Source organism: Oncorhynchus tshawytscha, unplaced genomic scaffold (assembly GCF_018296145.1).
Source record: "Oncorhynchus tshawytscha isolate Ot180627B unplaced genomic scaffold, Otsh_v2.0 Un_contig_2795_pilon_pilon, whole genome shotgun sequence".
NCBI lineage: Eukaryota > Metazoa > Chordata > Actinopteri > Salmoniformes > Salmonidae > Oncorhynchus > Oncorhynchus tshawytscha.
Window position 1 is genome coordinate 3,587 of NW_024609578.1, and position 58,388 is coordinate 61,974.

At 41.6% G+C, this 58,388-nt stretch overlaps 4 protein-coding genes and 1 long non-coding RNA gene across 11 annotated transcripts; 3 read left to right on the plus strand and 2 right to left on the minus strand.

Moving 5' to 3' along the window:
• Window positions 1-21,212: 21,212 nt before the first annotated feature.
• tlcd4b (TLC domain containing 4b) lies at window positions 21,213-32,936 on the plus strand. 5 transcript variants are annotated; one of them, XM_024373169.2, is made up of 7 exons: window positions 21,213-21,571; window positions 23,360-23,512; window positions 27,182-27,271; window positions 30,219-30,277; window positions 30,390-30,484; window positions 30,666-30,739; window positions 30,843-32,936. In XM_024373169.2, the coding sequence occupies exons 2-7, from the start codon at window positions 23,367-23,369 to the stop codon at window positions 31,177-31,179; spliced, it is 801 nt and encodes a 266-aa protein (XP_024228937.1). In that variant the 5' UTR covers window positions 21,213-21,571; window positions 23,360-23,366; the 3' UTR covers window positions 31,180-32,936. The 5 variants fall into 5 exon arrangements, with proteins under 5 accessions (XP_024228937.1, XP_024228938.1, XP_024228940.1 ...); XM_024373170.2 differs by lacking the exon at window positions 21,213-21,571 and adding an exon at window positions 21,589-21,985; XM_024373172.2 differs by lacking the exon at window positions 21,213-21,571 and adding an exon at window positions 22,027-22,431.
• A 6,228-nt stretch (window positions 32,937-39,164) lies between these two features.
• LOC112258828 (calponin-1) lies at window positions 39,165-47,580 on the plus strand. Its single transcript, XM_042316035.1, has 7 exons — window positions 39,165-39,421; window positions 45,133-45,254; window positions 45,448-45,514; window positions 46,155-46,292; window positions 46,435-46,551; window positions 46,732-46,878; window positions 47,058-47,580. Exons 1-7 carry the CDS (start codon window positions 39,362-39,364, stop codon window positions 47,295-47,297), a joined length of 891 nt encoding a protein of 296 aa, XP_042171969.1. The 5' UTR covers window positions 39,165-39,361; the 3' UTR covers window positions 47,298-47,580.
• Window positions 47,581-50,190: 2,610 nt separating this feature from the next.
• Window positions 50,191-51,852, minus strand: LOC121845196. The gene is made up of 3 exons (XR_006082422.1): window positions 51,757-51,852; window positions 50,486-50,615; window positions 50,191-50,372 (listed from the first exon to the last, which is right to left on the minus strand). It is a non-coding gene; the product is annotated as an uncharacterized LOC121845196 (long non-coding RNA).
• Window positions 51,853-53,142: 1,290 nt separating this feature from the next.
• Window positions 53,143-54,654, minus strand: LOC121845195. Of its 3 annotated transcripts, none has more exons than XM_042316031.1 (7): window positions 54,549-54,654; window positions 54,429-54,456; window positions 54,240-54,313; window positions 54,025-54,106; window positions 53,633-53,855; window positions 53,410-53,477; window positions 53,143-53,307 (listed from the first exon to the last, which is right to left on the minus strand). In XM_042316031.1, exons 1-7 carry the CDS (start codon window positions 54,567-54,569, stop codon window positions 53,162-53,164), a joined length of 642 nt encoding a protein of 213 aa, XP_042171965.1. In that variant the 5' UTR covers window positions 54,570-54,654; the 3' UTR covers window positions 53,143-53,161. The 3 variants fall into 3 exon arrangements, with proteins under 3 accessions (XP_042171965.1, XP_042171964.1, XP_042171966.1); XM_042316030.1 differs by having other exon boundaries at window positions 54,240-54,316; XM_042316032.1 differs by having other exon boundaries at window positions 53,143-53,477; window positions 54,240-54,316.
• A 73-nt stretch (window positions 54,655-54,727) lies between these two features.
• LOC121838640 (transmembrane protein 205-like) lies at window positions 54,728-57,563 on the plus strand. The gene is made up of 4 exons (XM_042316033.1): window positions 54,728-54,835; window positions 55,412-55,520; window positions 55,688-55,851; window positions 56,123-57,563. The coding sequence occupies exons 2-4, from the start codon at window positions 55,421-55,423 to the stop codon at window positions 56,423-56,425; spliced, it is 567 nt and encodes a 188-aa protein (XP_042171967.1). The 5' UTR covers window positions 54,728-54,835; window positions 55,412-55,420; the 3' UTR covers window positions 56,426-57,563.
• Window positions 57,564-58,388: the final 825 nt, after the last annotated feature.

The window sequence follows — 58,388 nt, forward strand, 5'->3', positions numbered from 1 at the left end:
GGGACTCTGCATGCACTAGCAAGACATATGGACTATTTGCAATGATATACCCATCATAGCCTCATATGTTTTGTATGTTATCCTTTATTAAGAAATGATTGGGAGTCCCATAAGGCAGTGCACAATTGGCCCAGCGTCTTCTGGGTTTGGCCGGGATAGGCCGTCATTGTAAATAAGAATTTGTTCCTAACTGGCTTGCCTAGTTAAATAAAAGTTGAATAAAAAATGTAAACATTTGGTCTTTATTAAGATATATTTAAATATTCTTTATTAGTCCTATAATTTGATGTATATGTTTTAAATTATAGTACCCAGAATCTAGGTAATACTGTTCTGGCAGCCTTCATTTGATTTGGCCCCCACGTTTTCTGAGCAAACACCATTTTTATTTTTATTTCTTACATAGATTGTAAAATCACCAGGAAATCAGCTCAAAGTTATTTTAAATTAGGAAGTATTTTCCCAAGTATTCCAACGCATAAATAGAAAGGCATTTGTGATTGTATCCCACCCAAGGTAATCAAGTTTTGAAGTATATATATATATTTTGTCAAATACTGTTTTATCTGTTTTGGATTCTTGCGGTCAATTTCCAGTGTATAAATTATGTATAACTATGTTCAGGCGCCCCGACCATACGCTCAAGGAAAAAATGATGATCCCTGTTTTATAACCATGTTGTAGTGCAAGGGCGAGGTGGGGCATGAATTCATAACAGAAATGTCGATCAGTCTGCCCTGAATCTAAATTCAGGACCATCTGTAATTTTAAGTTCCAGGTAATTAACGCATTCCACGGTCATGTTTAGGGCAAAACGGCTCAAAGAGGGAGGTATCTTAGCAGCATGGCACTGGTGTAATTAGTGTCCCTGGTGTGCAGTTTCATAATTCGACAACTTTTCTGAAGGTTACATTAGAATAATTGTCCTGCATTTTTATCACCATTGTTTAATGTGGTTATTAATACAATGAAGGCAGTTGGCTGATTACAATAAAATGCTAGGCATTAGACTTCACTGGATTATTATTATTATTAGGCTATTATGACACAATCACAGAAGTCATCACCCGCTCTTTTTGGCACTTATAACCCTCATTATCGCGATCCGTAGGCTATGCATCGTGATGATGTGTGAGCTTGAATGTATTTCTCTCCCAATCTCGAGTCGCCTCCGCCGCGCCCCTTTGACCACGTTTGAATCTCAACAATGGGAGGTTCGAAGCGAGATAGAATCAGAGAGAGAGAGAGAGAGGGAGGCATAGAGAAAGAGAGACAGAGTGAGCGAGAGAGAGAGAAATGCAAGAGATAACGAAGGAAAAATGGTGTAAGCGTGTGGCTTCTGCCTCCCGGATCTTCTTCTTTTTTTTTTTTTTGAAAAAGGGAGAGGCATTGGGATGGAGTATCTAGAGAGCGGGAGAGAGAGAGAGTTGGAGGGGGCGTTTCTCCTGGCTATGATTATCAGATATTTCCAATACATTGTCAACATCGTGTCGTCTACTTGAGTAGGGGAAACTGACAGGACTAAAAACAATTGGTGAGTATATGACATCTGAATGTAATATTTGGTAATGCTTTATATTTCTCCTCTTGCTGACAAAATACCCCAATGGCTTACAATCACGCAACCCACGAGGATTTATAGATTGGTTGAAATTATCATATTTTTAACCAAACATTTGTGATCAATTGATCTTCATTGATACAGTAAGGAACAGTACTCTTAACTGGTTGCTATGTAGGCTACACGTGCAGGTAAATACTTGTTTGGCCATGGTAAAAGATAGCCCTCCATCATCAAGTGGGAAAAGCGCTGAGTGTTTGAAGCGCATCACAAAGCCAATGACTTCTCAAGCTATGTTATTCCATTTTACTTATCTGAAATGTAATTGTTTGATCTCAAATGCCCTTAACAGGACCGACTGTTTTTGTAAAGGCTAGTCTATGCATTCAGAGATAGACCTACGTGACTTGGTAGACTACCTTGTTCTAAATTCGTATTCCTCAATAGACAGCTCGAGATGTCACGAGCGACTTTATGAATGCATGTTGAGAGTGAGGCCCAGTGTATTGCCAATGATTTACTTTTACCATGTCTGTTTGTTTTTACAGTAAATTCAAGTTATTGTTTGTAAATAGAAGTTTATATAGATACAACACGCAATAACCTAAACCTTTGGAAAAGTTAAAGGCTTGTCATTTGGTTTAAAATAATGCCACAAATGAAACAGGACTATCCATATTGAATATGTGTAGCAGGTGGCAATCCAATGCACAATGCAACACACAGATGAATGATATTCATTCACCTAAAACTTAACACTATATTTAGTCTTAAAGCTAGAATCCTTAATTGCTACATCATTTGTTTTTTTATTTTAAATGAATGATATATACCCATTGCACAGGAGGCTGCTAATAATGGCCAGAACAGAGCAAATGGAATGGCATCAGACACATGGAAAACACTCATTCTGCTTCAGCCATTACCAAAAGTCTGTGCTCCCCAATTAAGGTGCCACCAGCCTCGTGTGACCCATTAATTATCTAAGAATGTAACTCATAAATGCCTCATGAGCTTCAACTGTAGTAGGGCCTACCCCATCAGAAACCAAAATATAAGCTTGTTTTACTCCATGTAAACAAACACTGTATAGCAACAAAAACACAAAACATGGTTAAAACTATCATTTTGATATCATGGATGGTCAGCCCTTGCATCCATAGCTCTGACTATGAATTTGAGAGTGGTAACATTTCCCAAAGCACATCCCTCAACTTTTTACCAAAACTGAGGTGGGGTGACTGCTTTGTTACTGCTTTGTTATTGTTTCAATTATGTATTCAAGCTTTTAAATAAATAAATATAATTTTTGTCGCTACATGGTTAACATAATTTCTTTAAAAAGAAAGGGATTGATGTGTCAGTTGTGTTCTTCCACAATCTTATTTAGAGTTGAATGATAATCTTTATAAACACTGTAACTATTTGCATTTGTCCTGCATACATTTTTTGGGTTGTGAATTGTCTATATCGCTTGATCACTATTCGTAAGTATCTCAGTCTCTATCTTGTATATTTAAATTCACTTTGAGGCAGGCAAGGTATTTTGTTTCTGTCAATCAATCAATTTTAGCCCATCAATACAACGTCCAAGGTTTATCCTATAGGTTTACCCGCTAGTGAGACACATAATTCAATAATGTGTGAATTATTACTCGAATGTCAGTAATATGAGCTTGGGACACATACTGCCTATAGACTAAATTGGATTGAATTAGTAGCATTTGCAGGGAACATTGTGAGTGTGTGTGTGAGCTTGCAAGTGTGTGTGTTTGCGCATGTGTGTATATGCATGTGGACTGTGTGAGCGTGAGTGTGTGTGTCAGTCTCAGTGTGCAGTCAGTTTGCCCATAGGCACACCGGCCAGCATGAACTCCCTGAACTCAACCCTTGTCCATTAAATTCATATTGATCAAGGAGTAGAGAGAGACATAGAGTTCCGTCACATCTGTTTTTGGACTGGGCTTGAAACTGTGAGTGTACCTCTTCTAAGGAAGGAGATGAGAATAGAGAGGAATAAAAGAAACCAAGGGAAAATAGAAAATGAGAGGGAAATTGACGAGTGTGTCTGTTTCTCTAAAAGCCAAACAAGCGGGACATCCATTTAGTAAACCAGCACAGATCTCTCCACTGGGAGCTGTCCTTGGTTCTGATCTGTGCTCCATCCCTCCTCCATCCCTTCCACCTTCCCCAACCTCCCCCCAACATCTCCCATCCCCCCTCCCCCTCTCCCACCCTGCTAATTGACAATCTCAGCCTCTCCATTTGGCAAGCAGTGTGTGTGTGGTGGAGAGAGGGGGGGCTAGGGATATCCTCAGAGGGCCCTGAACATACCATGTTGGGAAAAGGCAAGAGAGGGGAGGATCAAATCAAAATCATATCAAATTGTATTGGTTGCATACACAGATTTGCAGATGTTATTGCAGGTGCAGCAAAATGCTTGTGTTTCTAGCTCCAACAATGCAGTAACACCTAGCAATAAATAAATAAAAACAATCATCCAGAAAAAATGATTAAGAAATATCAGAACGAGCAATGTCAGAGACAGGAATATATACACTGTTCAAAAAAAATAAAGGGAACACTTAAACAACACAATGTAAATCCAAGTCAATCACACTTCTGTGAAATCAAACTGTCCACTTAGGAAGCAACACTGATTGACAGGAGACAGGCCAGTACATCAGGAGACGTGGAGGAGGCCGTAGGAGGGCAACAACCCAGCAGCAGGACCGCTACCTCTGCCTTTGTGCAAGGAGGAGCAGGAGGAGCACTGCCAGGGCCCTGCAAAATGACCTCCAGCAGGCCAAAAATGTGCATGTGTCTGCTCAAACGGTCAGAAACAGACTCCATGAGGGTGGTATGAGGGCCCGAAGTCCACAGGTGGGGGTTGTGCTTACAGGACAACACCATGCAGGACGTTTGGCATTTGCCAGAGAACACCAAGATTGGCAAATTCGCCACTGGCGCCCTGTGCTCTTCACAGATGAAAGCAGGTTCACACTGAGCACATGTAACAGACATGACAGAGTCTGGAGACACCGTGGAGAACGTTCTGCTGCCTGCAACATCCTCCAGCATGACCGGTTTGGCGGTGGGTCAGTCATGGTGTGGGGTGGCATTTCTTTGGGGGGGCCGCACAGCCCTCCATGTGCTCGCCAGAGGTAGCCTGACTGCCATTAGGTACCGAGATGAGATCCTCAGACCCCTTGTGAGACCATATGCTGGTGCGGTTGGCCCTGGGTTCCTCCTAATGCAAGACAATGCTAGACCTCATGTGGCTGGAGTGTGTCAGCAGTTCCTGCAAGAGGAAGGCATTGATGCTATGGACTGGCCCGCCCGTTCCCCAGACCTGAATCCAGTTGAGCACATCTGGGACATCATGTCTCGCTCCATCCACCAACACCACGTTGCACCACAGACTGTCCAGGAGTTGGCGGATGCTTTAGTCCAGGTCTGGGAGGAGATCCCTCAGGAGACCATCCGCCACCTCATCAGGAGCATGCCCATGCTGTAGGGAGGTCATACAGGCACGTGGAGGCCACACACACTACTGAGCCTCAATTTGACTTGTTTTAAGGACATTACATCAAAGTTGGATCAGCCTGTAGTGTGGTTTTCCACTTTAATTTTGAGTGTGACTTGTTGTCAGCACATTCAACTATGTAAAGAAAAAAGTATTTAATAAGAATATTTCATTCACTCAGATCTAGGATGTTATTTTAGTGTTCCCTTTATTTTTTTGAGCAGTGTACCTTTTGTGTATGTATGTATGTATGTATGTATGTATGTATGTATGTATGTATGTATGTATGTATGTATGTATGTATGTATGTATGTATGTATGTATGTGTGTATGTATGTGTGTGTGTGTGTGTGTGTGTGTGTGTGTGTGTGTGTGTGTGTGTGTGTGTGTGTGTGTGTGTGTGTGTGTGTGTGTGTATATATAACTGAACAAAAATGTAACGCAACATTAAACAATTTTAAAGGTTTTACTGAGTTAGAGTTAATATATGGAAATCAGTCAATTGAAATACATTCATTAGGCCCTAATCTATGGATTTCATATGATTGGGCAGGGGTGCAGCCATGGGTGGGCCTGAGAGGGCATAGTCTCACCCACTTGAGTTAGGCCCACCCACAGGAGAGTCAGGCCCAGCCAATCAGAATGGGGTTTTCCCCACAGAAGGGCTTTATGACAGACAGAAATACTCCTCAGTTCCATCAGCTGTCCGGGTGGCAGGTCTCAGATGATCCCACAGGGGACGAAGCCGGATGTGGAGGTCCTGGGCTGGCGTGGTTATACGTGGCCTGCGGTTTTGAGGCCGGTTGGACGTACTTCGAATTCTCAAAAGGATGTTGGAAGCGGTTCAGGGTAGAGAAATTAACATTACATTCTCTGGCAACAGCTCTGTTGGACATTCCTGCAGTAAACATTATTAAAGTCAGATATACAGATATTACTAGCATCGAATAGTCCCCACGATATTCAACTTTTCAGGGAAGTCAGGAACCAATACACACAGTCAGTTAGGAAAGCAAAGGCTAGCTATTTCAATCAGAAATTTGCATCCTGAAAGTTCTGGGACACTGTAAAGTCCATGGAGAATAAGAGCACCTCCTCCCAGCTGTCCACTGCACTGAGGCTAGGAAACACTGTCACCACCGATAACTCCACGTTAATCGAGAATTTCAATAAGCATTTCTCTACGGCTGGCCATGGTTTCCTCCTGGCTACCCCAACCCCGGCCCGCAGCTACTTGCCCAAGCCTCACCAGCTTCTCCTTCACCCAAATCTAGATAGCAGATGTTCTGAAAGAGCTGTAAAATCTGGACCCGTACAAATCATCTGGGCTAGACAATCTGGACCCTCACTTTCAAAAATTATCCGCCGCCATTGTTGCTACCCCATTACTAGTCTGTTCAACCTCTCTTTCATATCACCTCTCTTTCAGATTCCTAAAGATTGGAAATCTGTTGTGGTCATCCCCCTCTTCAAAGGGGGTGACACTCTAGACCCAAACTGTTACAGACCTATATCCATCCTGCCCTGCCTTTCTAAAGTCTTTGAAAGCCAAAGACCGTACCTTCTCCGCTGTGCAATCCGGTTTCCGTGCTCGTCACGGGTGCACCTCAGCCACTCTCAAGGTACTAAACGATATCATAACCGCCATCGATAAAAGACAGTACTGTGCAGCCATCTTCATCGACCTGGCCTAGGCTTTCGACTCTGTCAATCACCGTATTCTTATCGGCACACTCAACAGCCTTGGATTCTCAAATGACTGCCTCGCTTGGTTCACCAACTACTTCTCAGATAGAGTTCAGTGTGTCAAATCAGAGGCCCTGTTGTCCGGACCTCTTGCAGTCTCTATGGGGTACCACAGGGTTCAATTCTCGGGCCGACTCTTTTCTCTGTATATATCAATGATGTTGCTCTTGCTGCGGGTGATTCCTTGATCCACCTCTATGCAGACGACACCATTCTGTATACATCTGGCCCTTCTTTGGACACTGTGTTAACAAACCTCCAAACAAGCTTCAATGCCATACAACACTCATTCCGTGGCCTCCAACTGCTCTTAAATGCTAGTAAAAGTAAATGCATGCTCTTCAACAGATCGTTGCCCCCGCCCGCCCGACTAGCATCATTACTCTGGACGGTTCTGACCTAGAATACGTGGACAACTACAAATTCCTAGCTGTCTGGCTAGACTGTAAAATCTCCTTCCAGAATCATATTAAGCATCTCCAATCCAAAATTAAATCTAGAATTAGCTTCCTATTTCGCAACAAAGCTTCCTTCACTCACGCTGCCAAACATATCCTTGTAAAACTGACTATCCTGCCAATCCTCGACTTCGGAGATGTCATTTACAAAATAGCCTCCAACACTCTACTCCGTAAACCGGATGCAGTCTATCACAGTGCCATCCGTTTTGTCACCAAAGCCCATATACCACCCACCACTGCGACCTCTATGAACTCGTCGGCTGGCTGCTACATATTCGTCGCCAGACCCGTTTGGCTCATGCTCATCTATAAGTATTTGCCAGGTAAAGCTCCACCTTATCTCAGCTCACTGGTCACCATAACAACACCCACCCGTAGCACGCTCTCCAGCAGGTATATCTCACTGGTCATCCCCAAAGCCAACATCTACTTTGGCCGCCTTTCCTTCCAGTTCTCTGCTGCCAATGACTGGAACGAATTGCAAAAATCGCTGAAGTTGGAGACTTATATCTCCCTCACTAACTTTAAGCATCAGCTATCTGAGCAGCTTACCGAACGCTGCAGCTGAACATAGCCCATCTGTAAATAGCCCATCCAACTACCTACCTCATCCCCATATTGTTTAGATTTTATTTTTACTCTTTTGCACTCCAGTATTTCTACTTCCACATCATCATCTGCACATCTATCACTCCAGTGTTCATTTGCTAAATTGTAATTACTTCGCTACTATGGACTATTTATTGCCTTACCTCCATTTGCACACACTGTACAATTGTATATAGATTTTTCTATTGTGTTATTGACTGTACTTTTGTTTATCCCATGTGTAACTCTGTGTTGTTGTTTTTTTGTCACACTGCTTTGCTTTATCTTGGCCAGGTCGCAGTTGTAAATGAGAACTTGTTCTCAACTGGCCTACCTGGTTAAATAAAGGTGAAATAAAAAAGTGACCAGTGTTCAACGATTGGGTAAAACAGTACGTAAACATGATTAAAGTGACCAGTGTTCAATGACTATGAACATAGGGCAGAAGTCTCTAAGGTGCAAGTTAGAACAGTGAATAAGGTCAGTGGTGACTATTTAACAGTCTGATGGCCTGTTTTTCTGTCTCTTGGTCACAGCTTAATTTAGTATTTTCTTTGGTACTTTTTACCCATTTTTTCTCCCCAATTTGAGTGCTACAGGGTGATAGTCATTTAGTTCAGTTTCTTCACTTTCAAGGGTACAGAAACAAGGGTGGACATCTTGAAGAAATTGGGAACAACAGAATGGGATATGGAGAGATTTAATGTCCGTAAACACTTCAGCCAGCTGGTCTGCACATGCTCTGAGAATGCGGCTTGGGATGTTGTCTGGGCTGGAAGCCTTGCGATAGTTAACATGCTTAAATTGCTTACGTTGTCAACTGAGAACGAGAGCACACAGTCCTCAAAAGCGCCAGGGGCCCGTGTCGGCGACTCCATTTTGTTTGCCTTGAAGCGGGCAAAGAAGGTGTCTGCGATGTGGTTTGGTTTCCCTTTATAATCTGTGATTGTCTGGAGTCCCAGCCACGAGCCATTGAATTGCGACTCCACATTGTCCCTGTACTGTCATTTTGCCTCTTTGATTGCCTTACGGAGGTCATAGCTGGTCTGTGTTCTCAGTCACCTTGCCATGGTTAAATGCAGTGGTTTGCGCTTTAAGTTTTGTGGAAAATGCTGCCATCTATCCACGTTTTTTGGTCTAGATCAGTTCTAATTGTCAGTGGGAATATCATCCTCTATGCACTTCCTGAAGAACCCCGTCAGCGAGTCAGTGTACACGTCGATACTATTCTCAGAGGCGACATTTCCCAGTCCACGTGATAAAACAGCATAGAATCAGATTGGTCTGACCAACGTTGAACAGTCCTTACCACAGGAGCTTCCTGTTTAAGTTTCTGCCTATAGGTGGGGCGGAGCAGAATGGAGGCGTGATCTGATTTGCCAAAGCGAGGGCGGGGGAAGGGTCTTGCCGCCTCCTGAATGGGATAGTAACAATGATCCAGGGTCTGTGTTGCGCGTGTAGCACAGGATTTCCTTTATTAAAGTCCCCAGCTAATCTACATGCGCCCTCAGGATATATGGTTTGCACATTCCAGTGTAGTTAGTTGAGAGCCGTCTCTGTGTTGGCTTGGGGGGGGTATACACGGCAGTGACGATGACCAAAACATTTCGGGAGGTAATGCGGTCCTCATTTGATGGTTAGGTATTCCAGATTGGGAGAACGAATCCCTGATGTCTTTCTGGAAGGAGATCCTCGCCCTGAGCTTACCTACCTTTTAGTGTCCAGTGTATTGTCCAACAAGTAATATACTCGGAAGCAGTGGATGGTATGCATGCCGCCTGAGTCCAAGTAGAGCCCCACTCCTGACTAGGGCCCCATTCTTCTTTGGCCTCAACATTTTGGTGCAGCCCCCAGGATGAATTGCGCCTGTCTCGGGAAGTTCAAACAAAGGATCCACGTTTCTGCTCAATTTTCTGGTGGGTGACTGCCGATCTAATATCCAAAAGTTATTTCCGGCTGTAGGTAATAATAAAATAAACGTTCTGAGCAAATAATGTAAGAAAAAATATTGCGAAGTTGGCTAGGAGCTAGAAACAGGGCTACTGTATCTGTCGACACCATCTTGTCATGTGAAAATAAAACATCTGTGTGGTATTTGGGCTCCCCTTAGTATTGTAAAACATACATTGACGTCTGTTTGATAATTGGCTTCCCTGGCTCCTCGGCTTTGGTCATGATAAATGCAGGCTTGGTAGAAAGGAAAACAAAGGTGTGTTATTGTGCGTTTAAACTGATAGGGGAAGGGGCGCTAGGTTGACAAATAATTTTTTTGTTGGTAAAGGCTCCACAGGTTTCATATTTGGATACATACAGCACTATACTATTCATTGGTCGCATTGGTCAACAGTTATTATACTTCTTTACAAAGAAAGATCACTGTTGGTAGTCATATAAGAGACTACCCACTGGGAACACACTGGTTGAATCAATGTTGTTTCCACATAATGTCAATGTAATTATGTTGAACCAACGTGGGATAGATGTTAAATTGACGTCTGTACCCAGTGGGTATTGAATACTATCATACTGCCAAGCTAGCTTGTTACAGCCTTTCCACCATAGCCTCTGAGCATTCTGTATGTTGTGTGGTGATTTGAGACAGAGACCCAGAAGCCATATTAGCAGCTTCCGCAATTTGTTAGGCGCTTTAGAGGGGAGCGGCCGTTAAATTGCATAGATAAATATGGTGAATAATTGATGTGATGCGTAGTGGGGAGCTGGTTTGGAGTGGCACTGATGCTCCTGGAATCCCACAGACTGTCAGTGGTAGATAGGTGTATAGCTGTATCTCTCTTCTACTTTAGGTGTCCATACCCAGGATGTAGTCCTGTTAGACAACCCTGTCATGTTCACAGTGTAGACATTATATTGTGTATATACCTCTATACAGTATAGGCATCAATAGAAATCATATAAACAGTTGCCTAGACTATATGTCATAAAGGCCCATATGTATACCTCATGCAGTATGTTCCATGATCATGTACATGTTATAGATGGCATCTTTGGTTCAGGGCTACAGTACTAGCTACATCCGATTGGGGTTTGGGATATGGGAGACTGCCCCTCTCCATCCTTCCCTTTAATTCACTCTCCTCTGTGAGAGTCTAAGGCAGTTTTAAAGAGGGAGTGGAGCTAAAAAGACAGCTTTGAATTTCAGGCCTTGGAACCACAAGGATGCTATCAGACTCCTACCAAAATCCTCCCATTTAAACCCTTTCAGGGCTTTCTGTCTTCCTTCTTTCACTCCTCCTCCAAACATGTGGTATGTCACATGCAGAGGTTTTTAGAATAATAGAGCTGGATTCATTCCTTTCATGTGCTCGCCTTTTAGCAGAGACGTGCAGAGCAGTGTTTTCTGGGTTTGATTCCCACCCCTTGAGGAAGCAAAGGCATGAGGATGTGAAGTCCTTATCTCCACTGACAGCCAATCACAGCTCATAATGCCAGTCCAAAGCCAGGCGATAGCAGGTCCTTTAAGTTTACAGTCTGCCTGTCCCAATAAACATATCTCTCACTCACTCCCTGCTCCCTCCTTTATGCTCTCTCTCTTTTTCTCTCTCTCTCTCTCTCCATTTCTCTCATGTGTTCAGCGTGGGGGCCTGGGCTCCCGGCGCTGCGGGGGAAGCACACTCCTTCAGATGTGTGTGTGACTGTGGCTCTCACTGATAAACGCAGGGACAGGGATGGCAAGCCTCACAGTTTACACTCAGTCAGGGGCCGGGAATTCAAAAACTGCCAACTTTATTGTACCCTGTTGTGGTGTGACAAGGTGACAGCACACGTGAGCTTGCAGTTACATCACGTTCAGCTGGCCTTTCAGTCACCCCACACTGTGGGATATGGACTAGATGTCAGATATGGACTAGATATGGGAGAATTACTGTATTTTAATACTATTACAGGCATAGATACAGCAGATATAGACATATAGAAGACATAGATACAGGACATATAGACATATAGAAGACATAGATAGGGGAGACTTATTTATTCATTGACTGTTAATTTCATATTACTACTCCAAACTGAAAGACGATTCTTCCTTTGCAAGTTGTTTTTCTTTTTTTCTCTAGGACCTGGACAATGTTAGCGGTAAATGAACCCCCGCCCACCCCTCCATCTCTTTTCCACTGTAATGAAGCATGGATGGGGAGAGGAGAGAGAGGAGAGACGATGGAGGGGAGGAAGTGGCCGGAATGTTTGCTCCCGTCTCGACCACGGGTATTCTTGGGTTGATAATACAGATGTCGATGTTATTGCTTGAGAATACGCGTAGCTGAGTGGAAGCCATTTTCCTCAACCAACCTTTCCTTCTGGAGTCATATAGACATACAGGAGCAACACCTTCCTCCAAAGATCAATCTTCACTTTTGTACTATCATTTGTTTTAAATGTTCTACATTATATGGACCCTTAGTGTTGATCCAAGCAGCCTCAACGCTGCCCAACACTCTCTCTCTCTCTGAGCTGTGTTGTGACCGGTACCTTGAGCCCCAACCAGACATCCTCTTCAGAAGGTAAGCGCCTCCCAGTCATATATCACATCCCTTTTTTGCTCTGATTATTCCTCCGCTTGACAGATGCCCTTATCAGAGGCAGTGCGTGGTGGATGGGGAATCCAATAAGAGTTTGTGAGGAAGTGGGCCTGGGCGACACCATACCACACATCAGAGGTCCAGCAGCAGCTCCTGTGGCTCGTGGCGAATAAGGTCACAGCCAAAGAGCAAATCCAATATCCAGACTGGCAGGTAGGAGCATGGACTGAATGCATTAGAGCACAAAGATAAATCTCAGCCTGGATGCTGTTTTCCAGGCTGGTTGGAGGTGGTACAGGGACAGACAGACGGGCAGGTTGAGGCAGGGCAACAGGGAAGGACAGTCTAGGCTGAATGGTGTGGGAGATTTAACAAGCATTCCAACCAAAGATGTTTGTGTGAACTGGTGTATTTGTGATACAGTGATCTTGGTTAAACTACCTTTTTGTAACGCACATCCAAATGTCGACAGTATCATTGCCTTGCAAAAGTACTCAAATTTTTCACATTTTGTTGTGTTACAAAGAGGGATAAAAATTGACTAAATTGTCATTTTTTTGTCAACAATCTACACAAAGTATTCTGTAATGTCAGAGTGGAAGAACATTTATTTTTATACAAAAAAAATGTGTTTATGAAAGGAAAGCCTTAGTTAAATCACATAAAAAAGTTACATGGACTCACTCTGTGTGAAATAATAGGGGTTGACATGATTTTTAAATGACTACCTCTTCCTCTGTCCCCCATACTGTACATACAATAAGGTCCCTCAGTCAAGTATTGAATTTCAAGCACATATTCAACTCCAAAGACCAGGGAGCTTTTCATATTTTTATGAAAAACAAATTAGACATTGAATGTCTCTTTAAGCATGATCAAGTTAATAATTATGCTCTGGATGGATCAACAACATTGTAGTGACTCCACAATAATGGCCTAAATGACAGAATAAAAAGAAAAACACAAATATACAATATATTCCAAAATGTGCGTCTTGTATGACACAAGGCACAAAAGTAATACTGCAACAAAAAACATAGCAAAGAAATACACTTTTTGGCCTTAATGCAAAGCCCTATGTTTGGGGCAAATCCAACACAACACATCACTAAGTAATTGCCTCCTTATTTTCACGTATGGTACTGGGGAGTTTTTAAGGATACAAATAAGTGGGATAGGGCTAAACACAGGCAAAATCCTAGAGCAAAACCCGCTTCAGGAAATCACTTTTCAGCGGGCAATAACCTACAACATAAGGCCAAATCTACACTGGAGTTGCTTGCCACTTAGAAGGCCAAGTTACAGTTTTGACTTAAATCTGCTTGAAATACTATTGCAAGACTTGAAAATTGTTGTCAAGCTATGATCCCCAACATCTCGACAGAGCTTGAAGTATTTTAAATAGAATAATAGGCAAATATTGTACAATCCAGGTGTACATAACTTTTAGACTTACCCAGAAATACTCACAGTTGTTATTTCTGCCAAAGGTGTTTCTAACATGTATGGACTCAGGGAGCTGAATACTTATGAATGACTATATTTCATTTATAACATTTGTATTCATCTTACATTTTTTATACATTTTTTCAATCTTTCCCTTTGACATTAGAGTTTATGTAGATTGTTGACAAAATGACTGTTAAATCCATTTTAATCCCACTTTCCCACTTTGTTGCACAATAAAATACTGTATGAAGAAATCGAAATCGTCTGAAAACTTTTGCCAGACACTGTACATGTACATTCATTTTCTGTTCCATTTTGTTATTAATACTTCCACTTGTTTTAACTGCACCTGTTCGTGGACAAGCAGAAGAGAACTAGTGCAGTTGTGTCGGGTGGTCAAATTAATAACTTCCCACCGTGGTGGTTTTCATTTGAGTGTTTTTTTAATAGGGTGTAATAAGATTATCTAAATCCCTTCATTTCACAGTGGGAGGAGTCTGGGTCTCATCCATGTAAAGGGTCTTTGACAGCATCTCTGTACTAAACACTGGAGACACTCAGCCAAGAGGATTCTCCACAGCAGCCCCTCGAGACAGCACTGACATGAGCTCCTCTCTCTCAGGGTGGTGTGTGTGTGTGTGTGTGTGTGTGTGCGTGCGTGCGTGCGTGCGTGCGTTGGCCTAAGGTTAGCACAAGCCTCCAGACTCTTTATTCCAGTCTCTTCCTCCATCCTTTAATTCATGATAGAACTTGATCTCTAAGCCCACGCTCATTAACCATTTTAATAACTTCATTTGTCCCTAATAAACCAAATTCCATGTTGACCCCATGTAATGGAAAGCTAGAAAGTAAACTACGGACTTGGCGGGTAAGATGCCCAAGATTTGGGTTTGTTTACTTAATTACATACAGTACTGTATGTATTCAGGTTATCAATAAATGCTAAAGAATTGCTCACACTGTTATTCCCTCCACTCCCATGGTCTTGCACTCAGCAATGTTACAGTAATGTCATATTTACAATTTTTCTATTTTGGCTATATAAACTGACCATGTTTATTTTCTGTGCATCTTGCATGCGCTTGACACTAGCATATCACTAATGAGATCTACATCTGTGATGAAGCTGGTATGCTACTGTATATTGTTCACAATGAGCAACTACATCAACACCGGACAAGTCTGACTGCAGCCTGTCTCTCTGTACACTTCTCCTAATAACCATCCCAGTGAGCAAACAGAACAGAGACTTCAGACTGGGAATAAATAAGGAGGTCTTGGATTTGCTGGGTGGGGATAGCTGTAATTTCCCCTGGATGGGTCACTCCATTACAATTACCCTGTAATATTTATCTAGACAAACAAAAGGCTGTGTGCGGGAGCAGCCGGCCGCAGGGAGGAAATCACTATGCAATAAGAGCCCTCTCTTTAGGACCCTGTCTTTACCATGGAGGAGCTCTTATGAGATGTGGCAGATTAGAGGAGGGCAACAGAAGGCCAGGAGAGAGCCATGGAGATTATTACCGTCATTGCAATGATCATCACTAATTGTCATCCAATGACGCGCACATTTGCACCTGTGGTAAATGTAAACTAACCATGTGTGTGTGGGCTGTGAGTGTGTATGTTTGTGTGTGTGTGCATGAGAGAAAGTGAGTGGAAGAGAAAAAAGAGTTTGCATCCTTTTATGTGTGTGCATGCATGTGTGCGAGAGTGATTGGATGCATTTAGAATGAAGAAATAGATAAAGATATAATTAAATAAATAAGATGCAATCACATGCATTGCTCTTGGTGCCTGGCAACCAGATCTCTTGGTTGTCATGGCAACAGTTTCTACCGAATGTGAGGTGATTGGCAACCATGCCAACGAGGAGGGAATAACATTTGACCCCTCCTGCTGACGAGGAGAGGTGGGGGGCAGAGGGGAGCTGAGAGAGGGAGAGGGGGGATGGAAAAGAGTAGGCCAAATAATATAGATATTCATCCTCTGAAACCTCTTCTTTCACACTCCTCCTTCTCAACCTCTCCCCTCTAGCACCAGCACACTACACTACCACAGATACTAACACACACTCATGCTGCTCGCCTGCACACACATACATTCACACAAGCCCAAACTCACACTCTCTCACTCACTCTATCACACCCCCACCTACAGACACACAAACACGTACAGTATCTACTCAACACAATCTCTCACACATGCATACTCAGCAGACCTGTATTCATCAGCAAGGCATTGTTTTGCTCCTGAAGCTATGCGAAACAGAAGGCAGTGTGAAATCATTATGTGAGCTGCTCTGCCAAGAGGAGGGCCTCTCTTCCCTCTCCATCTCTCTATCTCTATCCTTGTTCTTCACTCTATATCTCTCTTTCTCTTTATCTCTCCCCTCTTTCCTCTGTCAGCATGGCTAAACTAATAAGTGAGTGATTAATGGTCTGCTAATTGCTGTGTAATCTCCGTTAATTTAGCGTTGAGATTTTTCAGTGGCTGAGTGCAGTGAGAGACAGATCTAGAGTTACTGACAGTTGTACCCACAGACAGACACACAGAAATACAGACTCAGAGACGGAGAGGAGAGAGAGAGACCAGGGGGAGACAGACCATGGGACAGATGAGTGAGTAATTTGATAATGTATACATGTATACAGTATTTGCTTGTTGGTCAGGAACCCTCATGAATATGTTCTTTATTCCTGAATGGAGTTTCCTCTTTGTTCACTGGTTATTCAACCAAGATGGACAGAATATAGCACAGCAGTGTGTCAGTCAGGTCAAACCGGCACATTCACCAGATACAGATAAAATGAATTAAAGTGCATAAACAGTACACAATGCCTGTTCACGATTCCCATTTAGACTGTAAACCAAACACTGGCAGTGCTTTTGAACTCTACACCTGACCCACATGCACCACAGTGTCTGGACTGGAGTATCTGCAGGTATTTTGCACCAGTGTTTAGACTAGTAGATGTAGCTAGAGCCCCAGGGATGTAAAGTAGCATCTGGGAGTTGGGCTCCAGGTAAGCCAGGTGACAGGTGTGTGGGTGTCTTCAGGATGGAGAGCAGCCATCTCAGGCCAGAAGTGCTGCTCCACAGATGTGTCGGTGAGAGTCATAACAGACCAGAGCCCAGCTGCTTAGAGAACACATTGCGCCTCGTCTAATGGCTGCCCTTAAACTGTGCATGGCAGGCCTTGTGTTAGACGGTAAACAGGGTTAAGTTCTGCTTGACATTCATCAGGGCAAATGTATGGGCTGATATGTTGTTTGTGGTCATTGTGTGTGTGTCTGTGTCTATGTGACCTGTGTGCAATATTTGTGCTTCATGCTTTATATGAATGTGTGCTCTGCTTGGTTGTGTGTATGTGCATGTTTCTGTTAGTTGTGTGTGTGTGTGTGTAGGTGTTGCATGGAATAGATTGTGCATGGCACAGTACAATTTATGGCACCTTCTACCACCCTCCCTTTCAGATGCCCCCACACACAGAGACCTGGCAAAATCTGTACTGCTACACATCTCATTCCAACTGTTTTACATTAATAGCAGAATATTACATCATGTGGAATAAACTGAATATACACACAGAATGTATTCCTTTGGGATGGGGGTAAAGAGAGCAAAGGAGTTTGGTAAATATGGTTTATAATTTGTTTCTTTGCCATATTCACTTCTTACATCATGAAACATTGGCGCTCATAATGCCGAGTTTCACAACCACAGGAGTCACTGACGACAATAGACAATAAACACCTTGACTCCCTTCAGAGCTGCTGCCTGTTACTGTATGATAACAATGATGCCATCTTGTGTTTCTCACCGGTACGACAAGGCCTTCACATATTTTGAAAGCTTTGTCTCGTTTTGGCCTTTGACCTTTCTTTTTTAATATAAATTACAATAATAATACGGTAATTTAGCATACAATTAGCATACATGTTCCTTATATACAGGTTTTGTGGACACTTTACTCACAATCTTGGGCTTGTCAGCACTAAGCCCCAGGTCCAAACAACTGGGCCACTTTACTAAAACTGCTAATCTAATGTCATTATGGATGAAGTCAGCATGTTCCAGGTTAGTTTGTCCTCATTAAAATTCTATAATTGTTTCCATTTTTCTTTTACAAGTTAATTGGTACTTGCAATAAACTAAGGCTACTGATTTGCACCAGAATGAGCTAATTAAACATACATAAGCTACGAACAGAACCTTTTATATTCAGACAGTAGGCTAACGCAATTGAACATGGAGTTTGGTGTTGCATTGCTCACAAGTGACCCTTCCATTGTCTTTTCTGAACCACACACAAATCAGCTTCTTGACAAAAATGGCCAGAAGAGAAAGCAGTGTTACCCATCATTCTCTTATTTTGGCTTGGTTGTTTTGTAAGTCCGTTTTTTCTCGTTTGTGATATATCGAGACAGTTATTTTAGAGCTATTATTATTCATATGTATTGTTATCTGAGTTAGTTGGCAATGGGCATGTAATAATGTGTGCATGCGTGTGTTTGAACTCTCCAGCTTCCTTCACACCCTCATAACCTGCATTTCTTGTCACACATCCAGACACAATTGACACAGTTGCCTTCCCACAGATCATTATGCACTAACAAAGCTTTTCAAAATTCCCTCATGTTACCTAATTATGCCCATTAAGTGACCACTGACATTATGTGGTTATTTTCCATCAGCCACTAGACCGACTTATTTTACTCCTTTCCTCCCATCTCCTTTCATTCAGCCACATTGAATACCCACTAACTTTCTCTCACATAATTGAGTACCGTCTTCTCGCAAGATTGTGTCTATTGCAGAGGGATCTCATGGATCCTCAATTCTGTTCCTACTGGGCAAAATAACCTGTCTCTTAGTCTCTACAGTACATGCGATGCACGTTGCACTATAATTGAATGACATAAAGTACTTTAGCTGGGAGGGGCCTTTTCTTTCTCAGCTGCTGACCTCCACCTCTAGATCTTACTGAAATCCAATCAAGTCCCAAACAGCTGTTTCCTCAGGCCACGGCCAAGGCTATGTATGTATGTGTTTCTGTCATAGATTTGACTCTCATCTCCTTTCTTCTTTTTCCTCGGAGACATGTTCTCCTCAGCCTGCCAATCGACGACCTTCTCCTGGGCTGGATGACAACTATCCAGGACCTTCATCCTCTTTGCCAGTGACATCACACAATCCACTCTCTATTCCCTATGCTTCCCCTGAACTTGACAGTGGTTCACTGTTCCTGTTGACACACACCCAAAGATTCAAATAGTATCTTGAAATCTACTCTGCCCTCCAGCTAGTAGTGCTTAAGATTCATTGCTTATCATTACTGAGGACACCTACAATTGGCACAGCAGTAAGGTGACACATTCACTGGATAATTTTGCTAGCATGAGCCTAGAATAGCTTCCTTAAAATAGCTACTCTCATACACATATCATTATCATGATCTAATAGATTTAATTATGTTAAAGAAATGTATGTTGCGAAAATAAGAGTGACAATGTGTTTAAAGAATGTGTTACTGGCAATTTGAGTTTGATTTGGTCAGAAATTATATCTGTTTGACAGCCTTGATTGTGGTAGACACAGCAACCTCCCATCATGCACCAGGAGAAAATGATTAGAATGGTTTTGACTAGATGATATTCAGCTATGGATGAAAGTGACTTTTTTGTAGCAGGTTAGTAGAATTTAAGCTGCAGGTTAAGAGAATGAGCTTAGAAGTTTAGGATAATTAGATGGAGGTTATGAAAAGGGTTAGGGTTAGCTAAAATGCTCTCCTAACCTGTTACAAAAAGTCACTTCCGTCCATACCTGTAGCCTATCTAGTCACAACCGATAAGAATTGACCTGTTAATACCACTGCTTAGTGCTGATAGAAACATGGTAAGACAACCAGGCAGCACTTTGGTGTCAATTATCTGCCAGTTATTCTACAGGCTATGCTCACAGAGCAGGCATTCTGCATTTTATATATAAATATAATTATAAAAACACATCCACAGTAGAAACATCTGTGGTTTGACCAAAGGTCAATGCAGCAATCTGAGGAATTCACATAGTTTAGCAGAAAGCAGATGTTATGGAATAAGCCATGTACTTTACCACTGTACCATAATGGACTGTATAGCATACTGTTTTCCTCATTTAGCTAAAAGCAGCCTTTATGGAATAAGTGGCTACATGTTAGAGGCCTGCCATAAGGATTTCCTTTATCTTTCTCTAGGCATACCGATAACAGTGGGCATGGCGAAGCACTGCCCTCACACAGTTTATGTAGGGCAAGTTTTGAATGTTGCCTTCAATTTGAAACTGAACGTCAATCAAAACACGTGCTACTCTGTGCAATAGTTCACGATCAATAAAGTGTTAGATAACAAAAATAGCATTTGTAAAAATTCTATAACTGTTCTTACAATCCTGAAGTAGTTTTCATTTCATATTTCCATTGCATGTGATTGCATTATGTCTCCCAAGGATGTGATTTTTTTGGAAGACTGAGTGGTGTTTAATCTGTTCTGATTAGCAGTTCATGTTTGGTTAATCTTTGAAGCCCTTGATTGTTAGCGATAGGATTACTTTCGCCTGTGTCATCTGTCTCCATCCACTCTTTCAGCACTTCACTCTTTGTCACTGGATCTCTGGCCCAGGGCCTTCTATTTACAAGAAGGCTCTAATCTAGTTTATAATCAATGCCAAATACCTAAGTGTTAACATGGGAAGTGCAGGGAACACAGCATGTTATGGCACCTTAATTGGGGAGGATGAGCTCATGGTAATGGCTGGAGCAGAATGATTGGAATGATATCAAATACATAAATCACATCGTTTCCAGGTGTTTGATGCCATTCCATTTGCGCCATTCCTGGCCAGACAGACAACCTTGACTCAGGAGGATGACTCAGTAGGTGACAGCAGAGAGCCATACAATTACAGAAATAACCACTCCTTTCAAAATACATTGGATTCATAATAGCTCTGTCTGTAAAACCCTTTCAGTTTCCAATTATAATAAGTAAAATACACATATGGAATACACACATGGAAATGTGCTCATGTAAAAAATGTAGCCTTGATTTAATTGGCCTATGGCAAGTGTAAAAATATGACCTAACTATTTGTGGTGTGTTATTCAATAGCTTGTCAAGCCGCCGGCAGTCCTTCGTGTTTTAGTTGTGGTCATCATACAAATGCAGGGTTCATCATAGCAACGATGCTAACTATGCCTTTGCATGCTATTGGTAGTGGTATCAGCTGTTCCATGTCTTTGTCATTGAAGAATATAACGCTGTAATGAATGTGGCCTTTGTTTATTGTGGGTGTGGCCAAACCGAGGGGTGTGAGCTAGAGGGCGGGTGGTATCTGCGTGTTCGCGTCACAGGTTAATGCTAGCTGTCAATTCGAAAACAAAACGTCTAACTCCAACTTTATATTTTAGGCAAAACTTGGAACTCATTGTGGCAGGGAAATTAGCCTGGAATCCGCAATTATCTAGTTACTGTAATAGTTATGCATGAATGTCGCTGCTTTCGTCGTATAGCCATTTTCACGAGGACGTACACTAGAGAGCTAGCTAGTGGGCTACTGCTAGCTAGCTGACTTGCTAAATTGGCTACCTAAGAAAGTGAAAGAAGACGGCAGCTGAACCGAAGTCATAACAATTTACTCAGACTTATGCGACTGATATCAGGTAGTTATTGATCTAGCTAGCCTTTCACTTATTTTGTTCACAACACAGCGATACATTGAGCTAATGCACTGCAATTTGTATGTAATAAACATCTAGCTAGTGACCGCACTACGACCAATGAATACGACCCTGGTTGTGGCAGTATAGCACTGTTTTCTAGTCAATAGCTGTGCTCTCACAATTCGTGTAGCTAGCTTGGTTAGTCAACTTGTGGCTAAACTGGAAAGTGTACTACTGGCGACAATGTTTCCGAAAATCGAAGGATTGTACACGTTTCTTGTCGTGCACACGTTTGCTGTGTCACGCGCCGCAGAGAACAAGGGACTGTGCTGACAAGTTACGCATGATGATGTAGCTCCCTGCAACCGCAAAAAAAGAGCACTACACCAGACGGGAGAAGCTGTCCATTTACCAGTTATGTTTTAATATCCTCATTATTTTAAAGTCTAGGCCAGGGGAAGTAATTGTACCCATTAACCCAAGCGTTGGTGAGGGGATTTTTGTCTGCATCCCAAGATTTACGTTATTAAATTGAAAGGAAATCTCATCACTTGTCAGTTGGCCTAGAATGCCAGTCGTAATTTTACCGTCATGAGCTGCATTTAGACTAAACAAATATTACATTCATTGTATTTTTGCACAATCTGTCTTCTAAAAACCTCAATGGCATATGCATTACAGGAGAGAGGGGACGTTTTATATTTCCACTGGAACATGGGAAATTGAACCTCTATTTGTGTTGGTCGATATACCAAAAGGTCTGACAACAGCATATAGTGCAGGAGAACAAGGTCAAAGTGGATGGTGGTTGTCGGTATGCAGGCCTTTCCCCTCCTAGGCAGTCAGAACCAGCTTGCCAGGTGAAGAATGCTAATGAATAATTGAAGCACATGCAGCATATGATCAGCATGCTCTGGAACAATGAGGCTTCTCTCAAACACTGCTATTTTATTGGTCAAAATGTTATCTGGATAATACTACAAATTCCTGATTGCTTACAGAGTTAGGCCTATTCCAAGGAGAGCTGGCGTTAATTGCATGGGCCACTGCAGTAGCTAAGCTACCGGTTTCCTGTGATAGTGTTGATCAGCTTGACACAATTGCCTGTCCTCACATCCATGCTCAGAGCACATGGAACTGTGGTTTGTAGTAGCCTATGTTAAACAGTGAATGTGTTTGTATCGGACTAAAGTGGCATTAGGCTGTACTGTACCAATGTACTGGAAATGTGTGTTGATTTTGACACTAGACACTGAGTGAACATGGGGTGTTCCCCATTGTCCGGCTGTCGCTCTGTGGGTCCAGTCCTATTTTCTGTACATTTAGGCCAGGGGTACTGACTTACCCTATGAGGTTCTGAGCCTGCTGGTTTTCTGTTCTACCTGATAATTAATTGTACACACCTGGTGTCACAGGTCTCAATTATTCCAAGACTCTTGATAGCATGCATTCACCAACAGGAACCTCTAGCTCTTTACAATCATCTTTCCTTTCAATTCTTAGCCACAATTGCACATTTAATCCCTGTGCAAAATATTTGTCCAATAATGAATTATTTATTTTCTCTCGTTTCTGCTCTTTTACAACCATCTCCTTTTCAATGGCTCTCTCCCTTGCCCTCCTGTCCCTCCTTTGCCACCCTGTTTTGCTTCCTTCCATCCTCCACTTCTTCTCCTATTCCTTCCGCCCCCCTCTACATTCCCCCTGCCAGTCTAGGGGTATCGTGTCTTCTGTACAGTAACAGTACATGCCTCTCACCCTTCTCTCTCCTGGTGTGGTACACTGTAGGTGAGTGATGGAGACAAGAGAGTTGACTGTGGTGGCTGGCAGCTTCGTGGGGTTTCAGCTGCTCTTCTCCGTGGCCAGCCCACTGTTCTCCTCAACCTTCACCCCTGGCTATGGCCGCCTGCCCTCCACCAAGCTCACTGAGTGGAACTCCAGGTACAATACCCTTCCAACAGGCCTCTTAACAGGTTTCACATTATAGACTAGTATTGTACCGTTTCTGCTGTAACACACTTCTATCAGACATTAACCCAGGCACACTGATCTTAGGTCAGAAATGATAACTAGTTGAATTTAGAATAACAATTTGATTATGCTGATTTTAGTTTTCATAACATTGGTCATCTGCATTTTTGGACATTCAAATCAGTTTTGGCGATTACTTCAGCTCTAAGGAGACATCTTGGCATTGACTACCTGTTTGCAATAGTGCAGCAAGGTTGTCAAGGTCATCTAGCTAGCATTAAACTTATCTTATCAAAAACAATCCATCTTAACATAATCACTAGTGAACCACATGGTTGATGATATTAGTTTAGTTTATCTAGCTTGTCCAATTGGTGTTTGGAATGTAATCGATGTGGTGCCTGTTAATTTATTATTGAATCACATTACCACTGTTCCTCAAACAATTTAACAAGCGCAAATTTGCGAAAAAAGCACTGTCATTGCAACAATGTGTACTTAACCATAAACATCAACACCTTTCTTAAAATCAATACACAAGTATATATTTTTAAACCTGCATATTTAGTTAATATTGCCTGCTAAGATGAATTTCTTTTAACTAGGAAATTGTGCATCCTCTTAACATGCAAAAAGTGGAAATGCAGTTTGGGCTCATTCAGCCTGCAAATTGTGTGAAGACCATTTCTTCCTAACAAAGATGTAATTAATTTGCCAGAATTGTACTTTTATGACATAACATTGAAGGTTGTGCAATGTAACGGCAATATTTAGACTTAGGGATGCAAAGGTTAGATAAAATACAGAATGGTTCCGTATTTCACTGAAAGAATAAACGTTTTGTTTTACAAAATGATAGTTTCCATATCATTATGACCATATTAATGACCAAAGGCTCGTATTTCTGTGTGTTTATTATGTTATAATTAAGTCTATGATTTGATAGAGCAGTCTGACTGAGCAGGGGTAGGCAGCAGCAGGCTCGTAAGCATTCATTCAAACAGCACTGTCCTGCATTTGCCAGCAGCTCTTCGCTGTGCTTCAAGCATTGCGCTGTTTATGACTTCAAGCCTATCAACTCCCGAGATTAGGCTGGCAATACTAAAGTACCTATGAGAACATCCAATAGCTCTATATGAAATACAAATGGTATAGAGAGAAATATTCCTATAATAACTACAGCCTAAAACTTCTTACCTGGGAATATTGAAGACACATGTTAAAAGGAACCACCAGCTTTCATATGTTCTGAGCAAGGAATTTAAACATGAGCTTTTTACATGGCACATATTGCACTTTTACTTCTCCAACGCTTTGTTTTTGCATTATTTAAATCAAATTGAATAGGTTTCATTATTTATTTGAGACTAAATTGATTTATTGATGATTAAGTTAAAATAAAGTGCTCATCCAGCATTGTTGTAATATTTATTATATATAGAGATCACCTTCTGAGTCAAAATGCAAGCCAAGATCTACTGCTCTGATTTTTTTTCATGATTTAAAAAACGTAAGCCAATGTCATTGATCAATTAAAAACAGTACTGTAGCAATGAGGTTTGTGCAGTAAGCAATACAAATATTAAAATCTAGAAAAAATATTTACAAAAAGCAACCTAATATCACACAGTCAACCTCTCAGACATTTAGTAAGTTCACCATTCTGCGATTTTTCACTGTTAACTGACAGTTTCAACACAATGGCTCTTTATGTCATTATTTATACACCATCACCTCATATTGGCTTTGCTTGAATTGCCCATGCGTTGTTGTTTAGGCCATTTAAAAATAAAAAAAATCTATATTTCAAAATTTGAGGAAGGCTATATGATCAGACTGGTAATAGATCCATTGTTGCATTACTTGTGAGGCACAGCTGAGTGAGCATACATTTAAATAATTTGTCTTTTATTTTACTGGGCTGATGGTGCCCACATCTAATGGTCAGTCTCCGTGGAGGGAGAGAACAGACTGATGGTCCACCTCTCAACATCCCTCCGCTCTCCCTTTCCTCCACTGACACTGACCAAAAAGGGACACCGTCTTCCAGCTGATGGCAACTCGAGTCGCACTGTTATTTCTGCCTCGTGCACAAATTCATGTTACTCCTATGAACAGAGAAAGTGAAATATTAAAAAGACCCAAGCTGCTAATAATAACAACAATGCAAGCCTATAGATACACTTTCCTACACATTCATTACTGCTGCAGTGCGTGTTGTAGCGCTGGGTGGAAATGGGAAGAACACAAAGTGTTGAATACAAAGTGTTGACAGTGCTGAGTGAGAACTTTAATGTGATCTCACTCATAAAACAGCAGCTCTTTGATATATTTGTTGACAGTCTCTCAGTCATGGGTTTTAAACATTTTGAAATCTCACAGTATCAATTTTGCTTAGTATCAAAATAGCTTTCTTTTATACCTGCTACCTTACTGCCATCACAGTAATCTGAGCCATCCGATTGGCTAGCGATAGGCCAATAATGCACTTGATTTGCTCTCCGGCCCCACCGGGAAGGCAGTTTGTACATTCAGCCACATGAAATGGTTCAAAATGACAACAGTTCACCTACTTGGCACACAGGCAGCTGAATCGGGTGCACCTACCACCAACAGCCCGAGACAAATAAAATAGGAACACAAGGCTTTATTGTTGTTTTTTACAGAAAGGTTTGTCGACTAGGAATGCCTTGGAGATCGACCAGTGGATCGCAATTCACCTGTTGGTGACCACTGCTCTAGAAAGTTGAGAAAAGTTCAGTCTCGTGCTTCCCCCGTGGGCTGACATTTCTTCTGCGCGGCAGTCCTGGGGGGGAGCTGCGCGGCAGTCCTGGGGGGGAGCTGCGCGGCAGTCCTGGGCCTCAGTTCAAACAGGGGTCATGCACACTAAACACTGCTACAGGATGTGTGTACCATGGCATAACAAGCCAAAGGTGATGCACTGATAGTGGTTGAAGTTTGATTCAAAGTTACCCATCATTGCATAACGGCTCCCAGTGTGTCAGTGTGTTATTATTTATTCAAGCTTTGCTTGTAAAGGTACACAGAGAATATCTACAGAAAGATGCACAGCAGAGATGTAACCCTGAGGCGTAGGCTAAGGAACTAGCTAGATGGAGGGAGGGGCTAGAGGGAGAGCAAATGCTCTTGCCCCTTCTGCTTCATAAGAGACTGTCTCAAATTCCACTCTCCTCCTTGGTCATGGCAGTTATGCTCTCAGATAGTCATGTTATAATGGTGACACTAAAAATAACAATTTTCATTGTACAGTGGCTGGTTTGTGGAGCCAGCATTGCTAGGCCAGTGTGACTGCTAGTGTGCTCAGGGTCTGGGGACTGTGTGTGCGGATGAGGGGAGATAAGAGGCGTGGTAGCACTGGAGTTCACTAGCCCAGATAAAGAGTCCCAGAGGTCAATGAAACCTGAGTAGTTTTACACACACGATTCTCCTTCAAATTAGTTTGATTGCCAAGGTTCCACACGGCCCAAATGAGGTTTCTTCATTGTGTTCTCAGTGCTATAAAGGATGTTATTGTTATGTTACTTGAACTGTTTATTAGTATTACTGCTGCCGTGGTGCTAGTCTTGCATCATTCTCTGCCATGGCGCTGACTGTCCCTGTTTCTGTGTGCTTGCCCAGATTGGTGTCCACTGTCCATGCTCTGATCGTGGGCCTCTTCTGTCTCTACATCCTGTGGTTTGATGATGCTGTCAACGCAGACCCCGTCTGGTAAGATGAACTGCATTACTGTCTGCTTTCTGTCACTCTAACAGCCATGGCTACTAGCCTACCCCAAGATGGTGGGAAGGATGATGCTGCCATTCCCCACTGTCAGAGAGAAATCTCGGTGGAGTCTCCAGAGGTGTAGATTCAGTGGATTTGTCCTTTCATTGTCTTTTCTATGTTCTCTCTCCTACTGCTGACTGTGATTACATCATTGTATCCTGAAAGAGAGGAATGGTAATTTCTCCCTCTCCCTTCTGTTTCTGTCTTCTACTCTCTTCGCTCTCCTCTTTCTGTCTTCTACTCGTGTTTCTCTCCTTCTGTTTCTCTTCCTCTCTTCCTCTGCCAACAAGGCTCCTTTTCATAGCAAACAACATCAGCCCAGTCTTCAGCCCCCCTTCTGGTAACTGTCTCCCTGAGTCCCCTGACCCCCAGCAGCACCCTGCGTCTCTGGCTGTCTGATCAATACAGCACTTCCCTCGCTCTCATTGTCTGTCTGTCGCTGATGGAGCGGAGAAAAGGGGAAGTGAAGGGCCAATGGGGAGGAGTCCTGCCACCCCCTTCATCTGCTCTGTGTCCACATGTCTCACATTTAGACTACTCTCTTTTCCTTCTTTCTTTGTTGTTCCTTTACTGTCATAGGGTTTGTTTAATATGGGTGTAATTGTTGTACCCTCCCAGCCCAAGCCATGTTGTCTTGTTTTTTTCCTTTGTTTTGGTCTTTGTCTGTGTAGTATTGGTACTTACCTTTTGTCTCTTATGTATTTGCTTTCCTGCCCATCTCTTTTAGTCTCTTACTTTTCCTCTATTTAGACTGGTAGCCATGTTATTTTGCTAGCGCAGTAGCTAGTTCCTCTTATTGCAACACTGAATGGCGTAAGCATTAAATCCTCAGACAATCTGATTGCATTACAGCATCATGCCACAGACTGGCATTGTGCTGGGCTTCACAGAACTAACCGCCCACAAAACCTGCATTGTGACAGATTCAGCTTCTTGCAACGTCACTCTGGCAGTTCTGCCTGGGTTTTGTCGTCATAATCCAATCAAGCGTTTTCAATCCAAATCGCTTGATTGGTTTATCTGAGCTTTTCGATGTAGGCCTCCCGGGTGGCGCAGTGGTTAAGGGCGCTGTAAAGCTGTGCCACCGCCTACCTCAAATCGCCTGATTGGTTTATCTGAGCTTGGCTTCCGGGTTGGATGCGCGCTGTGTTTTAAGAAGCAGTGCGGCTTGGTTGGGTTGTGTTTCGGAGGACGCATGACTTTTCGACCTTCGTCTCTCCCGAGCCCGTACAGGAGTTGTAGCGATGATGATATCCTTGTCTCATAGTAGCTACTAACAATTGGATACCACGAAATTGGGGGTCAAATTCAACAACAAAAAACAAAAAAAGTACGATGTAACCAGTGAGCGCAGAATATAGACTCAATTGGTTTAAAACAATAGAGTTCAGTGATGTAACCCCAGGTGTGATTTACTGTAACATTAAGATCCCTATATTGGTCAAATACACACAAGGTCCAACTGAACTGTGACTTCCACTTTTTAACCCAACACCTCCAAAAGACTCATACATACACATATAGAGGTTTTGGAGAGGTGCAGGGGACTACCACACTGGGCGCCCGGGGAGCTGTTGCTGGGGGGGTTAAGTGCCTCGCTCACGGACACAACGGCAGACAATGGAATCTAGGATTTGATACCAGCAACCCTCCGGTTGCCAGCTCACTTCCCAACAGATTTTTCCCTGCAGACCCGGGATTCAAACTGGCAACCGTCCGGTTGCTGGCTCCCCTCTAACCACTAGGCTACCTGCTGCCCTGCCATACCTGGATCAGTGATGGAATCTGAGAATCTTTGGACTGATCTCATCCTGACCCCTCCTGTTGATCTGTCTGAAGTTTATCTTAGCTTTAACAGTTTCACAAGTTTATCTACGAATGGCTTTGATTCTCTATATGGTTGGATAGATAATTAAGCTTATGGGTGGGCTCCAGGATGTACAGTAAACATGAGGAAGTGGAGAAAAGATTGGCTGCATATGACATTGATCATGGCTACATGAGTGGGGTTCAGAGAGGATATTGCACTCAGACATACCCGTTCAGGGTACGTTGAGGTAGAGGTGAGGGAGGGCGGTAGAGGTGAAGGAGGGCGGTGTCACGTGGAGCCCCCCTCTGATCCAGAGAGCACGTCGTGGTGTGCTGTCACAGAGCCATGACCCCGCCCTCAGCAACAGGATACCTGTGATGGAGAGAGGACAAAATCAGTTTGTGTCACTTTACTGAGACACACACATTATTTTGACCACAGTCACTTAGCAGATGCTCTTGTCAAGCGCCTCTTGAACTCTAGTCGACACCCAGGCCTAGACAGTAAATGTGGCCCATGTGATACGGTGAACTGATAACCATGGCGTTGCCCAAACCTTGTCCAAGCAACTGAGTCGTACAATCCACTCCTACAGTCAAGAGAAGTGGTACAGTATGTACTATATGCAGGCTACTGCTCACATGTACACACATCCTGACACGTATTTGTCCATGAGCACACAATCACAAGGGTACAGCAGGCAAACAGAAACACACCCTCTGTGTGTGAGCACAATGCATTTGTCAACACAGTGCTGTTTAAACTGGACCTTCCCTGGACTACGGTATGTCAGCAGTAGCAAGACTGACTCTTGACATGGCCATGAGAAAAATGTGCCTATTTGAATGCCAGAAAAAAGATTGTAGTTAGAAGTATAATTTTTATTTAAATGAACTCTCATTGGAGACCCCTGCAGTGGACTTCACTAATACAGTATGTAGAATGTTTTGTGGACTTCACTAGATTTCTGTGAAATCGTAAGTAGCTTTTGTTTCTGTTTTACTGTAGTTTTACTGCATTAATCTGTAATGTGGCAACTGTTATTCTGAAAGAACACTTTGTTTTGCTTTTGCTGTACAGGGGGGAGCCTGGACTAGTGAAACTTAATGTGGCCATAACGTGTGGTTATTTGCTCTATGGTGAGTCTCATGTTTATCCTCTTGTATAACAATAAGCCATCCACATTTCCCTGTAGACAGTAGATGAAAATAATAAACTGTGTGCTAACTACCCTCTTGTTGTTCTGTGTAGACCTTGTGCTTCTGGCCACTAACTGGAGCACAATGGGGGACAGCTTTTTTGTCTGCCACCACTTGGCGGCGCTCTATGCATATGGATATGTCTTGGTGAGTCTGGGGGAAAACCATGAGCACAATGGCTAATATTAGATGGCCCTTTGGTGTCTTTTGGGTTTTGGTATTGAAATACTCATGTCTTCTTTCCAAAGATGTGTTGCACATTTAGTCTGTTTTTAGTTTATTTCTGCCCATGTCTGTTTGTGGTAATACGTCTTTACGCCCTCTGCAGTCTCGTGGCGTGCTTCCCTATTTTGCCAACTTCCGTCTCATTTCAGAGTTATCCACACCTTTTGTGAACCAAAGGTAAGCTAGCTCCACTTTGACCCTATATTAATGAATACTCCTCCTATTTATCAGCCCCTACCTCTGTCAGTGTTGACATTATTCCGTTCTCCTCCACGTATAGGTGGTTCTACGAGGTGCTGAAGTACCCTCGCTCGGACCGCTTGGTTGTGGCCAACGGCATGGCCATGGCAGTGGTCTTCTTCATGGTGCGCATCTTCGTCATGCCTCCCTACTGGGCCCGGGTGTTTGCCACCTTCGGAACGGAGGCCTTTGAGCGCTTGGGCATCGGTGCTCAGGTGGCCTGGATCACATCCTGTATCGCCCTGGACATCCTCAACACCATCTGGATGTACAAGATCGCCCGCGGCTGCTACAAGGTCATGATGGGCGCCAGCGGCAGGAAGGCCAGAGAGGTCTCCCCGCTCAAGCAGAACCATGTGAATAACCACACAGACTAAGAGATACTGGCCGGCGGGGGGAGATAGACAGACTCTGTGGAAGGGAGACAGGAAGGACTTCAAGGGCTCTTATAGCCCCTGCTAGCTCCAGCCTTGCTATTATCTCCATACCCAGAAATCATGCAACCGAATGGATTCAGGTCCTCAACAGATTCAGCCTCACAGAATGAGACTGGTCCCACACTAGCTTCTGTACCTCAGTGTTTCATCAATGGTATGGTGGTACCCTGTCTGGGTTTGGTTGGAGATGACAGAGTAGCTGTTAAGTAAACTCATTCTTGTTCACCTTCAACTTCAACCCAAACTCAGTCATCTGAAGTGCCTGTGATGGACAGGTAGAAAGCAATAAAAGAAGAAACCGTACTCTGGCTCTGTCAGACTCCCTCGGCCATCATCCTTTACCCTTTTCAGTTCCCTGACCCGTCCACCCAGAGGAGAGCCTCCTGCTTTGCCCACAGAATAAGTACCTGTTAGTGTGCTAGTTTGACAGACCGAGACACCGCAATGCCTCTTACTGCATTTGCTGTGGCCTCCTTTTTATGAACGCCACCTACATCGCCAGCAGACCGGTCCCCCTCTCACAGCAACAGTTCAGATTGAATCACCACTGGATTTCCCATCCACAGCCTGGATGCACAGGGGAAATGGAGACAGGGATGTGGGGATTGGATCCTACCGCTGCCGCCAACTCTCCGGAATCATGTTTTTCATTGGACGCTTTTCCCTCATCTCATCCAGGGTCTGGCTGTGCTCTGTTTGCGTCTCTGGGATCTCAGTTATCCCATTTGTTCCTTCTGTTACTCAACCTCAAAACCAGGAATTGACAACGCGTCTTAACTTCACTACACTATCATAACCCTCTGTCACAGCGGAGCGGTTAAATCCATCCAGTTTGATGCTTCTGTTCTACCTCTCCCCTGCCTTATAAAGACGTGTCAGTCCCTCCATATGAGAATAATCACAATGAGTTGTTTTCTCCTTCTGTAAAGATGTTTTAGCCTTTGGAAAGATCTCATCCATTATCTCTAGTTCAGTGGACTGGAAAGGACGTTTTCTCTGTTTCTCTGGAGATTTTCCCAGCCACTGCAGTGTAACACTACTGTTAAACACAACCCTTGTTCTAGTGTCTATCTAAGGTACCTCTGGGGATTTTAACTTTCATTTTTCTCCTCTATTTTCTGTGTTCTATTGAGAACTGAATTTGGAACAAGAGCGGGTTCCTTTAGGGGGGGAAGCATTCTCCTGTTTTAGGTGCTGTTCTGCCTACAGAGTGGCAGCCATAGGAATGCTGGAAATGTGAGGTTCCCAATCGTTTCTATAGATATTCATGTAAGATCAATTATGAATGACCTATCTGACAAGAACAGCCATACGCTGGCAATGTTGTACTATATGTGTAACCATGTAAAGTCCTACTGTATTACTCAGTTGGAAATCGTCCTTTCAAATCAAGTTGATTTGATTGATTCAAATCACAGAGCTTGTTAAGGAAACGTTGGATTATGATGATTTATACTCTAGTTTGGATCACTAAACAGGATAAATATGAATTGCATTAATCTATGGGTTCCTCTGCACTTCATTTTAATCCGTGTATTTTATGTTTTTCACCCAGCTGTATTGAGTGCATGTTAAGTGTTTTGTTTTCTGTCCTCCTCCTGTCCCTAAAGCGTTGACGTCGTTTGGGACGGGGGGTCTGAAATGTTTGACTTTTCACTGTGGAATTAAAGCACACTCCCCATGGTGGAGCAATAACCTTTTGAGCCCCTCCATGTACCACCGAGGAGGGTTGTATTGTCGTGCCTTTACGCAAACAGGAAATCTATTGCAGTCCGGTAGAGATTAGCATGACATTTTAAAGTAAAACTGCTGTTTTTCCTTTTTTCTCACTATTGAAATCTCTTCTCTCTATGGATACTGTTATGTATATATTTTTGTACCCTGCACAATAATGAATCCAGACCAGTATTCTCCAAAGTTGACCCCTCTGTAGGGCCTGCTTGTTTTTCTTCTGAATACGGGAGCAGGCCTCGATATGAATGTTGTGGTGGTTCTAGTGACATTAGGAGGAGTGGGAAGTGGCTTAGAGGCTGCTGGTTATGACCAGAATGAAGATGAGATTGGAAATGTTATTATTGTCATGTAGTTATTCAGCTACTTCAGCTCGGTTGAGAAGCTAGTGAGATTCAGCTCACTCTTCTCACCCAGTCCTCCAATACTTCAAGCTGTGAATAGAGCAACATGTTTATCATTCATCAGTCAAGAAAACAATATTTTCAACTGAGTACATGTGTAGCCTGATGATGAGATTCCTGGTGCGCCAGTAGGCTGTGGTGTGCATTTAAGTCCGCTTCGGATGCCTGTGAGAGAGGTTGTACTTCTGCACAATGTCCAAAGTTTGTACAAACTATTAATTGGATGTTTAGTGTTTCACTGGCTTCAGTGTGTCTGTGGTGTGTTGAATTGCAATGTAGACCTCTGGGTGATTTAAAATAGTCAAAGTTTTGGTTTTTGGAAATGAGGAAGTGACACGGCGCTTTCTGTAACATCATGCCCGAGTGCACTTGTATCCGCAAGAAATAACCGTGTGGCCTTCTATCCCTTTTGGAAGGCTAACATTGTGTATTAAGAGGGTCTCAGGCCCTGGTGAGAAATGAGGACATGTTGTAGCTCCTGGAAGAACTGGTAGAACCGTTGCATTTATTTCAGCTGCATTTCATCTCTTGTGTAAGGTTGAACTTAGCAGCGTCTCAAGACTTTTAGCCATTTGATACTAAATGCAATGGATTAGCCAGTAAATAACCTTTGACTGAATCCATGAATTCTTGCCCCAGCTTTTTGTGGACTCTCTCGGATAGTCCTGCTTCACCTGTGGAGCAGATCTGTAGACCGCAGCAGTCGCATCCTTTAAGTCACAAGGAGGTGCGGAGATGGAACAAATTAAGTCAAGAAAATAACTAATATAACTGATAGTGATGAAATGAGTGAACATTAACTAATGAGGAAAAAAATCATAGATCAAATGTTGCCAGTGGGTTTTTGGTAGTTTTTTTTATTATTTTAATGCAATGACATTTATTGTTACATTATTTTCTGAATATTTTAATGTGAAAAGAACAATACACAGGCCTTAGGGTCCCTGTCTCAACACCATGTGATTTAGATTGTCTGTCTACAATGACCACTACTAATGATGTCGTTGTAGCACTGAAAGTTCAGAATTACTTGAAAGTTTTGCTCTTCAATAAATTTGAAGACAGAAAAAAGATTTGTCTCAATCGTTGCTTTTTGGCTTCAGATTAACAATTCAAACACCATTGACTTTCAGGTATTTTGTTTACACTGGTGCACACAAAATGAGAATTTCATAAAAATACTGCAAGTTGGATGCATCGTAGTCAGAATATGTACAGCAGTGTTGGATGGTTCTAAGCCTTCTAAGGTATGTCTGGATCAGTCCAGCTAGTCCATAACATTTTAATTGTTACATGCTTCGTAAACAACACGTGTAGACTAACAGTGACATGCTTAGATATGTACATATAGGTAGGGCTACTGAGTGGCGCAGTGGTCTAAGGCACTGCATCTCAGTACTAGAGGCGTCACTACAGACACCCTGGTTCGAATCCAGGCTGTATCACAACCGTCCGTGATTGGGAGTCCCATAGGGCGGTGCACAATTGGCCCAGCGTCTTACGGGTTTGGCTGTCATTGTAAATAAGAATTGGTTCTTAACTGACTTGCATAGTTAAATAAAGGTTACATTAAAAAAAATGGATAGTGACTAGGCAACAGGATAGGTAATAGTTACCTGTGTGAGAGGGTGCCAGCTACCGCTCCTCTTCTGCCCATTCTAGAGGAGTTAGAGAGAAAGAAGCATCTGAACCACTGTTTGGCTCTGATTGAATCCAGCTCTACTGTGTGCGCCGGTCAAGGGGCTGGGTCACAGACTGGGCCTGGAGAGCGTTACCAAACATGGTCACATGAGACTCAATGAAAGTCTCTTCTGCTACACACACACACACTATGTCACCTACACTAGTACACAACATAAATGCACAGACGTCAGTGCTTGTAATGTTTTTGTAGGCTGACTGAATCTGCAAATCTGTTGTTGCTCCTTGGATCACAAATCTGTCTGTTTACTGTAAGTGGATAGTGTATTTAAACACAGATCTGATAGTTTAGGTCTATAAGTATTAGTGAAATCTCATTTTCCATTTTTACATAGCATCTTCACAGCTTTCAGCAGTTGCATTCAAGCTCCCCATGTCTTTGGTCAGCACTATTGAGCAACATAGCAACTAACAAAGGCGGTATTGGGATGTTTGAGGAGGTATTTGTGCAGAAAGCTTTCCCAGACTTAAAAAAACTACTCTGAAATCAACATTCCAGACTTCTGAGAGGCTATGAAAAATAACTGATTTTTTACAAGGTACTTGAAACCCTTGACAATTCGGTGGGGATTTAACATGACTTTTAACAAGTTTATCAAATAGCACTTTGCTATACTATACTATACACAAACACTTTATAAAGCACCCAGACACTTGGGTATTAATTCACAAAAAAAATTTAGTCAAGCCCAGATTTCAGTCCTACTGTACATAGACAGCCCAAATTATGATGCTAAGAACCCAGCCTTCTGAATTCTTCTCAGCCTAGGTTGAGGAGGCCTTCTACCCTAAATAGTCAGACAGAGTGGATGAGGTTGTGGAGAGGGGGAGCTGGAACTTTGGAAATGCCCCTCTACCATCCAGACAGCAGTTTTCTGTCTCTCGCTGCTTCTCCATCTTTCTCAACAGTTCCAGCTACACATGTGCACATTTCTTTGCTTTGTCAAATATTATGACTTGCACAATTTGTCTGCCTCTTGAATCTCGTAGCTCTCCCAAAGCCTCAGTCTTCTCATCTCCCTTTGCCTGAGCTCTGTTTGTAGCCTTAGGTGTCCTTCCTACCAAGGTGTACTCTCTCTAATGGCTCTTTTCTTGTGTTTCTAATTCAGTTTGAATTTAAAGTTGTAATGTTATCCAAACCTTGTCATCTCCTCAAGACTCCATGCAACACAGTATTTCCAGTATGTTAGCGTTCAAATAAACAGACCATCATAAGAGGTTTCCAATCTGGAGGTGTGGTATGTTCCCTATGCTTCCTCTCACTGTAAATGACCCACAAAAGACCCACAGCACAGCAAATATGTAACAGTAGTTCATTATCAGTTTGAGGGATTCCACTTTCACATCACATTACATCTGGGCTGCTCCAGCCAGTTATGGCCCTTCCTTCTCCCATCATGCCCAAATAAAGTGTCTAAATTCCTCCCGTGTGCCTCTTCTCTCCTTGAGATGTTTATAAGACCCTTGCTTGGTCCCACACTCAGCTACTCTCTCTCTCTCTCTGTGCTTGTGCGCTTCTGTATTTCACTGACAGTCTGTTTATGGCCACGTTACATAAGGCTCCACTATAATTTTAGTTTGTCATCGCAGCCTCATACCTAAAGTAAGACTTTAAGGTGAGCTTTAAAGGGGCAATCAGCATAAAGTAATGTTTCCTTTGATTCTTGAAGAATGTAACTTATAAATGCCTCATGAGCTTAGTTGTAATGTACTACCCCATCAGAACTCAAAATATAAGCCTTTTATACTCCAATGTTTATAAATAAATTCAATGTAAACAAACACTGTATAGCCTCAACATGGTTAAAACTATAATGTTGATACCATGGATGGTCAGTCCTTGCATCCATAGGTCTGCCTATGAATTTGAGTGTTTACATTTCTCCAGCCCCATCCCTCAGCTTTTTACCAAAACAGTGGTTATTGTTTCAACTGCTGATTGGCCCTTTATGGTGTATGAGTCCTATCTTCACAAACCAGCTCTATCTAAGCTTTGCTTAGTGTACCTTTTTCTGGTCATTGTTTGTTAAAGTGTGCACTCTCAGATTCACAGTGTTCCTCAAACTCTTCATGATAATGTCCTGTTATTAAATGTCAACTATTGGGTTATAACATAGTTGTTAACATTGTTAATGGTGCTCAGTAGTTAGATCGGTAGCTCAGTAAGAGTCTACGCTTCATAACCTCTTGGTTTATACACTATAGACTATTGTGTGTAAAGATGTCTGCCAAACTCAAACGTCTACTACCACTACAGCTAGCCTATCAGGCTGAAACTCATTTATCGTCAAATAATGTGTGACCTTTTCCACACAAATGCAGTGTATTTGCAATCGTCTGAGCTGAGGCGTTGTTACTCTTCTCAACCCAAATCATTTACTTTTATAATGTTAGCAGGTCTGTGATCTTCTAGAAACCATTATAAAACAGGTATTTCTCCACTGGTGTACTGGTAGAAATAGTTCATTTGTCTTTGTCGCAGGCAGAGAAAGTCCACCTGACTTCCACTCTTCTTCATTTGAGAAGCCCTGCAAAAAAACACATTGGTGTCCCAACGATATGCTCCAACGTGTAATTACACTGTAACTGGAATTAGTCATTAATTGTCCATCATTGTCTAGGAACCTCCATATTAAAAAACACTTGGTATTCATGTGAGCTTTGCAGACCGTTTCACTGCTGCTGTACCATACTACTCTTGGCATGTTATCATCAACTTGATTGATTTACAGTAATCCTGCCTGTATTGTTACTGGGTCAGGGTGTTTGAACTCCACTATTCCAGCACTCCTACAGCCCTCCACCATAACCCCTTTCCCCATCCTCCATTCCCCTCATAGTGCTTTTTCCAGAACCTTCTCCTCATACCCTGTCTGGTAACGCATTACCACCATGTGTATGTGAGAGTGAAAGTGGGACAGGACAAACAGCAGTAGGGTGAATCATCATGCTGCTCTCTGGGGAGCAGTGCTGCCTGTTCCCCTTTGACACTCCACAGCCTGCTGGCTTTGCATTCCATTCCCTTGTCATCTGCCTGTGGACGAGCAGAGCAGTGGAGTGAAACACTGGGGTATTAGAGGAAAACCAGCTCATTGTTCCAGGTGACGTCAGGCCCCCAAGCCATATAGGTCAGACCAACGACCTCAAATGAAACTGTGGAACACACTATACCATATGTGTGGGTATAGGGGGTGTTGTATAGGTATTGACAAGATCGTAGAAAAACACTTGCCAACAAGGGTGTTTAGCACTTTTTCTTGGCTTCTTTTCAAAAAGATATCAACTTTTTTGTTAAAAAGTAGATTGTAGTATTTAGTTCCAAGTTTGTTATTGAAAATCCAAGACAGGAAAGCATCAGGGTTGAAAATGGTAAAGGAAGAATACATATAAAATGTGAATACATTGGAATACATTTAATGTATTATTATCAGGATGAATCATTTTGCTATTCATACTGAAATCCTTTGCATAAGAAAGTGATCAATTAAATATGCTCAAGTGAGAAAGTGTCCATTTAGCCTTTTCAATATCTGCTTTCTTAGCCATCCTTGACCATGACCATAATTAGGGTTACACTGGTCTTGAACCTCTTTACCCAACAATATAAACCAAGCTTCTTCACGTTTATGATGGATGGGTCAATACTTTCAGGCCTGACAAATAATTCTGTAATGAAACATCTAATGAAACAGCATGTATAAATATTACTTTATAATACTTTGTATAAATATAAAGTTAAATGTGTAATTCAAAACTCTAAAGGTCTGCCTTGACCTGTGATTGTGAGGTAGACCCTCAACTATTTAATAATAGCTATAGGTCTATGAATTTGTGATGTGCTTGATATTTATTTCATTTGGTAATGAGAGTGAAATTGGATGCAGTAAAATTAGGCAATTGAGAAGGATCATCCATCCAACATCCAATTCCCCTTAAGGTGGAAAAAGTGATACTGAGCGAGTCTAATGCCATACTGGTGACATCACCCAGAGGAAGAGGCAACGTCGGGATTGGATGGTGGCCCTAGCCAATCGCGCCGCACTCCAGAAATCCACAGATGGGAAGAGTTTAAAAAAGATTGAGAAAAGTGTTGCAGAGTGGTCCACAGCCTCACCAGAGCGAGCAAGAACGTTACAGAATCTGAATACTCCTGCAACATCCGCGGGTCTGTCATATCCATTGGAGTCCAGGGAGAAAGAGGACTTTGCTGTGGGTTTTCTCGTGCCAGGATAGAGGGGTGTATTTCACCATTTTTAAATATCCTCTGTGAATAATCAAAGATAACTATGTCAAAGAATTTCAAAGGTGGACCATCCTTCGGACTTTCTGCCGAGGTCAAAAGTAAGGTATGTATCTCGCATGTCATGTAGCTTTTCTTTTAATTGAAATTAAAATAATGGGGTCTTTGCGTAATTTGACATCAGTGGGCCAAGATAATGCTCACGCTCAGGAAGGTGCGCACTTGACGCTCGCATATCTTGTCACTACGTGCATCTTCTCAGATGTATTAGTTGTAGGGGAACCAATGGTATATCGAGGGCCAATAATATATTTTTGCTTTCTGTTAGGATATTTTATCGAATAGGCTTTTTGGACTGTCAAATTGGACTGTCAATGGTGATCATAGGTCTAGGGCATTAGGCCTATACTGATAAATGGCAGCCTACCATTCTTACAGTTTACTTTATCGTTTAATATGTGAGGGCATCCAAACCAATTGTATCTGATTCACAACTTTGAACTGGGTCATTTAGATTACAGGTGATATCACCTAACCTGTCTGTCACAGAACACAATGACATAATTACTCCCAGATGAGCCCACAAGGCCTGATATGAAGGTGTCTTTAGAAGGCTACCAGTATGTATATATTTTTAAAGAGGCAATCTGTGATCGCTACATTCATTTTGGACATTTAAATTCATGATATCCATTGATTATTGAAGAATATGACTTATAAGTCTTTCATGAGCTTAGTTCATTGTTCTTACCCCATCATCAGAACCCATCAGTGGTTACATTTCTACAGACCCATCCCTAAGCTATTTTACCAAATTAGTCACGGTTTGTTATTGTTTCAACTGCAGATTGCAGCTTTAAAGTCTAGGCGAGAACTAAATGAGTCATCAACACCAATCAAGAGTCAATGGACCAGCTACTGTAGGCCTACCATGTAGGCGACTGTGCTGTCAACATCCACTGATGTTCTGGGAGAGATTGTATTTTCAGTGACAGTGCAATGACAGTGATGCACAAAATGTGTGTGTGTAACATAACTGCTGACAACCCATGTTCAACTTGGACATAGCATGACTCTGCCAATGGAATCAAATAACTATCCCATGATATTCCAGAACTCCCAACTCCATGTCTGTCAATGACAACTGAATTTGCTATCCCTACATCAACCTTATTGTGTTGGAAGAGCCGTGGTTCCTGCATACATAGTGGTTTCCTATCCATACTTTCACAGGGGCACTCTTCAAACAAACACTTATAGTTGGCCACCATGGTTAGTGCCATCATCATAGAAATAGGTCATATTCAATAGAGTATCAGTCAGTATATATATGTACAGTGGGGCAAAAAAGTATTTAGTCAGCCACCAATTGTGCAAGTTCCACTTAAAGATGAGAGAGGCCTGTAATTTTCATCATAGGTACACTTCAACTATGACAGACAAAATGTCCAGAAAATTTGTAGGATTTTTAATGAATTTATTTGCAAATTATGGTGGAAAATAAGTATTTGGTCACCTACAAACAAGCAAGTGGCTCTCACAAACCTGTAACTTCTTAAGGCTCCTCTGTCCTCCACTGATACCTGTATTAATGGCACCTGTTTGAACTTGTTATCAGTATAAAAGACACCTGTCCACAACCTCAAACAGTCACACTCCAAACTCCACTATGGCCAAGACCAAAGAGCTGTCAAAGGACACCAGAAACAAAATTGTAGACCTGCACGAGACTGGGAAGACTGAATCTGCAATAGGTAAGCAGCTTGGTTTGAAGAAATCAACTGTGGGAGCAATTATTAGAAATGGAAGACATACAAGACCACTGATAATCTCCCTCGATCTGGGGCTCCATGCAAGATCTCACCCCGTGGGGTCAAAATGATCACAAGAACGGTGAGCAAAAATCCCAGAACCACACGGGGGACCAGTGAATGACCTGCAGAGAGCTCAAAGTAACAACCATCAGAATTTGCCAGGAACTCAAATCCCTGCCAGATCATGTCAGCCTGAAGTTTGCTAGAGAGCATTTGGATGATCCAGAAGAAGATTGGGAGAATGTCATATGGTCAGATGAAACCAAAATAACTTTTGGTAAAAACGTTCCTGCATACCATAGTGCTTTTGGCTGTGCAAAGGGACCCATACTTTTGAATGGGGGTATCGTGAGATTTTGAGTGAAAACTCTTCCATCAGCAAGGGCAAAGATGCTCTTCCCAAACAAACCTTATACTTGGCCACCATGGTCATTAGTGCTGTAGTATAGAAATAGTTCATATTCAAAAGTGTATCATTCAGTATATATATATATATATGGCATGACATCCGATGATAGCGGATATGCTCCAGAGACTGATAGACAGGTACGTCAGCAACCTAAACCTCCTTTTAAGGTGTCCCTGAGCTCTGTCTTACAACCTGAGCAAGTGTCTCTCTGTAAACAATTTACACTCCAGTGAGAAATGACAAAACACTGTTGAGGCAGAGGAGAGACAGACAGAACAAAGCCCTGTGGATTCACTGGAATGTCAACCTTCAACATGTTTGTATCCAGGGGTGAAAGTAAATGTAATGCATTCCCGGGACAGGGACCTTCTGTGTGTGTAGAATTACATATATAGAATCCCTATTCATTTAATAGGATCTCTACAGGGCTAATAGTGAAGATTTGTCCTTTAACTTTTAAATGTATTAGCCTACCTTTTAATGTGGCATTAACATGACCTGTCATGTGTTTTCATCTGAGTGTCAATCAATTACTTGAAAACGCTAATGTAGGCTACTTGCGCAAGTTAATCAGGGACGTCTGAACAACAGGGGGGGCGGGAATAGCTTTTAAGCTATATTTAGATATTTTTCTGCTTTTTATTTTGTTACATTTGTTAGTCAACTTGTCTATAATTAGATCCTTACAGCTCCTCTTCTGTCATTACTTGATGCTCATCTAGAATACTAGATAAAGCCTTGCTAATGATGGCATAAATCAATAGAATTGTCAGTGCATCATCTACAATCTATACTGAACAAAAATATAAATGCGACATGTAAAGTGTTGGTCCCATTTTCCATGAGCTGAAATAAAAGATCCCCGAAATGTTCCATATGCACTAAAAGCTTATTTCTCTAAAATGTTGTGGACAAATTTGGTTGCATCCCTGTTAGTGAGCATTTCCCCTTTGCCAGGTGTGGCATATCAAGAAGCTGATTAAACCACATGATCATTACACAGGTGCACCTTGTGCTGGGGACAATAAAATGCCACTAGCAGTTTTGTCATATAACACAATGTCACAGATGTCTTGAGGGAGCATGCATTTGGCATGCCGACTACAGGAATGTCTAACAGAGCAGTTGCCATACAATTTAATATACATTTCTTGACTATAAGCCGCCTACAACGTTGTTTTAGAGAATTTGGCAGTATGTCGAACTGGCCTCACAACCGCAGACCACATGTAACCATGCCAGCCCAGGACCTTCACATCCACCTTCTTCACCTGCATGATCGTCTGAGGAGGGGGAGTGGGGGTGCTGAGGAGTATTTCTGTCTGTAATAAAGCACTTTTGTGGGGAAAAACTCATTCTGATTGGCTTGGCCTGACTCACCAGTGGGTGGACCTGGCTCCCGAGTTGGTGGGCCTATGCCATCCCCGGCGGCCCTACCTAGTCATGTGAATGAATTTATTTCAATTGACTGCTTTCTTTTTATGAACTGTAACTCAGTAAAATCTTTGATATTGTTGCATGTTGCGTTTAAATCTTTGTTCCGTATAGGTGACATGGTTAAAGTTTCTCTTTCATTTCTGCTTCTCTCACGAAGCGAGGACGTTTAGGGACCAGGGAGATTTCCAAATGACATCTGTTTGACCGGTTTAAAGGAAATGAAAAGCTGTGAAAACGATCCAACATGTTTCTGATAGTATTTCAGTTCGTCTTGGAAGCATATTTAATGTGGCTGAAAATGAAATACTGTCAGCTTTCATGTAGCTGAAGAAAATTGCACTTTAAGGCTACACAACAGGTCCCTAAAAGCCTCAATCTCATTCTCTCAAGATGCTGAAATAAATCAATTGTATTTCTCCACTCCTGTTCCCGGTGACAAAATTAGCATTTGGTCTATAATTTTACTGCAAGGAACACTTAATTCTGCTGGAGTTATAATTAGTTATAATTAGTTATACATTATAATAGGCGACATATGAAGCCTACAGTCAGTGTCCAGACTTTAGTTACTATTCCAACTATTACGCCTCTCCACACTAAAATAATTCCGGCATCCATACAGCAGTGCCTTTTTGATACATGCAAAGATACATCACTTACAAAACACCAAAAAGTGTTCTGAATGACATTCGGTGATTGTCCTTCATTAGGCCTGCACAAGTCTTGTAACCTGAATTGATGTGTATACTGCTGTCTGCGTGCATCTCAGTCTTGGCCACTCATCTCTGCCTTATCAAAACGTCAGTGTTGTAGTTGAACCACACTGCATTTTGGAGCGTATTCCACAAGTTTTCAAGTCCATAATTCTTCATGCGAATGACATGCGGTATGATAAATAGTGTGATAGCCTACAGTTTTCTTTAAATCTGTTTTAATTATTGTGATAGGTTCATGTTTTACCGGTATGACGTAAACCCACTCGTTATTTTGCCAGTACTCCATACTGGACCGTTCCATCTTACTTTCACCCCTGTTTGTATCAACTTAAACCATTTTATTCCTTATTCCTTGGCCTACGATGATTTAATTTATATTCTCTCCACTGAGTTCATACATGAGAAACACTGATAGAATCAATGGATAGGTGCCAATTTTGGCATCAAAGACTTATACATTTTTAAATAAATGAACCAGTTCTGATTACATTCCTGACCTCCTGACACAGTTAAATGAAACTCTGACCAAAATACCTTGGCTGGATGCAAGTGCTGTCTGCAGGTCTTGGCATCTCATTATCAGATGTGGTTTGCCTGAGTAGATTGCCTCACTGTAAAAAAGTACAGATTCCGGAAAACCCAGAGGGAGAGAGGGAGCACAGGGAGGAGTAATAGGGTGAGCTGTTTCTCCCAAGTTTGGTGTGATGGACTGGAAGCTACGCAAACCCTGCTGCTTTGAAATACCTGTTTGTGTTGGCTCCTGGTCTCACAAGCCCTCTCCCAGACTGTGAGTGAGCAGAACATTCAGAAAAGGAGAGAGCGCAGAGCGACAGGGGGGCTACAGACGAACCATAGAATTTCTGGTATTAGGGGGATGCGTTTGTACCAATAGGGAGATACAAGGAAGCGGAGAATCAGTGTTTCTCCATGCAGTAATGTCCCCTGGCCATTTTTCATTTTCTTCCTGTTGTTTTTAAACTCTAATCTTCATCTTTAGGTTTTATTACAATGGGTAGGCTTTCAAAGGAAAGTGGGGAGGAATGTTATCCCTCTGTTACAAGATGAGAAAGGAAAAGGGAGGAGGGATAATAGCTCTGATGAATATCATAGTTCAATTACTCTTTTACTATAGTTACAGTTTGTTGTAAGATCATTTGTATTTTTCAGGTAGCCAAGCACCTGTCACAAGATCATTCATCATGCAGAACTGACAGTTACAAGACATTAACCTGAGTGTCTGCAGATGTTAGGATGCAGTCAAATGCAACACATTTACAGTGCATCCGGAAAGTATTCAGACCCCTTCACTGCGTTGTTTTCGCTTTGTCATTATGGGGTATTGTGTGTGGCGGAAAAATAATAACTTAATCCATTTTAGAATAAGAATAACAAAATGTGGAAAAGGTGAAAGGGTCTGAAAACTTTCCGATTGCCTCTTCAGTTGGCCCAGAAGTATGACCCCCAGAAGGAGGAGGAGCTGAGGCTGTGGATCCAGGACGTAACAGGCAAGAAGATCGCTGATCCTTTCATGGAGAACCTAAAGGATGGGGTCATCTTGTGCGAGTGAGTGAGCGATACTCTCCTCAGTACTGTGGCCGTGCAGAATGTCAGAGCATATTGTGTGTCATATTACTTTCTGTTGCTTCCAATATCATTCAGTCTCATTCATTTCCCCACTGTTAATGATGACTGTGCCACTCAAAGTCAGAACAGTATTTAGACTGTTGTTCTGTGCTTTCTCTTTACTTGTGTGTAGACTTATCAACACACTTCAGCCAGGATCTGTGAGAAAGATTAACACTTCCCCTCAAAACTGGCATCAGGTAAGCTTGTTCTGAGACAGAATAAATGTTTCTATATTATTATATAATATCATGCCCATCATGACCTGCAGTAGGCTATAGTTATTATAGATACTTTGCATAGTATTGAGCAGCATAAGCATGCCAAGAGTCAGTAGTTTTTTCCACTCCATACCTTTCATCCACTGAACTCGCTAAAATATGTAACCAGATAGATAGTCTTTTGTTTGGCATAGTGATTATTTATTTACATTCCAAGCTGCAGCTACGTTTTTTAATGGGGCACATCTCCGTGTGCGTCTTCAGATCTCTTTTATGAGACTCAAAGAAAACAGCACTTTTAAGTGTTTGTTGAGGGCACTTTCAAAGAATCATCCATGACATACAATGTCACTAAGAATCAATGCACTCACATGTGGTCCCTTTGTCGGGAATAAAGAGAAAAATATTATCCAACTGGTGAGTAGGGCTTTGAAGAAAACCCACACAGCTGACCATTCTGAAGTCCTGAGTCTCAAATAGAATGACTATTTAAAGAAACACATGACAATATCAAAATAACAAATAACTCAGTAACTGGTGTTCTCTTTGTTTGTACTCTTGCTTTTACCTCAGTGGACCATTTGTTCTTGGCTAATTCTTCTTTCTTTTCATTGCCCAGCTGGAAAACATTGGCAATTTTGTACGAGCCATCACAGTTTATGGTATGAAGCCATACGATTTGTTTGAGGCCAACGACCTGTTTGAGAATACCAACTACACCCAGGTCCAGAGCACGCTCATCACCCTGGCTGGAATTGTGAGTGGAAACCCAAAGAGGAATCTCAGTACATTGTACAGTACTGTATGTAGAAAGTATTGTCAGTGGCATGTAAGAAACCTACTTCTACTTCACGTGAGGATCCATAATCTGTTTTTCTAACCTTCCCCTCTTTCACCAGGCCCAGTCCAAAGGTTTCCACTCCAAGCATGACATGGGAGTGAAGTATGCAACAGCACACCAGCGCTGTTTCGCCCCAGACATGCTGAAGGAAGGGCGCAATGTCATCGGCCTGCAGGTCAGAACAGTCTTTGTATCATATACACTAAGATATCACTGTTATTACAGATGTAATATAAGTAGTAGTAGCAGCATGTTATAACATACCTTCATTTGTTTTTAGTTTGGCCGATAGGATTGGTTTAATGGTATTATAGTTCAGGCATAACCAGTGCACTACCTTTGCCTGTCTGTCCAGATGGGTACCAACAAACTTGCCAGCCAGAAGGGCATGACATCTTATGGCACGCGGCGTCACCTGTATGACCCGAGGGGGGGAATGGAGAACCCTCTGGACCAGTCCACCATCAGCCTCCAGATGGGCACCAATAAGGGTGCCAACCAGGTGGGGCGCCATTTGATTTCACAAATAGATATTCTCTGGTAGAGATAGAATTGACTAACATTCTGCACATCTTGGGAGTTTTCCCTCTCTCTGCCTATCATGAAAACAATTAATATGATATAAAATATTACACTTTGTAGCCTATATCTAATCATCCCCCGCTTTTCTTCCTCTCTCAGTCTGGCATGACGGCCCCTGGCACCAGGAGACACATCTATGACAAGAGTCTGGGCTTGGAGGAATGCGACACCTCCACCGTCTCACTGCAGATGGGCACCAACAAGATGGCGTCCCAACAGGGCATGACCACATACGGCCTCCCTCGGCAGGTCTACGACAACAAGTACTGCTCCAACCCTGATGAATTCATCAACAACGGGGAGAGGGCTGAGTTTGATGGTACTATGTACTATGACTAAAGAGAACAGGATAACCCCAGTCCACTCCTCTCAATAACCCCTCTCCACCAGCAAGACCACCCAAACTGTTATTTACTGTTTTCATTATCCTCATCCCTTGCTGTTTTCTTTGTGATCAACCATTCAAATAATTGTTGTCCTTTGAGGGGATTCATGCCTGGTTCAATCTTTTTGACCTTGTTTTTTTAAAATAAATTTAATGTAGTGGCCCACACCCCTCTCTCCCTTTGCAATGGAGATTTTTCTATTCAAATACGGTCAAAATAAATACTAAAAATACTAATAATGTCAAGAGACCCATTCCTTAATCAATCATTTTTTATTGATAGATATTTTATAGTTTATAAAGTTTAAGTTTATAGTTTAAGCTTAAACATTGAGAATACAGGAAAAAGTTCATTGAATGGAAAGAAGTGACCGACATGTTGCTGTTAACCTTTAACCCCTGAGGAACAGGAGTCCGCTCTGGGATTCAATCCCTCTGGATGACTCGAGGCCCAGAGAATCAGACTGAGTCTTCCAGAACACAGGGGCATGGACTAGAAGCTTTGATCAGATGTAATTCCTTATGACTTTGCCTGTGTATGCACCTCTGCGCTGTGCTGACATCCCTGCTCTAGCTCACAGGACTGCCAACCAGCCATTTTATACCACAGATGGAATGTTTTTTCTAGTATTCTTTAAGTCATTAGAAGATCAGTAGTAGGGTTCTCAAACCTGATACTTGAATTAATGTGAGCCCTAAAGGCATCGTGAAAAGCCAATAGATTTTCATATTTTTAGTATTATAAGCTGAATTCAACACGTCTCGCATACTTCATTAGTGGTAAACAATGCAGATGAAATTTTAGCCATTGTGTCAGCTATGTTAATGTGGATGTCACATAGGCCAGTTTGCATGAGACAAGTTATAATCCCTCTATAGTTTTCCATGGCACACAGCTTTAATATATTGCTGCGCTATTTGCACTTTGCATCACCTACGTGAAATATATCTATATGGATAAATTGTTTCATGGCCTAGAAGAGGTGATCAGTCAAATCATTGAGAGCCATAACATCTGCACACTGTTATACAGAATAGCGGTCTAATTAACGTCCACTTAGTCATACCGCAATACAGCAGACCCTGTATCACTAACTACTACATGATATGGGGTACCCACCGCAGATCTTGAATGTAATGTGATTTTGAGCACTGCAAGATGTGACAGTCATTCTGTGATTCATTAAGTAATCACCTTGTACCAGCAGTCGCAAATGAATAGCATCAGTCTGCAACATATTTATGCTCGGGATAATGTGGCCCTAACACAGCTGCTAATGGTTTAAACATTAAACTGTGCATGCTTGACCAAACTTTTGAAAAGCAGGCTTGTTTGCTTGCTAAGAGGTTTGTTCAAGATCAGACACTTCCTGTGTTGCACCTGGAACGTTCCACAGATCACATCTCTATGCCTTGCATGCTCATGTACAAAGCATGGATTGGTTATACCTTGTCCAGATTGCTCACAGGAAGGAAAACAACATTTTTTAAATTTGGGTGAACTATCCCTTTAAGATACATTTGAAAGGTCTTGATATCGGTTACTAGGTGGTATTGTGATGTGTTTTTAAATAGAAGGTATTGGAGATAACGCTACATAACAGAGTCCACCCTGAGGTTCTGACCTCTGGAAATTATAGTGATGATTTGTCAAACTTTTGAAGGCTTAATACTTTAAAAGGAACGTTGTTTGATGCTGAGCTCATAATCTGAAGGCCATATTGTATTTTCCCCCCCTAGATTAATTGTGCCATCTAGTGTTTTGAAATCCCTTTAACATTTAAAAAAAAACTACATTCCACAGATTTCAGGTAAAGTCATATCGCCACAGAGGTGTCTTTTTTATTAAAGCACCTAACTTATTCTGTATCGTCACATGTCCAATAGCTGTATACGGGAAGTCAGTTGTGCATTAAGAAAATATTTTTAGTTTAGAATGAGAGCCAACAGTGCCTAGCCAAAATACAATTGCCAATATTACCCTCTGGTCTAAAATGTGTGTCAATGTTGTTCAGACTATCAATTGTTCAGTATTCTGAAAATCTTGTATTTATTTGGCTTTCACTTACAATGTAATTAGCTGCAATACAATAAATCACATCAAAATTACAATTATTTAATTTTGGGTTGTGGTGCAAAACTTGCCACCAGGCCATATCAGATTATTTTTCGTTCATATTTGTTCTAGATATTTGAACCATTTCAGCAGTATGTGACAGATGCAGTTAGGTGTGAATTACATTGATGTGTTTATTGATCAAGTCATTCCCATACAAAAAAAAACATAATTGAAATAAAAATCATGACATCAAACAAAAAACTACAGAATCACCCCTTTTAAATTTGTACAAATATAACCTACTTGCTCCAGTAAAGGGGGATATGGCAGCTTGGGAAAGTCTAAAGACATATCCACCAACAGGCTTGCCTGTAAAACATAACAAATGATGAGGTGGTTTGAAACTTAGTGGGATTCTCAAAGATCAGGACCATTAGGACATTTCCTTGCCCTACCCACATCCCACCCTGCCACAGAGAGGGAAGACAGGAAGTGTATCTTTCTTCATATCAAATCCATTAGTGTGTAGACACTGAAGATTTCACAGATGTGTTATCTGTCTTTGTTTGTTCTCCACAATCACTACTTGACAAGGCCCTGGCCCAGCCAGAGATATGTGACCCATCATAGGGAATGAGGTGAGGTCAGACAGGAATAGAGTCAGGACCACTGCTACTGATTGGCTGCTCCAATACTGTAAACATCCACTGGTTCCATCTGGGGACAAATGTCAGGAAAAGTTCATCTGGGAGGTACGCTGCTTTTATTTATATATATATATATATATATATATATATATATATATATATATTTATTTACAAATGTACAAGCCAATCTGTGAGCTATATGGTGTGTAGATAAGTGAATATAGTGATCCAATCAAAGAATCAAAAGGATACAAGTAATGGGAGTCTGGAATTCTTCCAAGCAGACGGTGCACGATATTATCCCTGTGTTTCGAGTGCGTTCCCTGAAAAAATAAAATAAAATGTGCATTTGGATAGGGTTTCAGGATATGTATCAACATGTGATCATATTTTACAGCGAGACCATATACTGTTCAACACAACCAAGTGAACGTACATTTTGACATCACAGGACTTCTCGTGGTTACAAAAGGGACAGGTGAATTGGGTGTCCAAGTTACCCGTCAGTTTCTTTTGGGGAGGTGGCTTCCTCTTTGACTTTCGGCGTCCCATTCTCGATGTATAACCTGTAAAATAAAATAGCTAAATTTTTCGGAGTTTACAAAACAAGTTCTGTTGACGGTCAAATTCAATAAATAATTAGGTCAATCTTGTTAGCTAGCATATATTATAGCTAGTGTATGGTGCTGATATTCATTTGATTTTGGGCAGTCATGCTGCGTTCATCTCGTAATTTTGAAAAATACTACTTGTAAACTGGGAACAACGAATGTGTGGGTTCATGTGCTTTGAACTCGTTGAGAATGCTGATTGCCGGTTAATGGCAAACAAGCTGTGTCAACCATGAACGGAAAAGTACAGCTTTCACGCTCATATACATATTAGTGTTATAATAACACTTTTATAAATCATGTTTTGTTGTTTAATTGAACTGCTGAAATTGCTGTTATCGAGGTATTGGCCTTAGTAGTTGATGTCAGAGACAGAGTTCATCATATGGGCAGTAGAGCAAATTGGAGCACAGGGATGACAGACAAGTTTCCCATTAGTAATTACGAGTTGGAGGTGCGTTAATTTATTTTCCCCAGCCCTATGCCCCTATTTGCAAATGTACGAGATGTTATAAATGCATCAATATTCTGCCGCTATAGACCATTTGCTAGTACGCATGTGCTAGCTAATACGTCACGCTTGTGTAAACAAACATATTTTTAACCGTATTTTCCACATAAATTCAAATTATATTTGATTTCCGATCATTTAGTCAGATGTCGATGATTAACGTTACTTTTCTCTTGTTGGGGCCATGTTCACACTACACAAGAGTGTAGTAGCTAAATTCCCCGCCATCGCGCATGGACTTGCAGCTATAAAATAGGAGCTCAACAATACTGCCTTTTATACAAAACGTCCTGCAAATTCTACAAGTCCATTTCCAACAATATTGTTAATTGCATGAACAGTTTATTTTGGGATGATTTCTGAAGAGGCAGCTAGATAGTAATAGCTAGTAACGTTAGAGCGCGAGGAAAACAAAGTTAGCTTGTGTTAGCTAACTAACGCTGGATTTGTAATATGCTAGCTATGCACAATTTTTTTTTAAATAGGAGAATCACGCATGTAAATTTAAAATCGTGCCGGATGTATAATTTAGTTGTTTGCATGTTAGCCATATAATCAAACCCGCTGGATTAAGCATTTTCTTACCTGATAAGTGACCCAAGTAATGACGCTAACAAATAGAAATTGTATCCGGAAATTATTCTGAACTCTTTCATCTGATTGGAAGATTAAGGCGCTTTTTAGCGTTGTCATTGGTCAAACAAATTATCAACCCGCCTCTCAGAATTTATAAACCTCTTTGATACAATCCCAAAATAATTACAATATATACATTGATTATGCAGTCTACCACAGGAGACTGCTGAGGGGAGGACGGCTCATAATAATGGCTGGAATGGAATAAATTGAAGGCTATCAAACACATGGAAATAATGTATTAATGAGTTTGATTACCATATAATTTATTCTGTTCCAGCCATTACTATGAGCCTGTCTTCCCAATGAAGGTGCCACCAACCTCCTGTGTTTAATAGTCTACAGTAGATAAATATTGATGGGAAAAATGCAGCCTTTTACCTGAATTATTGATAAAGAAATGTGTTGAATGCACAAAGCTCAAACAGAAAATAATTGTCAGTGTAGACCACATTTTATTTTATTTGGCTGTGAGACAGTGAGACAAGGTAGGGCAAAAAGGTAGATTGAGGATTCCAGCTATGAACCTTATTTCCTTCTGCAACAGAGACAAAATGAAGAATGAAGAATTCACTTCTAATGTGGTTACCCTTATAACATATACATCAATTTAAGTGTGCTTATTAATTAGATGATAACATGAATTACTGTTGTCAGTAATAGATGAGAAACAGCAAAGAATGTTATTTGTGTGCTTTCATTTACCTGGCAGACACACTGCTTTCCACTTTGATCATTGGTGTCATTCCTTTGGCACATGTTCCGCTTTGCCTGAATCTGAATCGGCTGGCATAACCCTCTGTCCTATTCGTTCAGTTCGGCCTAGTATGCAATGCAAGAGACCATGCACACAGCAATGAAAACTGATCTCAGCAAACAGAAAAATACACTTTGTATTTCAATGCAAATGCTGTATCTTTTGTAGATCAACAGAAAGTTAATTACCAGATATCTTACCCGTTTTATTGGGAGCCTTGCCTTTCGATATTGTTATAGTTTGAAGCTTATTCTGTAACTCAGAAACATCTGACCTAGGGGAGAACACTTGTTATAAGGATGCATCATCATAATTCCTTTAGGAATAGCAGTCTGTCAGATTGCTTGCCATGCTCGTCTACTCTAACCTCACCCCAGAACTTTCACCTTAAATTTCACCTGAGCATGTCCTGAGGCCTCTGCAGTTTGAGTATGCCTCATCCTTTATCTGATAGCTGTCAATCATCCTCTCCAGGCACTGAAAATTGAGACAGATAGATACATATTCCAGGTATATATTCCAGAACATGTCACATAACATGAGATAAGCTTCAGCAGTCCAAATCATTATAACCCATGTACAGTTCAGAAGATTGTTTCAATTGTAAAGTTTGTATAATTTGTTTGATGAAGTGAAATCATTTAGGTCAAAGTGATTTGGGGGAGAGAAATGTGAGCTCTGAAATACCATATCTTTGCAGTATTTCTCTGTCAATCTACGCATAGTTTCATCTCTTAGTTTTTCTAAAAAGGAAAGGAAAACTTGAGTAAGGTTTTAAAAAACCCTCCATTAGAACAACATTATGGAAGAGGGTCTTGTTCTGAAAAACATCAAATCAAACTTGCTAAGCAGGCCATGAATGTTGTGGATTTCCTCCCTTAGCTCAGCAATCTGCTCCCACAGGACTCTTCGACTGAAGAAACAGACAACATACACATAAAAAAAATGGAGAGAGAATTACATGTTATTACTGCATTGGCCCACTGAGCTAAAGTCTACTTATCATCATGCAAGTGTAGTTCACCAAAGTATCTCCACCACACTTCAGACTGCCTTATCCAGATCTACCTGTGGTAGAGTTCCTGAGAGATGTGGTTGATGGCAGCCTGCCTCTGGATGTCTGAGGGGTGAGTGCTGGAGCAGGAGGCTTGGAGAGTAGGACAGGAGCAGAGAGAGTGGGACAGGAGGCTGCGCAAGTAGTGGAGCTCAGTGGAGACCTCACAGCGTAGGCCCTCAAAACGCTCCTCAAGGTGCTGAGCGGCAACATGTGCAGCCAAATGGTGCACCTCGGCTGGAGGAACAAGGACAGGAGGACAGTTTGTCATCTTTAAGTCATTGTTATGACAGTGCTATTTAGCCCTTATGACAGAGGGTTCAACTCAAGTAAACAGTAATAATAATAATCATGGAATCAAGGGTCAGGTGTGGGGCGGGCGTGATTGTGTTGTGTCCTCACTTACATTGAAGGACTGCCATAGTATTGAGATTCTGGGTTCTCTCTGCCTCGTGCATGAATAAAGTTTTGCACAGGGAATCAATAGTCTACAAAACAGCAAATATTAATTGAAACAATATCCCCTGAATAAAACAGTAACCAAAACAAGCCACCAAAGAAAACAGTAGACAATTGTGAATATGGGAAAAATACTACATTTTACAGGAAGCAGTTAGTCACCTTGGCTTGTGTTTCAACCTCTGACCTAATTCTTTCCACAACATCTCGGAGAGACTCCTGAGATTCACCTACTGCTACTAGAAGACAACTCAAGAAAGTCAGTGAACAATGACCATGCAGTATTACACCAGGTATTGTCAAGTTATGTTAGTTTCTGATGATCACACTAACACAATAACACTTACACACCTTCAGCAGGAAGGGGCGGTGGTTCACACTGAAACAACAATCGGCATTGTATTAAAAATCATTCTAACAAACTATTTTGGTACTGTATGACATTGAATGCCACATGTGTTTTCTACTCACCAAGGCCCTCTTGTCGTCCATGTCAACTGACCTGAGCTAAGTAAATTGTAAGTGGGTGGATAAAAACTGTGTCACAATGACAAGGCGGGGATACGTTCTATCTCATTGATGATTGGTTTGTGGGTTATAATTTAAGGTAATATTCATTCTGTAATCATGTGATTTGTAGATATTGCTTGAGGGCGTGGTTAATGGACATTGACGTCTGAGAGAGGAAGTGTTGTTCTAGTGTTCGATCAACGGGAGTTGCGAAGACGGTTTCCCTTCAGTCAACATACCACATCCAGGTAGTTATTTTTCCGTTGAGTTTTTAAGGAAAAAATAAGACAAACAAGTGAAAAGCCACTTTCCTCTCTTTGGAATGCACTGCAACACTACAGGCGCGCAGTTGTGTAACTCACCTAGCTACGAATTACTATGTTAGCTGGCTAACGTTAGATGAGTTGTGCTAGCGAGATTTCTAGTTTATCTGACAAATGCCATTCCACTTATGGTTTCCAATTCCCAAAATATGATATTGAATTAAGTATTTAATCCTTAATTAACAGTATAGAATTTGTGTTTGCTAGATAGCTAGCTATCCAACTTTGGAGTATTAGTCTTAGTAAACAGGTCAGAACTCTTATCTCTCGAAGCCACCATCACTTGCATGCTAATCAAGTTTGCACGTGTAGACGGACCACTTTCCAGTCCTAAAATTATGCTGTTTGAAGGGGCTTCCAAAGGTCTTTGTTGAATTAGAGTGTTTTTGAGTGGGGATGTGTTTTTGGGGTTTTATGTCCCCAATGCTGTAATGGAACTTAATAATTTATCTGGGTTGCTTGCTAACATTTATCTGTGACTTTTCTCTTTTTGTCCCCCAGATTAATACCATGGTCACAGAAGGGGAGCCTACAGATTTGGTGAAAGTGCTGCACCTGCTGGTGCTGTCCTTCGCATGGGGAATGCAGTTGTGGGTCTCCTTTATAGCAGGTGATGATATTGGGATCGATAGGGGATGAGCAGAATAAATCTGTTAGATTGTAGGGTTTTGCTAACACTTGAAGTGGCATATCAAAAGAAGCCAAGATTAAGAATTTGAGGCACAGTATTTGTCTCCCCATTTCTCTCACTTACATTATCCCTTTTCCCACCCACAGGTGTTACACTGGTGAAGCAGGTAACACTGCACACCTTTGGGCTGGTGCAAAGCAAGCTGTTCCCTGTATATTTCTATTGCCTACTGGGCAGCAACTTTGTCAGCCTTGCTGTGTATGCAGTCTACCACCCCAGAGAGCTGCTGGATTGGCACGAAAGCCTGCAGGTCATATCACATTCTATTTTGTAATTTAGGGCAGGATTCAATCTGTACCGGTGAAGCATTACAGCTTGCACAATCGACATGTAAATATTATTTCCGATTTAGATAATGGTTGTATCTACATTATAGACGTCACCTATGTCCAAATCAAATTTATTTATATAGCCCTTCTTACATCAGCTGATATCTCAAAGTGCTGTACAGAAACCCAGCCTAAAACCCCAAACAGCAAGCAATGCTGAAATTCTGAATAAAAATTGTTCTTCCCCTATAGATGGCTCTGTACTTTGTGGCAGTCATCATGGCAGGTCTAAACGCACAGTGGTTTGGCCCGTCTGCCACAGAGGTCATGTTCAAGCTGCGGGAGGTGGAGCAGGAGCATGGCCTGGGGAACCAAATAGGGATAGGGAGCCAGAGGGAAGCCTACGCCAAACTCAGGGAGCAGGACCCCAAGTATAAGGCCTACAAGAGCACCTTTGGCCACTATCATGGCCTGTCCATCCTGTGCAACCTGATTGGGTTTATCTGCACAACCACCAACATAGTGTACACAGCTCTCAATTTACACACCATTTAGAGATTGTGTTTGGTGACAGGTTTTTATATTGACTTTCAATGAGGGGATGTATGTATCAAGTGTCTCAGAGTAGGAATGCTGATGTAGGATTTTTGCCTTTAAATCACAATAAATAAGATTCCATAGGTTTCTCATCTGAACAATCAGATCTGGAAAAAATCTGAAAAGATCTGATATGATTGGTCAAGACCAATTAGTGGGGAAAGAAATATCAGAATTGGCTGCTTGTGTAAACACAGCTTTAGGCATAATACATATGGGCCTGATCTTATTTCAGCACTCCTAGTGAGACGCTTGATGCATACGGCCCCTGAACATAACGCTTAACCATATTTTTTAAAATATGCCCTTTTAATCTAATTGTTTCACCTGTCAATAGAAAACAGCACACAATGTCAAAAGATTTCAAAGTATTTTTGGTCTTTCCTTTGTCAAAACCGGGAAAGGATGAATGTAATAAACATCGATTTATATTTTTCAGATGTACATTATTTAGAAAAATAATCAATGTTAGTGATCCTTTTTTTGATTTCCCTACAATTATTGTTCATTTTACATTGATGTACTTGAAGGGTTAGAGCTGAAGTATAATGTGCAGTGATCCTGATAATGTTTCAAAAGGGAGGTTTAATAACACTTACATGGAATTTGTAGATACATTTTTGTTGTTGAAAAGCACAAGATTCTGGACTGTTATTAAATGGGAAATTGTATTTCTTGTGACTTCCACTAGAGGGTAATGTCTGCAAAAAAAACTTTGTACAGTCATTAGGTGGATATTTTTTAACAACATAACATTTAGCGCAGGATTGTTGCACATAATTATGTACTGTGAATTAATTACAATTATGGAAATTCCTACAAATGATGAATTCAATAGCACCAATAATATTGTTAAGTCATCTTTGATGTTGAAACAAGGAAAAAAAATCAGTTTTAGTTGTTACCCTTGATGGAAGCAGGAAATGCACTCCTACAGTTTGAGCATTTTCTTTTGAAAATCAGGTGCAATACAGGGTCAATAACATGCAACATATTAAGACCAGACCACACAGTTGGTGCCCACCTCTTGAACAGACTGGTTCTAACTTCATTATTGTGACGGACATCATGTAAAAATAAAAAACATTTAAACAGCTTTGAATAAATAGACCGACCACTGCTTTGCTGGCAAGTCTGGGAGGAGAGGGATGATGTCTTAATAAAGTTAAAATATCACTAATGGATAACTGGACAGAACCCAAAACTGTAATGGTGTTTCAGAGTGAGTGAAAAGGCTTCTACAACCTACATGTGATGTATTAGTCTGGTTGTTTTAGCTGTATGCATGTAAGTATCTTTATTAGTGATAATGTCAAACTACAATGTTGAGATGTTGACTCAGAATAGTTAGTTTACAGTGGTAGATCATCAAGATGAAACCGTTTGGTATGGAAAGTACAGGGAGAGTGACAGTGTCATAGGAAATGTTGTTTAGATTCTTATCATGCCTATACTGTATGTCTCTCAGCAGTCTGGGCCACTCCTCTTGGCTCAGAAGGAAAGACTTCATCTTGAGATGAGCCTTGTCAGACAGGCTTAAGTGGCACCAGGAAATTGCATTATTTTAACTCCAGCAGCACAAGTTCACCTACTCTCTGATTAGGTGAGATTTCAAGAGAAATCTCTTCCTATGTAATTAGAGGTAAACCAGGCCACCAATTCTGGAGTTTCTCTTGGAGTGAACTAGCACTGTTTACTTTTCAAAAAAAGGAAAAGAGAACAAATTATTTACAGATATACAGGTACACCACAACCAAACTCATTCACTCCCCATGTTACATTACCCAGATACCACAGCAGGTCAATGAGCCACAAACTGGTGGTATGGTGTTGCTGGAGGTAAGCCATGTGAACTAGAAAACAAAGTACCCTTCATGTGCAGTAGTAGAAAAAACATTTCACACACTGCTGATTTCTGGAA

Coding starts and splice junctions, on each gene's coding strand:
- tlcd4b (XM_024373169.2), top strand. CDS start 23,367: ATGGAGACAAGAGAGTTGACTGTGGTGGCTGGCAGCTTCGTGGGGTTT. Junction 23,513..27,181: donor CTCACTGAGTGGAACTCCAG/GTACAATACCCT, acceptor GTGCTTGCCCAG/ATTGGTGTCCACTGTCCATG. Junction 30,485..30,665: donor ATGCATATGGATATGTCTTG/GTGAGTCTGGGG, acceptor CGCCCTCTGCAG/TCTCGTGGCGTGCTTCCCTA.
- LOC121845195 (XM_042316030.1), bottom strand. CDS start 54,569: ATGGACGACAAGAGGGCCTTG. Junction 54,317..54,428: donor ACCGCCCCTTCCTGCTGAAG/GTGTGTAAGTGT, acceptor GTTGTCTTCTAG/TAGCAGTAGGTGAATCTCAG. Junction 53,856..54,024: donor TACTATGGCAGTCCTTCAAT/GTAAGTGAGGAC, acceptor TTGTTCCTCCAG/CCGAGGTGCACCATTTGGCT.
- LOC121838640 (XM_042316033.1), top strand. CDS start 55,421: ATGGTCACAGAAGGGGAGCCTACAGATTTGGTGAAAGTGCTGCACCTG. Junction 55,521..55,687: donor GTGGGTCTCCTTTATAGCAG/GTGATGATATTG, acceptor TCCCACCCACAG/GTGTTACACTGGTGAAGCAG. Junction 55,852..56,122: donor ATTGGCACGAAAGCCTGCAG/GTCATATCACAT, acceptor CTTCCCCTATAG/ATGGCTCTGTACTTTGTGGC.
- LOC112258828 (XM_042316035.1), top strand. CDS start 39,362: ATGTCAAAGAATTTCAAAGGTGGACCATCCTTCGGACTTTCTGCCGAG. Junction 39,422..45,132: donor CTGCCGAGGTCAAAAGTAAG/GTATGTATCTCG, acceptor TTGCCTCTTCAG/TTGGCCCAGAAGTATGACCC. Junction 46,879..47,057: donor CCAATAAGGGTGCCAACCAG/GTGGGGCGCCAT, acceptor TTCCTCTCTCAG/TCTGGCATGACGGCCCCTGG.